This window comes from Vanellus vanellus (genome assembly GCF_965231255.1).
Source record: "Vanellus vanellus genome assembly, chromosome: 6".
Taxonomy (NCBI): domain Eukaryota; kingdom Metazoa; phylum Chordata; class Aves; order Charadriiformes; family Charadriidae; genus Vanellus; species Vanellus vanellus.
The window spans coordinates 60,046,561-60,117,792 of NC_138911.1; the positions used below are offsets into that span (position 1 = coordinate 60,046,561).

General features: G+C 48.1%; 1 protein-coding gene across 3 annotated transcripts; it reads right to left on the reverse strand.

Moving 5' to 3' along the window:
• Positions 1-21,496: 21,496 nt before the first annotated feature.
• LBHD2 (LBH domain containing 2) lies at positions 21,497-44,687 on the reverse strand. Of its 3 annotated transcripts, XR_014269354.1 has the most exons (6): positions 44,534-44,687; positions 34,883-34,985; positions 30,509-30,599; positions 26,031-26,232; positions 24,707-24,859; positions 21,497-22,819 (listed from the first exon to the last, which is right to left on the reverse strand). XR_014269354.1 is itself a non-coding variant. In XM_082485908.1 (5 exons), the coding sequence occupies exons 3-5, from the start codon at positions 30,596-30,598 to the stop codon at positions 24,783-24,785; spliced, it is 369 nt and encodes a 122-aa protein (XP_082342034.1). In that variant the 5' UTR covers position 30,599; positions 34,883-34,985; positions 44,534-44,687; the 3' UTR covers positions 21,497-24,782. The 3 variants fall into 3 exon arrangements, 2 of the variants coding, with proteins under 2 accessions (XP_082342034.1, XP_082342035.1); XM_082485908.1 differs by having other exon boundaries at positions 21,497-24,859; XM_082485909.1 differs by lacking the exons at positions 34,883-34,985; positions 44,534-44,687 and adding an exon at positions 34,538-34,577 and having other exon boundaries at positions 21,497-24,859.
• Between the last annotated feature and the right edge of the window lie 26,545 nt (positions 44,688-71,232).

Sequence of the window (71,232 nt, forward strand, 5' to 3'; positions counted from 1 at the left end):
TTGCTCAGGGATGTTGTGGTGTGTCCATCCTTGGAGATACTCAAAACCTGACTGGGCACAGCCCTGAGCAACCTGCTTTTGGTGACCCTGCTCTGCACAGGGGTTTCGACAGATGGTCTCCAGAGGTCTCTGCCAGCCTCACCCATTCTGTGAGTGGCTCCAGAAACCCCTATGCACTGTCTCCAGCCAGGTCTCGGTGAAAATGCTCCCCTCTGCTGTGGCTACCGCCCTGCTGAAGGCATGTTGTCGGTGCTGCAGCTGTCCCGCTGGCTTGTCAGACAGTGAAGATCACAAGCTCTGGGATTTTCTGATGCTAAACGACTTGAGTTTCCACCACCTTTTTTCAAAAAGACTGATGGTTTTTATGATGACTGTCAATAAACTGCACTTATTTCAGTCATTGAAATGCCCTGGTGAGTTTTTTTCATGCCCCTGTTAGAAGTGTTTTATTTTCCATTTCTAGGTAAGCAAGAAAAAACATGACTCCCCCAACTCTGTTTTCAGATTTGGTATAATCAAGTTAATTACTGACATTCTTTTTGATACTCGGTAATTTCAGCCTAAAGATATGTTGAACTTGACAGCTCTAGATACACAGATATGCTGGAAAGGCTGATCCATTCTCAGCTAGACCGAGGTGAAGGCATGGTGACAAAATAGAACTTTAAATATTCTGTTTCATTTTACTATCTCAGCAGCCATCTGTTTGCCATGTGGAAAACCATCGGTAAGGTTTCTTAAAGGTTTCTCTATTGTTTTGGGCATATTTCTCTTTCTTTTCTTGCTGAATGAAGATCTCATTCTCTCACTTCTCAGTCCGATGGAGCTGGAGACTCGGGATAGGTACTTGTAGAGTAATTGTGCAAGACAACATTTACTGAAGCACAGGGAGGTAAGTGACTGCAGACATCTCTATTGCCTGCTATTAATTGGCACACCTGTTGCACAGACCTGTTGGTACCATGGCATGTAACAGTGAAAGATGAAATCATGGTAATTGAAATCTTCCCACAAGCTATCATTTAATTTACATTTTAATTAATTTTTATAAGTCTCAGAGTTACGAAATATCGAAGCAATTAAAGGCATGAAGGGAGGAACATGCCAGTGTGAATTAAGGACAGTGAGTCAAAGAGGAGAGTTTGGTTCAAGACAAAGTTCACATGAAAAATAATGCTTTGTGATTTGTAGTTCTGTCTATGTGACATTTTCTAAGTTCTTTGGAAACTTGAATAAAACAAAACATAGTTTTAGAGTCTTAGCCGTTTTGAAAGATCTATAGTTTCCTTAGTTTCCAAATGGGGAAACTGAGGCAGAGAGAATTTGAACATCATTTTCCTGAACTCAAGGACAAAATCTGCAGCGGAGCTGGGAATCAAATCCTGAGCTGTTGAGCAATCCAGGTAAGTATCTTCCTTACAAGAGCGTCCTTCCAACTGGCACACAAAAAGGAATTATGAGATGCGTGTGTTTTTGTGAGTAGGGTGATGCCTCTGTTACACAGATCTCATAACTTGGCCTTTGTCTATCCAACCATTTGGTGTTCTCAGAAAATGGCTGTTACTAATGACAGTATTGCCAAGTCGTGTGATATTCATATTTATTGTTTTCTTAAAACCCCAATTCCTAGATGCAGAAGCTTCATATTTGTTTAAATGAAAAAGAAGTTTCAGTTTTCCAGCTGTCAGAGTTGTATAAAATATGAAGCACTGCTCCTAACTGCACAGAAACCAAACCATCAAATTAAAAAGAACTTAAATGTATTTTTGAATCACACCCAGTGTACCACACCTAGAGTTTTTTCAGCCACCTCCACGATTCTGAATAACAGATTCGGGACTTTCGGTGTTGCTGATGTTGCACATCAGACAGTTATGAGCCTGCAGGCGCTGAGCTGCTCCGAGCAGTCATGGTCACACCAACAGTGCATCATCTGAAAGATGCCAAGAAGTCGCTGCCTAAGAGGTGGGGACAGCAATGCTGATGTCATCTCTTTGGACTATATATTAGTGCAGGTTTGAGTGCCAAACCAGGGACAGAAGGAAGCTGGGTTTGCTATCATGAGAAATGCAAATATCTGAGAATTGGGTGGTTTCAAAGCAGCAGCTACCACAGGGAAATGCTTACACTGGTGAGAGGGCTCAGCCACCAGCAGGTATCAGGCTCGATCTGTGCTGAGGTGCAGCAAAGATATGACAGATGATTTATGGACTTTTCACAGGGAGTTGTCTGTTCCTATGTTGTATTCCTATAAAGCCTATGAGGGATGAGACAGCAGAAAGCTTTCTGTTTGCTTGGTACAGGTAGGGATGGCACATAGCCTGGCCTTGGAGGTGATGGAGAGAGAGAGAGCTGGTCCCCAGGAAGGGCTGGTCTCCCTGCAGGGAGACACAGCTGCTGGGCTGGGGAAACCCAGGGAGGAAAACCATCTTCGCTGCAGGAATCTGAACTGAAAACTCCATTTACTTTTATTCTGACTCATTTTGATTCTTCTCTATGCCAAAAGGTTCTTTGTTCTCTTCTGCTCGCAACACCTGGCTCTCGAACTTGGGCTTATTTGGAGAGCTCAGGGTGGGGAAAAGGGCCGGGAGGGTCCCTTGAAGATATGTCTGACTCGAGGCTGGGCTGCCACGAGAGACACCGGCACCAGTGGGGACTGGTCTGCTCCAGGTGGCTGGCAGCCTTGTGAGCAGCCAGGCTGCAAGGGCACTTCTGCCACCCGCGCGGACATGCTCAGGGCTTGCTCAGACACCCCGTGCACGCTTGCTTGGGCACAGCGTCAGTCCCTCGGGGAGGCAGAGGATGTTCGTGCTCTCACAGGAGGGCTGCAGAGCCGTCGGTGTAGGAGTTAACCCACTTTTTCTGGTTTTCCTGGCTGAAGTGTGCCTGGCAGGGACCGTGTCTCCATCCTTCCCTCCTGGTCCTGGGCAGGCTGCGGGTCGCCTTACCAGTGTTTGCTCTCTGCCTCCTCCCAGAGCCCTAGGGATGCTCTCCGCCTGCCTGGCTGCTGCCTGGATGGGGCTGCACTTGCTGCTGTGAGCCTCTGGTTAATCAGTATTTTCACACTATTATAACCAGAGAGATGTGGGATCCTGGACCAGTCCTTGGCTGGGGAGAGGCTGTTCTTTACCTTTACAGCTCCGTGGCGCAGAAAGCTGCTAAAAACTGGCGAGTCCCCGCTAGCGAGGCATGGGAACAGGCATGAGCTTCCTGCGGGGTTTCAGGTTGCGTCCCACAGCTGGCTGCCACCCTGGAAAACAGGGGCTGTGGTGGCTCCGGCAGCTCTGCGAGCACACGGGGACGCAATGCGTGGCACCGGCTGCTGCGGCAGACAGCGAGGGCAACCGCAAGGAGCAGACAGAGAGACATTTGTCTTTGTCCCGGAGGGAGGAGGCCGGGTGGAAAAAAACACGAGTGATGGGATGAGAGCAAGGTCCACGGGCCAAATCTGCTGCGGCTGCCAATGTCATCAACGGCCGGCCTGGCGGTGGGGCGGGAGCCACCCTTTCCAAACACGGCGGAGGACGTTGGATGCTCTCCCAGAAGCACCGCTGCAAACCCACCCAGAACGCTCCCGACACAGGCAAAGAGAAATATTATTCTCCCATTTTAAAAATAAAAAGTCTGATAAGATATCCAGAAAACGGTGCCGGCTCAGCCCTGTTCAGCCCTGCTCCTGGTCCTGGGGCATCCATGGTGTCACCCTGCTTTGGGGACAGGGACACGGATGTTGCGCTGGGTATGGCCATGCAGATGCCCAGGGAATGAAGGGAGCTGCCGGGAGAGTGAAGGCGCCTCTTGGATCTGCGGAAGCAGAGCTGTGGCTCAGCCTTGCAGAAGTCACCATCGTCTGCGAGCTGCCTGGCTCGCTGCTTCGGCATAGGTCTGTGTGCAACTCTTCTTGTTAACGAAGCACCGTTTTTTGATATTCCTCATGTCCTTATGCTGCTTCCACATAGACAGCCCGGGTCGCTGCTGCAAGGGAGGAAGCTGCCCTCCCAAGTCAAGCTGGACGCAGGGACTGGGAGTGTCTGCTGGCACGACTCCCCACTTCCCCCCTGGATTTTAAGTCGTGCGAAGCCATGTACAGCCAGGCCCTGAGCTGCAGGAGGTGTTCCCAGCCTTTCCGCCTCTGCCCCTGCTCCCACACCGTCCTGCCCGTCACCTTCCTTGCTGTCTGTGGAGGGATCCCCGCATCTTCCAACTTCCAGACGGCTGTGAGCGCCAACACTTGTTCAAATTTAACACTGCAGATCATCGACATGGGAGAGAAGTTTAGGGAGGAGCGGAGAAAATTTTATTAGTGTTCTTCTCATGTTGAAATTGCACTTTTGCTCCGTAGGCTTAGCAATTAAAGAGAACAGCTGTCCATAATGGGAGGGAAAAGGAGTTGTTTACAACTGTGTTGGCAAAACTGAGCAGCAGGAGAGTCCTAAACGGTGAGACCAAAGTGCCAGTGAAGATCAGAGCTCAGATGCTAACCAAGATTCCCCATTGGGACTTGTGGAATGCAAAATGTGGTCATCTATGCTGTTGATGAAGTTCTGCTTACAGGGGAAGAAGAGCAGATCAGGGCAGAGGGCACTGAAGGAGGAAAGACAAATGAATGGGGAAATTTCATGGAAGAGGTTTATCCTCGTGATGGCCAGAAGGTTCTGGACCATATGAACCAGAGTAGAGGTGAAGAGCAGTGAGTGCTCTGTCCTGCAGGGACTGCAGCCTGCAAAGGCACCTGGATACACATTGCTTTCAACCGATTTGTGTAAGTTGAGGAGGATTTTGAAAAGAACCAGTTTATTTTTTTTTTCAGATTTTTCATCTCCTTAGATGCCTATTTTTTCTCCTGAATGCCTGAAGAAGATCTTCCTTGTTTATTTACTCCTCCTACAATCCCAGGGTAATAAGAATTGCTTACATTAGTGTTCAGGTTGTTTATCCACTGCTTTCTTTGGCAGACAAAGCCTTAGAAACACTTTTGTAGGTAAAATACCGAAGCTGCATATTTTAGGCAAGCTGGCAGGTGATGCAGAAAGTTTTATTCTGAAATTTAGAGATATCAAGTTAAAAATTGCATCTCTCTGTCATCTACATTAATGTTTTTCCAGGTAATGCCCAAGGTGATTATGCCAGAGAGAGCAGAGAGAAAATATTTCTGTTCTTTCCAGTTTTGTTGGAAATCCCTGAAGACCCCCGATGTCACAAGTTTTGCATGTTGCTTTCTTTGTATCTTATGTAGTGACCCTCTTTGTTTCCCTTCATTTTAAATATCTGCTCGAAGATGAGATGGATCTTCTTCCAGAAACATCTGCTTTTCTCTATTGACTACAAAGGGAATGGCTTGGTGTGTGCAAATCGTTGAAGTTAATGCAGGGCACCTGCCTGCCTGCCCGGCTGCCTGCCTTCTCTGAGCTCTGCTTTGCCTGCTTTCCAAGAGCTCACTCCAGATCTCCACCATCCATTTTACCAAAGGCACCAAAGGGAGGTTGACTCTGCTTTGCTGTGTATGTGTTTTGGGGCCAGCTCTCTTAGGAAATCACTGCGTTTGAATCTGTTTGGAGAGAATAAGGTCTGAGACCTCCAGTAGCCTTTTTCTGTCCCTCCCTAGGCAGCTGCTGGAGGCAAAGCTCACCCCGGTTTGTTATTTCCAGCTTTCCAGCCCGTCGATGCCTGAGCAGCAGGTCCAGCAGCAGCTTCTCTTCCCAGCTGCTGGTGCACTGCACAGCCGCCTGCGAGCGCTGCTGTTTCCAGCTCAGCTGGTGGCCAGGTACCAGTGTGCTGCCAAGGCATGTCACCACGGGTCAGGGAGTGAGCAAACAAGGTATGCAGAGAGAAAGCCCTCCCTGGCCACAGTTACATCTGAAAACTTTGGTTTGTGTGTCCTTTACATTTCTGCCCTGCCATCGGCACGATTTCATGCAGCTCCTTGAAGGTCCCGAGTTATTCATTCAGGTAGTTAAGCTGCTCACTGCTCCTCCAGGCAAATCCGCACTGCCTCTCCATGGACTGGGAGAAAGGCAGGAGCCCTTCAGAGAAGAATGGCAGAAACAAAGAAGGTCGTCAAAGATGGCACTTGATTAGCAACCTCCTTCGTGCCCTGTCCTCTGTATTTGATGTGGGCAATCAGGAGAAGGTGTTGCCAAGGCTACAAGATCTTGTCAGTCTGCCTTCCAGGTCTTCTGTGGCTTCTCTCTTCCCCCCCTAACTGTGCCCAGACTTTCTGTTTAAATACCATCTGCTTCAGCTGCAATTTGCACAAGTGTCCCAAAGCGCTTTGCTCTTGATTCTACAGTAATCTGCCCTTTGTACGCTAACTCTCTATGAGATGGTCTTGTTAGAGAGAAAATACACTTGTCTTTGAAGAATGTTAAAATAGCGATGTGAAGAAACAAAAGACAAGAAAGTCAAATCTGCGATCGATGCTGCCTGAGCCAGATTCTGCTGCGGATAATTCCTGAAGACATACTTGTGATCAAAGCAGTAAAGTAAGAATTTGTCATAACCACTGAAAGGGTTACTGGAAGATCCAGGCTGTGATGAAGTATCTATCTGCTGCGCAGTCCTGCTCATATTCTGCAAGCAAAATGCCTACTGGTGTCAGCAGGGGTGTCAGGCAGGGAGTAACAACTTTGCTATGGTGATGCACTGTGCCAACGTGAATCAAACCAGGTTTAAAACCGGCCGAGTTTCAAAGGTTAGATGCTGATCCCTTTCGCCTTTCACCCTCTCTTCCCCCAGGTTTTGTCTCTTTTACATAAAAACAAATTTGACGTAGGCTAGTAAGGTTGTTGCTGGCAAGGAACATTCCTTTAAACAACCAGTCTGATCCCAACACCATTAGAAACTAACTAAAAAAGTAGGACTAGTCCCTGCCCAGCAGGTTCACAGTAAGGTATTTTTCACAGTGTCTGACCCGTACCTGGATTGCAGGTGGAGTAAATGTTATCTAAATCAGTAGAATTTAGTAATATTTTCAGTTTCCTCCTTTTTGCCATTTCTCTTGTACTCCTACAGCACATTTAGGAATACTCTTGCTGACAGCGTCATGTTTGGAAAGGCCCATCAGCATTCTGCTACTGGCTGTCCTGCTAACGCTACCTGTTTTTCAAGCTGCTGGCCTGATGCTTCTGATTATAAGACCGTTTTTTCCCTTTGGTTTAGTTTGTAGCATTTTCTTGTTTGGGCTGAAATGTAACATTAAGAGCATTCTGACTCAGCCAGGTAATTTTATATTTACCGTATATGTAAAAATGTTAACCTAAAGTAGCAGTTTCTGAGAACAAAGCATAAAAAAGTGTATTGTTTTGCCCATTTTATGAAACGATTGCAGGAGTGATTTGAAACTTGATGGTTGTGTTGTATCAAGACCGCCTTTCTCTGTGAAAATTCCCCTAAACGGAGCTAAACGTGTGAACCTTCAAAACAATCACAGTTTGCACAGGAAAGGCTTGCAGGAATTTCACAGCTGAGTTCCTTGAGAGTGTCTCCTTTCCGGGAGCTCTGGGCATGGCAGGGAAGGTTGCCTTGAAACTGTGAAAGCAGCATTGCACTCTCAGTTCCCCGCAGCCACTTCTGCACATCACCAGAGCTCTGGGTCTAGTCTATGTCGGGTGGAGCTTCCCTCAAGATCCAATATGAGCAGATGTTTTCTTCAAACAAGGCCAGCAAAGAGACTTTTTGCTTGATGTCCTGCCTTATATCACTTTGTATCCTGCAAACCAAGCAACGTGCCTTGTGGCAAGTCAAGGAAGGGTCGTTAGGGAAAAGTTGCTTCTCACAAGGCTTCTCTTCTGAGTGTGACTCAGTCAGCCCAGCAGGGTCTTGCCAGCCTCTTGGACTTTCCCACTGGTGGTACCATGGGTCACGGCAGGAACAGACCCCTGGACAAGGAGCACATCTCCCCTTTTCTCTGGCAGTTGCCTGAACTTGTTCCTGATGCCTCTGTACGTTCAGTTGGCTTCCTGATTTATGAGGTGCCTTCGTTCCTGCGTGCCCTGGGATTTTTCTCTCAGCTAAGGAGGTGGGAGAAGGGTGAGAAGGAGTAATGATGGACAAGAGACACTGTGAGAAGGAGTAGAGATGAGCAGGAGACACATCCCTCAAAGTCATCTGCATGGCTGAGGAGAAGAGAGCATGAGACCTGTTCAGGAATTTCTTAAATCCTTGCCCTTTGGTATGGAACTGTAGGTTCAGCAAGGGCAGAGGATAACATGGTCCCTGATTAAAGGAGGCTCTTAAACCATGGGGGAAACAGAAGAAGTTGGAGGGTTGGTTATATAGTTGCAGGGATCAGGGCTTCATGGGCCTAAGCTTTTACAAACACCTCAAACACCTGTCACACTTTGCCTCTTTAGGGGCGTAAGAAGTTTATCAGTACTTTGGCCAGCAGAGCCCTGAGCGGGATGGAGAAGTGCAAACCAGGGAGGAAAAGGGGGCACACAGGTCAGAAAGCTGGACGCCCTGCCCGAGCAGAACCAGGAATGGTCTCCTGGCTCACATCTGGCACCCACATCCAGATCTGCCTCCATGCGTGGAGGAGAAAACAGTTCAAAAGACATTTACAGTTGTGGCTGGCCCTGCGTGACCTAAAACAGTCACAGAAACGGGGCAGGTGGCGGCGGAGTGCTCTTACAGACCTCTATTCTCCTGGAATACCAGACAGTCTTCCCAGGTGGGGCTGAGATCTCTCTCCCCTTCAGCATGCCACCCAAGGGGACTGAAAGCAAATGGGACGGGACCCAAATTTAGTAGGAGGCAAATGGAAGCGAAGAGTGGGGGGTGGTTTGCCCTGCAAACCCAGAGCAGAGGGATTTCTAGGCTGGCGGATTCTGCTGGGTGTGCTGAAAGGTCAGCAATATTTCAAGTCAACCATCCAATAGCTATTTTTGGCTCCCATTTTGCAAACACCACATCAGAAACAAAGAGTTATTTTGGTCCATCAGGATTGCTCTGATAACTTTGCTCAGTACAATGTTAAATAATCAAACCCCACAGGAATAACAGCACTGTTTTATAATCCCATATTATCAGATATATAGAGGCACACAGCGGTGGGTGTGTGGAGGGGAGAGTTTAAATCTCTTAACGAGTACAAAGGAGTATTTATATTATTCATATCATCTGAGTCCACATATTGCAATGATTTGGATTATTGTGTAGGTGTACGTATAGGTGTGGATTTTTAAACAAGGGGGTACTTGTCCCAACAGGAGAAAATAGCAAGAGCTATTGTCCTCCACTGCTTTTTAGCAATGCCAGTGCACAATGCGGTTGGTGTGACAAGGAGCAGCTGAGGCGCCTGCAGAGCCCCACGCCTACACGCACTGTCACCACGGCTTCTTCCACATCTGTGTTGTGGAAACACCTCCTTTGCCCATGAAAAGCCCGGTGGAAGTGGAGCGTATTGATTTGTGAGTCACTGGTAGCACTGCTGTAGCAACAACCATGGAGAGGAAGTCCCAACTTCTGACTTTCTACGGGCACAAATAGGACCAGAGTTTCTTTTTGCTAAACACTGTATGGACTCAGGAAAGACAGCCCTTGCCCAAAGACCTTGAAAATGTCCCTCGAGAAGACAGATAAAGGTAAGAGAAACGGAGTCTTATAATGTCCAGTTTATGTCTGGAGAGGTTAAGCACAGAGACCTCGCAGACCATCTTCTCCGCACCTATCACATCCAGTGTATTTTAGGTGTCAAAGAAACACCTGTGTTTTCAAGCGTGATCTTCATGGCAGGTGATCACCACATGGAAAAAATCTCCTCCAAAGTGTCCAAATGACCTCCTCTCGGAACACAAAGGAGCTGTTCCTGTGAAAGCCGGACACTTTGGAGCCACTTTCCTCTGGTTACCTGCCAATGGTGTCAGGGAGGCTGGTGTTGGAGTGAGTCACTAAGCCAAGACATCCTGGATAGCAGGCCTGGGTCAATGGTTCATCTTTTTATTAAGCCCACCTTTCCAGTCCTCAGAAGGCTAAAGGGAGAGCTCCTTTCTGTCTTGTCTTGTCTAGTCAGCAGTGGGTGGTTACGGAGAAGAGGCAAACTCTTCTCAGGTGTGCCCAGTGAAAGGGCGGAAGGTGACAGTCACATATTGTCGCAAGGGACGGGAGATAAGGAAAAAAGCCTTTTCCAAGAAGCAGGCCAAGCAGGAGAGCAGGACCCCAGAGAGGACGTGGCGATTCCATCCTTGAAGATGTTCAAGGATGTAGCCATGAGCAACATCATGAGCTACCACCAAAGTAGCCATGCTTTGAGCAGGGGTTGGACAAATAAAATCTATAGATCACTCCTGGTCTAAATTATCCTGCAATTTGTTTGAGTTGCTGGCATGCCGCCCATCCTGTCTGAGCAGCTCAGTGTTTTCCCCAGGACGCAGCATCAGGATAAAGCCATCACTTTCAGACCCTGGGGGCTCAGCTGTCTGGTGCACGCAGTGGGATGTGAGGAAGCCTCGGGAATTTTCACATCTGCCTGGGGGATTGGACCACATTTCCTTCCCTAGAGGCGATTGCCCTGTAAAACACTAGGGAGATGTGAGGCTGCAGTTTATTTTCAACACCTTAAAAAGCAAAAAACCTACTGCACTTTGCATGCAACATCAAACCGCTGTTCATCTGAGAATGGAAGAGAAAGACCTTGTAGGCTGCTGCTTAGGGCAGCCACCTGGAACATAAGTGTGCACTAAAAAACATTTTGGAATGAGGATTCACTAGAGCAAGGGTTGAAATCCTGGAGTCTCACTTTCCCTTGTCCCCAAATCTCCCCAGATACCAGCCTCTGAGCTGCGCTCTTTCCAGCTGACCTGGTAGAGGGGAGGCCCTCAGATACGACTTTCCCAGCTGGTGAGGGCTGCCCCTCTTGTGCTGGGATGAGGGGGAAGGCTGGGGTGGCCCCAAGACGGTTCCTGGTTGCAAGCACTCAGCAGAGGCAAACACCCCTCGACATTGGTGTGTAAGTTGCTGGGAGAGGTGGAACTTGAACCACCTCCTTCCTCAGGATTTCCTGCAGCATAACTTGGGCTTCCCTGTGCATACGAAACTGGCTGTAATGAGTCCTGTTTCCTAGGCACTGCATCTTCCCATGTGCCTCCTGGGGAGCCTCTGTGTCTCCTTTGGTGAGTCTACTGGTTTGGAGGATTCACAGGAGTCTGGCGCCGGGGTTGATGTCCTTGTGAGGGTTTAGTGCACAGGGACACAGCGACTGGCCCAGCAACACAAAGTAGACCTGATATGGTGGGGGAAAGTGGACTTCCAAAGCAGTATTACTGACTTAGGGTTTATTGCTCAGCAGATCCCGTTATCTCATTCTCTCTCTGGAATTCCAGCACCTGGAGTCATGAGGCTATCAGAGTATCTCAACTGGGCAATTTTCTAAAGGGTGTTCTCAGCCCTTTATGGTGCAGAGGAATGATTGAAAATGCAGTACCTCTCCTCATCCCCTGCTGCAAAAAGAAATTAGGGAGCCCAGATCCACTCATTTTAAATCTTGTCGTTTTAAGCCTATTATAGAACTTTTGAACACCTGGAGTTGACAATCCTACAGCCCAGAAGTCCTTGTGCCTAGACCACCCAGCCTTTGCATATATTTGCACAGATACATGTGTCTTCAATTTGCAATGTATTTTGCAAAAGCTATTTCAATTTCTCGAAACAGGCACTTGATACCTTGAACATTCGCATTCCTAAACACTAGTGTCTTTTGGCCTATTCATGTGCTTTTTGTCTGGGCGATGGAGAGGCTGCTGTCACTCGGTCAGAAAGAAGATAATGTATGCAGTTGCATATTTGGGTTGCTCATCTTTTGCAGTGTTGAACAGACTTCCCAAATGATGCCTCAGTCCTTTGTTCATCTTTCAAAATGAATATCCCAGAGAGCTCTGCATTTTCTGGCTCAGAAAGACTTTCAAGCACAATGAATCAAAAAAGGGGATGATTTTTGAGGCACTTGCATTGGAAATTTATGGCTTTGCTTCTTCCAAGATGAAAAACCTGATGTAGGCTATAAATTTACTTAGAGGTTTGCCTTCAAAGCTCAGCTTGTGACTTCTCATGGGAAACAGAGGACGGGTAGGTATAAATCAACCTGTGCTAAATGGAACGGCTAAGACTTCAGAAAGAGAAATCTGGTCCAAAGGACATGCTCTTTGTGTGGAGTTAAGCTGAGCTCAAACCCAGTGTTATCATTTCACTTATCTGTGCATACAAGACCCTCTGGCAGGAGTTTGGTGGCACTTCCAGCCAGGTGAGCTGGTGTGAGTAGGAGTAGAGTCAGCTTGCAGGGAGGATGCAGGCTAAAAAAACCTGCTTGGAGCACTCCTATAATTTTCCACCTGTACCAAGAAAGACAGAGAGGGTTTCCCAGTACTGACCAGGGGAAAGAGCAGGATAAGTTGGTTTTGGGCAGCACAAGAGGCTGGTTACCCCATGCCTCACACCAAGCTTTGGCTACCCAAGAGCCAGTGATGGTCATCCAGCGTAGCTGATGTGAAAGCAAATCCTGAACTGCTCTGCTGGGACAGAGAGCAAAAAAAAAAGTTAAACTGCTGTGGAGAAACAACCCCATGTTTATTCCTGATTAGTTTACATTGAAACATGGCTGCTGACAAGTTATTTTGGTAAAAAAGGCAAGAGTTTATCGTGTCCCTCGTTCTGCTGCCTACTCTGCATGGGTGGAGTTTCACTGAAATTGGCTGGAGCCCTTCCACGTACAGCAAACGGCAGGATTAGCAGGGGTGTTTTGCAAATATCCCTCTTACTCAAATAACCTTTAACTAAAATGCTCCATTGAGCTGCAATGACTAGTAGGGTTGTTTTAGTTTAGAGTTTCTATGGTGAGTGGTGTGTTTCTGGAAGCTGGGCTAGGTAGTTTTTTTTCCTTCACTTGGAAACATTGTGTTGAAGAAAGTGGAGATATTGTTAGATGTTTTGAAACACATTCTTCTGCAAAAAAAGTTCCCTTTTGAATGTTTGATAATAAAAATTCATTTGCCTGATGCCACAGGCTGTGGGCTAAATTGCATGGCTGGATGATTATTTAGCAAGATACGGAGTTGCCACAAAACTCAGTGCAAGTTCAGAAACCAACCAGGCATTGCTTGAGTTTGCAGCTCCGGTGAACCGTCACAGAACAGAAGGATGGAGCGCTCGTGGCACCACGCGGGGTGCTGGGCAGTGCTGGGGCATTAAAGCACAGGACAGGAAGCTGAGAGGCAGGTCCCACTGATAGCTCTGACAAAAAGTTTGCTGTCTGTCCCTCCGCTCTGTAATCTGAAGCAACAGCTCAAGCCAGCCCAAGAGAGGTCCCAGGGGTGTCACAAGCCCATGACTCTGGTGCTGGGTGACTGCATTGTGTCAGCGCCTTCAGCAGAGGGGGATGAAGATAAGGCAAAGCAGAAAGGTGTTAGGTATGTGTGGACCGCAAAAGGGCGACAATTCAGTTTGTAGATGTTGGTTTGGTGGCACTTTGGGGAGGGCTGAGCACCAGCACCTGCTCGGGGCAGGCAGCAAGGTTACTGCCAGCCGCAGAATTTGGTTGACCATCACTACAGCCGCAGGTTTGGCTCCTCAGTTCTCTCCAACAGTTCATGTCCAACAGAGGCAGCTGCATCTTGGAGAAGAGAGATAGGCGTTCAGCAACATCAGGCGACTGCTGATAGGAATGTAGAACATTTGAGCTATTTTGCTTTTTGTGTATAAAGCTCAGCGTCAGCACCAGAAATGCAACATGAAAGCAAATGTCAAAAAGGAAAAAGAGTCAAGAGCTGAAGAGTAACAGCTCCTGGTAACTACATGCATGTTTACACACCCATTAGTTTGAAGATGTAATCCCTAAATCATGCCAGCCTCACCAGTACGTTTTATGCAAACCTTTAGTGTCTCCAGGAGCTGCAAGCAAAAACATTGTTGTTATACTCATGCTTTTATACCACGTATAATGATTCTTGTCCAATTTGCTAAGCAGCAGTGTTCAGTGTCACATTGTGTGGGCATTAGAAGCATTATTTGGTAGTCTTTTTTAATTTTAAATGTTTCTGAAATGTTAGGCATATAAATTGCTGCTTTTAAGTTTGGGATGAAAAGGGACAAAATGAGAAGAGTGTCACTGCTTTTAACCGGCATATCATCTTGATGCCATGCTCTGAGCAAGGAACACTTATCAACTGCTCAGCAACCTTCCTCCTGCCCCAAGAAGAAGCAGCCAAAATCTGTCCTGTGAGGACACTGTCTCCTGGACCAGACTCCACAGATGAGAAAGTTTGTGAATCCCACAGGTGTATGCCACTGCAGATGTCAGATGTAAAAATGTGGATTGCTTTACTGAGGAAAGGTAGAAACTCCCAGGAGAGTAAAGATGGAGGACTTGAAAATGTGGGGACCGAACATATAAATTTTGTTGTGTGACTTCAGCTCAGATAGATGAAGTAGCTACGCCTAAGTTTGTGGTGAAACAAGAACCAGAACAGAGGTCTAGGGACTCCTACAACCCAGCAAATGATACTTCTCTCTCCCGGTTAATCCATCTTCTTCTGAATCATTTATGGATGTTTTGAGGCTGCTTACCCAGTTCAGAGGCTGTAGGCTGGAGAAGAAAGCACGGAGAGGCGTTGCATGTGCTGTCAGCCCCCCCGGTGGTGTGTCCATCTGCTCTCGTGTGCTAATGAAGACCTGCTGCGTGATGCCTTTCAGGAAGCTCCAATCTTCAGGGCCTTTTGCATTAATCTTTAATATGCTTTTTGTGTGCTTGTCGTGTAGGAATTCAAAGACAGAAAATAAGCTGCTTAGCAAAGATGGGGCATAATAGCTGACTTCTACTCCAGGCTGTGGGCCAGATCCACCAGCCTCTGGTGCAGAAGACACAAGCTTGGGCTAACATGCCCATTTGCAAAATTTTTCCAAAAAGGAGAGAGAAACACATCAGCACCATAAGGGATCCTATCCTGTATTTTTTAATCCTTCCTTTGTTTGAGCTACCTGATCTCTCCAAGAAGACACGTGAGGAAAGTTCTCAGTGGAGGCTCAGCAAAGCCGCCAAGAAATGCACATCAAACGAACAGGGCCACAACCACTTCAAACGTAAGCTCCAATGACAGACCGAAGGCCCAAATTCAGTGTATTACCCATTTAGAAGTAGGTCCTCAAAGTCAAAGGAATAACTTCTGCAAAGCCCTGATCTCGGAGGAACATTGGGTTGGAGGTTCATGAGCACAACTTCACCTGACCTAGCCTAGCAGCATGGACACAGCTGGGGTTGGTTTCTGCCTTTGTGATAAAAGTTGAATACCTGCGTTTTCACATTAGACATTGGAGATTCCTGCTCTTTCAAGTATATTGTTTCCAGAGCATTTTGCTTTGAGTTAGCAGCAAACCATTACTCAGAGGGTAATGGGATCATTCTAGGTAAAAAAAAATAAATCCACAAAGAGAAGATCTAGCTTAACTATGTGATAATTCAGTGTACAGTGTGTTCCTGGTAGCCTGTAGACAGACTGGTAGATGCAAGTTTTCTGAGTTAGTGCTAGCATATACAGTCCTGATAAAATTCAACTTGTGAATTCTAGTCATGATCTTAAAGTTTATTAAAATGCACTGAAAAGAAAGGTGACATTGTGAAACAGAATAAATAGTGCTGCCTTGCAAAGCCTGAAATATCAACACAAGTATCTTGAGTGTAGGGCTACTAATCACAGTAACTCTGGAGTGGAAATCAGCTCTTGCATTTTCTTCCGAAATCTTTCTCTGGAGCAGATCTGATGGACACTCTAGGAGTGTTGAATATTTGATGTTTGGCATCATATGCTCTGTGCCAGTATGTCTCATTCAGCTTGTGTGTGTTTAACTTGTGCAAATTAACTACTCTGCAGTGGTACAGTACTCACAAACCTACCTACTGTGATGTATCGCCTATAGCATATGTTGCTACAGAAGCTGTGCTGTTTATGAACATTCCAGGCATGATCGCATCATAGCGGTAGCTGTATTCTGCTCTGGTGTAAAGCATGGACCTTCTCCTGCCATCTGCAATCATGCTTCTGCTAAGAGCTCGCATCCTTTTCTGTTCAAGGCACAAAAACTGTTGCCTGTGGAATTTTCCTTCTCAGTAAATGTAGTTCCATGGGCAGGAATATTTTGCTAAAACGTAGCAGCATCTGGTTCTCATTTTGGGAATCAGTCATTTATCCAATTTTTTAAGACTGGGACACGAGAGGTCAAATGACTTCAGTTCAGGCACCAAGTTGGTGGATCAGGTTGATTTACACTTCAAGACGCTCTCAGTTCTCTCCTTTGGCCAGCAGATGTTACAAACTGACACAGAAGATAGTTTCCAGTATTAATGCAGCATTGCCTGTCTCTTCTCCTGTAACCTATGCACACCCATATATTAAGACCTTGTAAGACCACATCACGGTGTTTTCCCAAGCCTGTATACGTTTTCTGATTAGATATGTGAGCTGGATTCAGCCAAATCCCCACTTAAGTGCTGTACTCTATGTATCTAGGTCATTTGCACAACAATTTTTATTGTAAATCTGGAATAACAAGCACAGCTCTTGGCAGAGTCCCGCATGGCAGAAACACTTTATATCTTCATATAAATGCATGTGAGCTTTTATGGAGGGGGAAAAAGATAAAAGAACAAATCAGTTAATTTGTTTATCGTTTTCCTGGCAACTTAAGCATAACCAGGAAAGATGGCTGGAGGCACTCAGAGCTGTTTCGTTTACTCTACTTTTAGGCAAACGTGTTGGGCCGCTCTTGGACCGTTTCACCCGCCTCCTTTGGTCTCAGCCCACTCTCAGTTTGGCCCCAGGCACCTGCAGCGGGGAACACAGCAAAAACCTGCTGGTTTTGCCTTTTCCAGAGCCAGCTCGCCCACCCGGCTGGGCTCTGCTGGCAGCCCCCTTCCCTGGGCAGGCTGAGGGGGGGAGCAGGCCTGGCAGCAGCTGGGAGAGAGGTCATATCCCAAAAGCTGCCCCAAAGCGGGGCAGGCACAACTCTAGCCTCGGGCAGGGGATGGACCAGGCACCTCTGCGTGGGTACCGGCATCGCAGGCATCTCCTGCGGCTTCCTCCGGCTGCAGAGGACCCCCCTGCTCACAGGCCCAAGCCCATTGCCGTAGGCACTGTGCCGGTGTTTCCAACACAACCCAACCAAAAGGCATTTGCTACCCTAAAGAGTTTAAAATCGAATCACTTTTGGAAGGAAAGCTTTGGCTCGGTTACGTTAGTGGTTATCACGACCAGAGCCAGGCGCTAGGTTGTGACAAAATCACCTGTTGCGAAAACAAGGTAATTACACGTCTGGGTTATTCGTGAGTTGAATCGAGTTCTTTCCTATTTGCGAAATGAAATGCAAGCACCTAAGCAATGTAGTTTGCTGCGTTGTTCAAATGGCAAAGCACCTCCAGCAGCACTGCTGCCCAAACACGCCGTGGCTCTGCATGGTGAGGAGGACACACATCACTCTTAGAAACCAGAAAAACTGAAGAATACAGTAAAATCTGTACTGACTCAGAGAGCTGGCCATGCTTGTGACAGCGGCTTAACATGATAAGCACCAGCTCTTGCTCCACTTATTCCAATATATTACTGAGTATTTCTATAAAGCAGGGGTTTAAAATACCCTCAGTTTATTCCTTTTTTCTTCCCCTTGGTACCCAGACTCATCCCTCAGCTGCAGTGGACCCAGAGCAATGCCAGCAAATTTAGGGGATTTCTATCAGCAGATCTGCAAGCAGGGTTTGTACCCACACGTCAAAACTTTGGATTATTTTAATAACTTCTTTTTCTCAGAATGCATATGAAAATCATACAGATGATTTCTAGCAGGACAGTGGTTCATGCTGAGCCAGCAAATAATTTTCTAGGCTTATTTTGAATCACTCTTGGAACAAGTCTTAGCTCTGCATGTACAAACCAGGCCAAAAAATAATAAAAAAAAAAGGGTGGGGAAAAAGACATAAGGCCCTTTGTCCTCTCTGGAATTTGTTTAAAACCTCAGGGATGAATAAGGCACTTTATTTAACCCAGCCTGGCTATAAATAGGATGCAGCACCTTAGCCTCTATGTGAACTAGGGAATTCAGATGTGTCTCCTCAGTTATGCTCACATTTGAGAGGCACAGCTTCAACCTGAGATGTGTCCCTACGCTAAAGGGTCATTAAAGGTAACCAAGGGCACCGGGTTTGGTCCAAAGAGAGACCTTGAGCTAGAGGGAAGGTGCTGGGGCCAGCAGGAGTCAAACGGCTGCTTTGTCTTTGCTCGTGTTTTCTGGTTGTGCTTTAAGCACCAAGTCCTCCCGCTGGTTAGCATCCCAAACCCCATCTTATTTTTTTTTTTCTTCTTCCTACTGGAGCAAAATTGGTTTCAGCATGGTGGGAGTGACTGTTCATCCTTGTGTTACCTCGAGGGCTTCATGGTGGAAAAGGCACCAGGAGCTGCTCTTCCCTCTCTGCGGAAACGCTTTGCAGGAGTGGGGTTAGCTCCCATCCCCCCAAGGGACGCCATCTGAGCACCTCTGGGTCACACCGCTGGGCCAAATTAACCAAAACCAGGATGGACAGGAAAACCTGAGATTTAGAGAAACCTCTTCTACAGTGGGTCCCAGCCCTTAGGCTCATGAGGAGGGGGAGGATGAGCCGCCCCAGCCACATGTGTGTCCTGCTGGGGAACAGGAGCACTAGTTGCTGGACATGGCCATTAAGAATTAAAAAACCAACGGTGTTGCTTCCAGAGCCAGTGCACTCCACAACTACGTGGAAACTATTTTTGTGTCCAGTTCTCTTTGTTCTGCCTCAGTTGTAAATTTAAGGAAAAAAAGGTGGTTGCTTCCCCCGCACACCCAAGTTAGGAGTTAAAGACAAGTACCAGTGAAACAGCACCCAAGTTGGTGGTTTTCATCCCGTGTTCAGTTTATTTTGTTCTGCCCCTGTGTTTTCGGTTGTAGTTCTATATCTGCGAGACCTCACCAGCCTGAGGAGCTAATCCAGGAGGACGTACAGGGCTGCCAAGGGAAGGCTGAGTTGATAAGATAGGTGCCTGTGCTATTTCTTCCTGCTCGAATCATCATCAATGAATAGTTAAGAGCAACAATACATTATTCTTAGGTTTCCAGTGCTGCGGTATCTGGAGCTTTCCCCAGTTCCTGTGCCTGGCTGTGCATCCCAGCAGCATCCCTGTCCCAGGGGTTTTCATGGCTTCATTGTCTGCTCAATAGTAATGCGTGGGTGTACACTTGTCAGGAGTATGGAGGACACGTGGGTATGTGAAAATATCCAACCTATGTTTCAAAAATTAAATGACTAATTCATAAAGAGAATTTGTCACACCCCAGGAGCCACGCCGAAGCTGAATGCGGGCTTGATTGCAAACATCCATTTAATGGCTGGACTCACTGCAATCACAGGCAGATTTCCTTTGGTGCGTGGGCATGAATTGTGAGGCAGGATGAAAAGATCCTTCTCCTTCGTAGTGTAAGGTCTCGGGCCTGAAAGCTGAGCGTGAGAACAGCTCCGTGTCCCCACCTCCCCTGGAGGACCCCGCTCCTGCCCACCCTCCTAGCTGGGCTCAGGGAGGGTCTCCAGAAGGGAAAGGTTAGATGTGAAGTTTTTGGACTCTTCATGGCAGAAATGTTGGAGAAAATGGAAGAAAATGTTTTATCAGCATTCTTAGAGGAAAATTGCAACTTTTTAACGTTTCAAGTTTATTTTTTTCAATGATTTCTTTTTAAAGATAGAAAAACAGAAACTTTGTTAAAATCCTTATTTTCCAGAACTGAGTGAATTTAAACTTTGGAGAGTTACTGTCTCTGAAATGAAAGTCACAATGTGTTTTCAAAGACCAAGGGAAGAAGGGTGCACTGCTCTAATTTGTGGTGGAAGCACTGCATATGAGTAACAGCCTTTATAATGTGAATGTGAGGGATGTGCTGTTTGTTATGGGAGTCACGGCTCCCTGTAGCTCCCAGGGATCACCTTTCTCCACAAAAGAATTCATACAAATACTGGATTTGGGAAAAAAAAAAAAAAAAAAAAAAAAAAAGATGGTAAAACACAAGTTAGGATTGATTTGATTTAGATGTGATATTTTTCAGTTTAACCTCATAAAAGCCAGCTTCCAACTCTTACTAGTGGTTTAAATAAAGACTAATTCCACTGAAAATGTTGTTGGCTCTTCTAGACAGGAGTGCCAAGCAGAATACATCTAAATGAAAGAACTACTAAGCAGACGTCTGATTAAAGATAAATGAAAATGTCTCGTAATATGTGAATAGGGTAACATTACATGAACCTGAGGATCCAGTGGATTTAAGTGTAAAATATAAATGTTAGGTGCAAGACAACACTGTTCCCATGCTCATCCTATATAATTAATTACAGATAAATTCCCCCTGCCTTTGGACTCAAGGAAAGAGAACAGTCAGGGCTCAGCACAGATCTCACAGCAACATAAAATCGGCATCAGTTGAAATTGCATCCCCTGGAGCCATCAGGTAGTACCTGTTGCATCCTTATGTGGCTGAACAACATATACCACGCAGGAAAACGCCAGAAGGAAGGGACGGCTCCTAGCGAGGTGAAAAGGAGACAGTGTCAGCCCCTCTACCACCTCACCCCTGGGGTAATATATGCCTGGACATGAGATTTTCCATGCACGGTGCGTGGAAACTCCAGTACTGAGTGACATTAAGCATCGGGTTTGCAAGCGCTGCAGTGCCAAAGCTGGGCTCATTGCCTCTAGACTGGGATTCAGAAAATTTCCCTAACCTCAGCACCACTGCCCACCAGGAACAGCCCTGCAGCGGCAGGTCCCCAGCACAGCTGGGGAGAAGCTGGCTTTGACCCCAAGCAATGCCTTTTGCCATGCCGATATACCCATCCCAGCGAGCAGCAGCTGCTTTTGAACTGGGAAAGTAAGAGGGAGCCTCACCCCCCAGTTGCCTTTTTGGTAACTTGACATTTTGGGAAAAAAATTGGTTGTTCATTGGGAGACTATCTCTGCCTCTCATCTTCTCTGCCACATGACCCCGCTCTCCTTGCACAGGGTATAGGTTTCTAGTAATGTGAGTTCCTGCTGGGCTCCTCAATAGCCTTTCCAGAAAATGTTAAAAATGTGCATTGCATTAGCAGGTGAATGAAGAGGAGCCAACTGGCTGGCTGCTAGCACTGCTCGCCGGGCAGCCTAACGCCCGGGGCCAAGGGGCCGCGCCAAACAGCGCAGCAAGAAAATCCCAAGACAGACGCAGCGAGCCTTGAGCTGCCTGGTCTAAGAAGCGCTCGGAGGAAAGAGGTGGAGATGACAACTGCCAATGATGTAAATCTGAATTTATCCGTGTAGGAGTATGTGGGCTGGAGGGACAGTGTGGATATTTGCATGCCACGGGGCAAAGGCAGGCTTGGAGCGGGCTTCGTTCCCCTGTATTAGCTGCATTAGTGGTAGGACAGGAGCTGCACACCACCACAAATAACCCTTTGCATTTTTCAACCAAGACACCATGGGTACACCACTTCTTCCAATCGGTCCAGTATAGGCATTTAATAGGCTAAATGGTGTAATACATCTACAGGACATACATTAGTTGAGTATTATGTACAGGTGGCATTTTACAAAATTAGAAAGAACTGAAATAGAGCAAAATCCAACCATGTCTTACTCCATAAAACTTCCTTTCTGCACTACATGAAATATTCTACAAGCTAGACTAGAAAAATATGACTGAATGTCTTTTTTTCCCTTTTTAGTTTCTACAAAGCTTTTAATCCAGAAAAAAATACAAAACAACTACTGAGTTTATTAGAGAGATGACACTTGCACACGGACAAATTAAATGGACAACCATAGACCTGCAAGTTGAATAAATAGGGCTTGTTTGTATAAAACAATTTTCTCTCTATCTTGCTCTCCTATTTTAGGACCTCTGGCCCATGTTCAGAAAAAAAAACAAAAACTGGGAGGAGGAGTTTGGCTTTGCGTGGTTGTTACACTGAGGCCACACGGCTTTAGGAGAAAGCTTTAGTTTGAAGCATCCATTTGCTTCAGGGAAAATACTTCAAGGGAGAAGCGTGAAAGAGGGAAAAGGAAAGAGAGGAGCAATTAGGCTGGAAGGATGAAATCTGGCATTTTTATATGGGCTGTAGCTTTACATACTAGGATGAAAAAATTACTGCTGCGTGGCGTTTTTCAGAGCGTATGTAGAATTTTGTTGTTTCTTTGGGAAACTTATTTAGGGAAGTGCCATTGACCTCAGGTGGAAATAGGATAAGGGCCATCCAGAGCAGGAAGGGAGGGAGTGTCTGAAAGCAGATAGAGAGCACATAAAATTGGGGGAAGTGTTTCAAACAACTGTTTTTCCTTTCATAAAGCGAAAAGAAAATTAAGTGATATGTCTAACGTCATTCCTCATGGAGCTGGGCAGACGCAGATTGAAAGGAAATCACACAGCTAAAAATATGTCGTCACCGTCGTTGTTTTTCCCCCAGAGCTTTGTAAGACTTCTTGACGGTCGATGCAAAAGCAGCGTTTAAAGAGCACCTCGCATCCCCCCGGCCGCCTCGCCAGCGCAGCTTTCCTCCCACCACGACCAGCTGCAGACTGGTCTGAGCCGGGGACCTCCTCTCGCTGCTCGCGTGCTACCCAAACACGTAGCTTGAGCTTGTTCTCGCTTGGTTGGCTTTACCACAAAACTGTCACCAGTGAAGGGGGCGGACGGGGGCGGCAGCCAGATTTAGGAGGTGCTCTGAAACCTTCAGTCACTCTGGTGAAATTCGGTGCTCTGACCAGAATCCCACTCATACAACAAAATAATTCTGTGACAGCGTAGGTAAAAGAGTCTACATCAAGAAGGCAAAACAGATCGTTATATAGGTTGAGAGAGCAAAGTTTAACTTAAGTATCACATTATACTATACTACACTGCTTATAAAAAGGGTTCTAGATCCCAAACACCCCAAATAATGAGCTATAGTTTTGTACATAAATTAATGTTGCTTTGAAGTAAAATAGTCTCTTTCCTTTGTATTAAACATTCATTGCACAGAATTCTTTGTAAGTAAATATATTAAATTTGGTTGCTAAGAAGGTATAAACTTATCTTATTAATACATCTGGCCAGTAAATTTTATCCACCATCACACAATTAAAAGTTGCTGTTAGAGAAAATTATTACTGGAGAAAAGAAAGCACTTGGAAGTCAACTTAGGAGTTAACGCTGGAAGAAATCCTGTTATTTTGTTCCACCTACAGCGAGCGGCTTCTTCCGGCTGCAACATTAATTGGAAGTACAGACCCCATCCAGCCCTGCAGAGATGGAGAAAGCCAACTTCGTAGCTTATGGGACACTCGTCACTGACACAGTCAAACCCTTTTGAGTACATGCATTATCTATCTCCACCAACACTGTCCAAAGGGTAGTGTTTTGGGCCGAGATCGGTGCTTCTCCTGGGACAGTTGGAGAGAGTCTCTGGGAGGTCCCTGTGCAGGAACAGGTTCACCCCTGTCAAAATGGCCCCCACATCCCCAAGGAAAATCCTCTGGAGGCCCAAGGTGTCCAGAGACAGCTTGTCCCACCATAAGCTCTGGTCTCCAGGAGGTGGCCGTGCAACCAAAGCTGAGGCGGCTGTGCAACCAAAGAACCAAAGCCGAGGGGACAATGCAACCAAAGCCGAGGGGACCGTGCCATGGGAGAGGGCAACCCCGGTGCCCATGCTCCCACCAGCAGCACCGCTTGGGCAGGAGAGAGGCGGGTGTACATCCTGCCACCTCGGCCCTCCTCCACCCATTCCTACTGCGAGTGGCTTGGGGAGATCCTGACATCAGGCAAAATGAAGGGCAGGTTTGGGCCATGCCGTGGAGCTCCTGTCACCCACCCCCAGCCACCACCCGGCTCGGGTTGAGGGAGGAACAGCTGGGCCTCTGCACCTATGTTATACACAAAACATACCAAAAGAAGAATTGTCACAACAATTTCTATTAACAAGGTGGGACAAATCCAGCCCTGGCAGAAGCAGGAGCCATCTCGTTGGCTTCAAGGCAGAGGAGCGCACGCCACACCATGGCTGGACCTGGGCCTGAAGAGTGCACAAACAGCACGATCCACCCGACCAAGCCTACAACAGACAGCCTCACTCCACAAACACCAGCAACTAGCTAATCCGCTTCGTCAATGTACAGCGAGAAAGCATTTCTGAAAGGCGTCAGCCTTATTGAAAAGGCGGCTAAGAAAAGGCTGGTTCATCCGAATTTGCACAGGTTAGCCAAAGGGAGAGAACTGCTCTGGGCCACCCCAGGGCGGCAGCCTGGAGGCAAATCTTACACTTGCATCTCTATACAAAAGTTACAAAATCAAATGGTGACATTATATTACATCTATTGTCCATAATATCACAGTGCTAGTTTTAAATGGCTAAAAACAAGAAAGGTTTTAGAATTAAGACATCCCTCCTGTAGAAATGTAACCCCTTTGTCCTGCTGTTGATACCTGAAAGCAGCCTTGCTTGAAAAGGTAAATCCAATGAAAAGCGCTAATTGAAATTAGGAGCATTTTTCCTTGGTAATCTCTTATTTCCTACCACGTGCCATTGTTTCCCAAGGAAAAATTGAACAAATAATATGAATCCCAGCCTGAAAATCAAAATGTTGAAAAGAACAGTTCTAAAGCCCAGATGCTTCTTACCAGGTACTAACTAAATAAAACCCTTGCAGATTTAAATACAGATTACTTTGACATGTCTTCAGAGTGTGTTAGCTTTCCAACAACATTCACAATGATGTTTCACTTCTGAGGCCATGGAGTCCTTACTCGTCCTCTTCAGTTCTGCTTTCCAGAGTATCTGTACTTTCTTCCACTTCTTGAGCGGGGTGCGCTAAAGTATCTGCAAAGAAATAGTTTGTCAGCATTTATTTCCCCATACAGGTACAACAGCCTTCATTTGATTCCTTTGGCCACCAGGCAGATGATCCATCAAGGTGCTCAGACTTGACATAAGCAATTTGGTCTATTTGCAAACCAGTAGTTAAACCTGGAGTAGGGTACTCTGAGTGCATCACAGCCTGACTTTACAGGGGATGACAGCCCTCAGGACGGGTAGTGAGATGAGGTGATGATCCCTCTCATTAAAAGCAGGACAGGCACTGTAGCGGAAGGACTACCTGCTGTCTTAGTGAAATCTGTTCAAACTCTCAGTCCTGAAGACATAAGTCCTAATATCAATGCACAAAAACATCACGCAGGCCATAATGGGCAACCTGGAGGTCAGGCCATAGATTTGGCTCATATTTCTTCTTAAATGATCAAACCCTGTGGTTGCCACCGCCCAGAAATGCCAACTGGAAAGCAAGTGATTTGACACTTCAAGATCAGACAATTTGTCATTGCACCTTTGAAGGGAAGGTGCATCTTGCACCCCATCCTGGCTCCTCTCTCTGGGCGTTTGGGTGGCAAACGTTGGTGCACTGAAATGGAAACCATGTCACTCTAAGAGAAAAGGAGAGCACTGAGGCAAAAAGAAACTCAAAATAAATAGACCAGTTCCACACTGGAGCATTCCCTGTGCAAGCTACACTCCAACAAACTCTTACGCTTCAACAAACTCCAACAAAATCTTTAGCCATACTTACCCCATGGTGCCACTATTAGTCACAACTACACATTTGCGAGCTCCTGCTACATTAATGCACTCCCGGGACACCATGATATTTGAAACTGTGCAGCTGCTAAATACCTGGCTTCTAGGCTAGGAGACAGGGAAGTAGATAGATGCTATTGAACGGGATTTCTGTTTCCTAGGGTGAACTGCTAATGTGCAGTAAAGTGCCTGTTGGCCACACGAGGCGCCAGCACTGAGCCTGATGCAGATGAAAACACCATGTGCTCAAAAGCTACAAAGAAATTTTCAGTCCACAGGACTCCCTCTCCAGTGCAGGAGTTTCTGGGCACCTTCAAGCACCTACAGCTCTTTGGCACACTAGTAACTCCAGTGCATGGCATGGCCAGAAACCACTATTGTCCTATGGGGAACAAGGATGAAAATTACTCATTCAGACCTTCCAGATCCATCTGCTGCTGCTGCTGCTGGACACAAACTCTTTGGTCACCATGAAGACCCTTGTCCTCCGCCGATTTCAGGTCATCGGGAGGCCAGCGCAGCTCCCCGCTCTCCACCTCCCCAGACTCGGTCGGCTCCACCACGATTGACGGCAGTCTTTTGGACAGCTTGGGGTACTTCTCACGTGAGTCTGGGAAGGCCTGGTGAGACATTTGGAGACACGTCCATCAAAGCCTTTCCCAGGGCTGCATATTCAGAGCAAGGAGAGTACACGCTCCCCCTTAGCATCCTTTCTACGTTTGACATGCACTCCTACATCCACCCAAAAAAACCCTTCAAACTGGTGCAGGGCAACAGTCCTGCACAGGGAGGATTTCAAAATCAGGTGAATCCAGCTCTTTGCTGGCCAAAGAGGGGCTATAGGTCTCAGCGCACTCTCCTCTGCACATGCTGTCCCTCCCTGGGCAAAGAACCGACTTTGCTCTCCAGTGTGTCAGGCAGACAATTGCTTTGACTTGTGTGATGCGACATGCATGGTAAAAATGGAGACTTGGGCGACAAAATTCATTATGTCGCCAAACACTTGTGTTTCAGTTCTGGTGGGGTTTTAGGACAGAACGTTCAGTGCTGTAACACTCAGCTAAATGGCCGCTGCAGCCCTTCTACCTGCTGTCCTTTTACTTGATATGATATTCATGTTTTCTTGCGGTGACAGTTTATTAAGAAGCCACCATTCTGCAGAGCTATTTTCTGTAATGCGAAACACTATTTCATGATGCATTCATGCAAAACAGGTAGCCCCCGAGATCATCTCTACACAGAGGATGGTGCCAGCTATTATTTTCGTTTGTCACATTGAAGCTGCAGGTCAAACACCGTGCAGTGATTAGAGCTTGAAGCTGAACTAGGTCTTTTTAGCGAAGGATATTGTAACACATAAAAGTGCTTTCTTGTTTTCAACATCACTGGTTCATTTAAATCTCTCAGGGTACTTTGTTTTGGATTGGTTTTTTTTTCTGGGGTTAGGCTTTTTTTTTTGAGGAAAAAAATCAATCCAGCTCCTCCAGGATGTTAACATAAGACAAACTCTGTTGTTGTTTCACTAAAACCTTATCTCTTGGCTTCTTAAACTTCTGTATACCTGCACTAACGGGTTGTAAATTTCTCCATGCTAGCTGAGTTTTGTTTTGCTGTGTTTTATTTTATTTTATTTTTTATTATTATTTACTTTATTTTCTTGCATTGTATTTGTAACAATAAAATCATGACGCAGACTAGGGGACTGAACTAGGGGTTAAGAGCAAGAACCATCGCAGTTTAACTCCAGGCTTTGCTGGTGTGCTGGTGGGAACCTCCCCACACATCTGCATCATGTTCACCACTTAATTGGGTTATCTGGTTAGACTGAGCACCACCAGTCCTGTGAGCCAGTCTCAGCACAGCTCCTGAAACGAGCACAGGCAGAAACACGCAGATATTCCCTAACCACCATAACAGTGGGCACATCCCCCAGGACGTTGCCAGGGACCTAGGGGCACCATAACCCACTGGAGGTGTTTGCTCAGTGGCTTTTGCAACCTTCCTTTGCAGCTGCTGTCTCTAAGAGCTTTGGGTTTAGTTGTCGCACTTGGCATCGGAGCCGGCATGGCGGGGCAAGCCCTTGGGAAGGACAGTTCTCTTCCCATGTGTCTAGGAAAGAGGAATCACACTTTTATCATTTCTGCGATGCCTCTATCTGACTTCTGGAGACGGGGAAGGACAATAATTCTCATCCTCATGCCCCCACTCCCCACGGTAGTGTTGCAGGGATTCATTAACTCTTTGCAAATCTAAATTAAAGTGAAAAATACTGTATATTATTGTTAGTGTTGCAAAACAAGATACAATTAAGAAGAAATTTCTTTTGTGGCAAAGTCCCTTCAGCGCAACTAGACCAAGTGAATCACTGAAGGTAAACCTTCCTAATGCCTCCCTGAGCTGCACCCACCCGGGCGTCAGTCGTCCTGATGAAGCAATGCTGCTCATGCTGCCTATCAGAAAAGTTCCCCCCAAGTTCCCATTACACAGCCTCCTCCTGAGCTGGTTCGGAATAATTTGGAAAGACATTTCCATGGCAGCTGTCTTGACTGCAAGGAATTTTTAGGAAGCTGCTAATACGATCTTGCTATTTCCAAATATGAGACAGGGTAACAACTCCTTGGCCAGGAGAGGTCCAGAGACACCCCTGAGCAGCAGTGAACTCCTCTTCACACCTATGGTGGAGCCCAGCTCCTTGAACCTCATGGATCAGCTGGCAGAAAACGGCCATAAAATTGTTGGCAAATTGCCTTATTTCTTCCCAGGGCTGCACATACAGGTGGCAGTGACCCCTTCCCCTGACTGTTGCTCAACCTGCTCGGGTGGCAGATGGCTGTGTGACAGCCACCCTGTCCCCAAGCCCAACGGCAACCCCTAGATGAGGGATCCAATACAACAAAACTTGTGCTTTTTCATCTGCTTTCTGAAGCCCTAGGAAATGACACACACGGATCTAAAAATGTGCTAAGAGCTGACTGTTACGGCTCCAACAACATTTAGCAGAGGCACCTGCGTGGCCTGAGCTTGGCTATTTTTGTTTGTGTCATTCTCATCTGGTCTTTTCTCACACCGATCACATAATGTTTTTTTCCACCGGAGCCCAGTATTTACCACGTCCCTCCAGGAATGAGTCAGGACTGGCAGGAAGCAGAGCTGCCTGTCGGGCCTCGCTGTGTTTTTCTGCGGAAGCTGGAGTGTGTGACGAGTGGGCAGGAGACTGGAGGAAGAGAAGGACGGGTCTCCCGGCCAGAGTGCTTGGAAGTTGCTGGAAGAAACCTAGTCTTCCCACTGAGTCACTGACTACAGAATCACAGAATGGCACGGGTTGGAAGGGACCTTCGGAGATCATCTAGTCCAATGCCCCTGCCAGAGCAGGGTCACCTACAGCAGGTTGGACAGGACGGCGTCCAGGTGGATTCTGAATATCTCCAGAGAAGGAGACTCCACAACCTCTCTGGGCAGCCTGTGCCAGTGTTCTGCCACCCCCAAAGTAAAGAAGTTTTTCCTCATGTTCAGACAGAATTTCCTGTGTACCAGTTTGTTGCCCTTTCTCCTGTCACTGGACACCACTGAAAAGAGTCTGGCCCCATCCTCTTGACACCCACCCTTTAGATATTTATAAGCATTGATGAGATCTCTTCTGTCTTCTCTTCTCCAGGCTAAACAGACCCAGGTCTCTCAACCCTTCCTCATAAGAGATGCTCCAGTCTCTTGATCATCTTCATAGCCCTCCGCTACCTCCTCCTCCCTACCTCTCACTTCTTTTTGCTTTTTTGCCTCAGGTGGCCATCACTAAAATGTGGATGGTACTGCCTTCTCCCAGAGGGGAAGGGTAAAGGAACTGGGGGAAAACTTCTGGAGCATATAATCAGGGACACCATAGAACCGCCCTAAATACATAGGCGGAGTTGGAGCTGGCATAGAGTTTGGAAAACTCTAAAACCTGGGACTCGGTGAAAGAGAGGAAAGAGAATATTGAAAATGTGCTCTTGCAGTGAGCAGCATCTATCCTGTGCAGTCGGTGAGGCATGAGGAAGCCTATGATACGCTCTTTAATTGCATACAGCCTTTCATTACATGCACAAGTGATCTGAAAGGAATTCGCAAAATTTCAATTCTGACTTCCCTGCCTTCCAAATACTTGATTTTAACCTGCAACACGCTTCTCCTAGAGTAGCTTTCTGAGTCTGCTCGCAACCACACATCTTGCGTCGAGAAGCAACTCAGGTCCACCAGGACACGGTTAGGTGGTTTGTCCCTGGCAGCGACACTGAGAGTCACGAGCACAAACCGGGGTGTGGGGGTGGTCACAAGGGGGGCTCGAGACATCGTGATCCCTCCTGCTGGAATCAGCACTGCAGGCGGGTACGCGAGTGGGTGTGTGAGACCGCCTGGGGACAGAAAATGCTCTTGCACCTGCCAGCAAATGGCCCTGATCGGTGCTGCTGCTATGATGCCACGGCCACTTATGTGAATTACACAATCATTTAAAATGGTCTCTTTTCTAAAAAAGGAGCTCCCTCTGAGTCTGCGGAAACTTAGCTCTTTACGAGGGTGGCTGTACAAAAGCTGTGGTACGGTATTAGCTAGATGTCTTCATCACACGATGGTTGCTCAGACCTGAACTCTCGGTGACAAACAGCCTCTTTGCCTGCATCCCTGCAGGGGCTGGGCATCACTGTCACCATGCCCCCGAGACCTGGCGCCTGACAAAACCCTCCTGCCAGAACTCTTACCTTTTAAAAATAAAACCTAAGTGGGATCAAACATGTATTTCGGGACTTGTTCTTCTGGCAGCTGTGCTCTGCAATTCATTGTCTACGTGTATGACAGTTATTGGTTGCATTAAATTGCTTTTCAAAAGCAACCTGGGATGCTTTCCAGTTTTTCTGAAGTTACCTGGCTTGAAGGGCCTCCTTCTTCCTCAGGAGTCTGGCTGAGCGCAAATTCCTCCATCACCGGTTCCCGTGTGTTCATCACCTCTGTCATGCTGTGAATATTAAAGCAGAATGGAAAAACTCAGCTCTGAGCTTTGACACCACAGTTAATTTAAAAAAAAGACATTGGCTTTTCATATTTGTTAAAATAATTGTGTTACAGACTGACCTTTCTAAACAACCCACAGAGAAGTGGTCGGCCCTCCAAGCCAACTGCTACCACTGCATGCCGTGAGGCAGAGCAGGGCATCGACCTCAGCTGCCCCCCCCCCAGAACAACAGAGAGGACCCCCATAGAGTCCCAGAGTTGTCAGCAGTCTTCCAATGTTATCAGCAACCAGTTTATTACTCATATATGAGCTCAGAAATTGCATCTGTTGACCAAAAAAGTTACTCATAGAAATATCAACCTTGAATTTAATTCTCATTCTGATTCTTCGTAACGTCGATAGTTGCTCTTCCCAGATGTCTCTATCATTTAGTTATGAGCCAGCACTTCTTTTTAAACTGTTAATTCTAGGCACCCCAGCTGTATCAGTGTCTAAGGGCCAGATTTTCAGTAGTCTTTACTTGCCTGAGCGTTCAGAGAGGTGTTGAGTGGGATTTTCAAATGCATCAGGGAACGTTTGGCACCTAAATCTCATTTAAAGCAGTGACTTAGGAACCTAAGCTGCTTATGTGCCCATTAAGCATCCCCCTGTGCTGTTTGGCACCCAAGGCACTACAACGCTGGCCCTCGCACTCTCCTTGTTCCGCTGGGCACTTTGGCACCTCGGAGCAGAGGGATGAATGCCGGCTGCAGTCCTCACCGCAGGGAGCTCAGCCCACCCCATGGCTGGGTAGCCGCGCGTCTCTACAGCGTTAGGATTTTCCTCACATCCACAATTTATAGATACAGCATTCTACTGAAAAAATTGAGGATGCCTGAAAACTTTGTAACGTGCATTAAGCGCGTAGAAGCAAACAGAGCCTGAACCGCTCTGTTTGACCTACAGACTGAAGGGGCCATGACCATTTTGGATGGGAATACATCAGCCCTGGATGGGTTTGGTCCCGGGCGTTTCACTCTTTCTAGCTGGCATTCGTCAGGTACAGCAGCTACTGACTGCCAGAGCCTCCCGCAGCACGCAGAACGTAGGCATCATCAATTACACCGCCCTGCCACCTGCCACAGCAAGCACCCCTTTAGGCACGACTAAATGCTGCCATTAATTCTGGTCCCGCTTCACACACAAAAGCCTTCTTTGTAAAAGCTGCTCCTACTGAGAAATGCAAACTAAAACATCTTAAGGATAACTTGTTTCAGGCTTACATTACCAATTACCCCACAAAACTAAATTCTACAATATCTGCAATTACTACAAAATCCTTCACAATTACTTTAATTAGCTGTAGCACAGAGCAGCGTGATATCGCAGAGACTTTCACTCCCACTGCATCATATTTAAAAAAGAGCACGGCAGACCCGGGAGACACTGGAGCTCAGCTGTGGGCCAGCACCCAACCCCATAGGCACCCATCAGCTTAGGGAAAAGCCCCGAAGTGCCAGTCTTGGACCCAACCAATGCGGAATTAAAGAGCACGCTTCCTGCTACACACACACACAACAGGAGAGCAGAACCAGACGCTGGAACTCAGCAAGAGGCTGAACCAAACCCCTGATCGGGGCATCCCCCAGCTCACACAGCCTGAATCCTCCCAGAGCCAGGGCACAGTAGAAGATGGACAGGTTCTGCCTGCTAGGAAGAGAGTTTTGAGCTCACGTGTCTTGCCTGGACCTGTACCACTCCCCAGGGGCACCACATCAGGACACCACAAACCACCTAATCAGTAAAATACATTTATTTTCCAGACACATGCTTTTATTCCTGCTGCATCCAGCGGGCCATACCACTGGGCACCAATGGATGACAGCACTGAGGGAGTGGTAATCTGGAAATGGGAATCCCTTTCCTGGAGTGGTGACTGTGGACCCAGCTGTGCCAGCTGTTCCTGCCACCCAAGACAGCACTTAAAAGGACAGAGCTGTGCCCTCAGACCCTTCCCTGCCCAAAAGAAAAGCAGCACTCCCTCCATCGCCTCCTCCCTCTGATCACCTCTGGTGCTCACGCAGTTCTTGCCCTTTTTCCCCATCCTTGTCCTGGTTTCTGCTTTGGTCCCAGAGGGACCCTTTTGCACCCCTCCTGCTGCCCTTCCAGCACCGCCTCTGTGGATGACCACTCTGAGCCACAGCAGGACCCCGCTCTTCCATCCCAACTCTTTGGGAAGAGTTGGTCTGGGGGACTTTCACACCTCCCGTTAGCTAGACCCAGCCATGAACCTGGAGGAGCACAAGGCCCACCGCTCTGACCATGTCCAAGACGAATGTTTGTCTTTTTGGATACTTCTGGGGGTTCAGTGCCCCATGCCCAGCTGCCCTGGATCGCAGGGAAAGGGAAATGAGAAAGTATGTGTCTGGATGGAAATAATCTTGGAGGCTTTGTGGGGGGCCGGGATTTATGAAGTCTTGGGCTTGACTACCATGGAGGAGACATGCCCTACTGTTGTGTGTCCTGGGGGTTGGTCCCTGCTAGCCAGCAGCAGAATCCTGCAGTTGCCCACAGCTGGCTGGTTTATTTTAGCAGCCTTTCAATACGTACCACGTGTTTAAAACCCTTCTCTGTCCTTGTTCCATGGGACATTAGCGATATACATCCACACATGCACTGTCAAATGTGTCATATGAGCTCCAAGATGTTGTTAAGACCTCATGAAATTCTATTATTGAGCAATAATGGGCTCCGTGCTTCCCTAAGACCACATTACACCCCGCAGATTATTTCTAAATGACAAAGACAAATGATTCTGGCTAGGAAAATGATGACAGTCCTGCCAGCGTTACAGCAGATGCCTCAGTGAATCAGCTCCCAAGCTGTTGAAGCCCAGGCCACTTCACAAAATCTGTGCAACTTAAGGGTTTGATTGAATAGGATGGCAGAAGCGATTGTACTTGATGTGTCTCAGAAAAGAACATGGGGCCATGCAATTGGCAGAAGAATTAGGCTTTAACTGGAATAGATTAATTGTTCTTATTCTCCACTTAGAAACAGTAACGGAAAACAGAAGAATCTATACGGGCCGTGAAAGCAGTGATGCTTCTAACAAACTTAACTAGGTATTTAATGCTAAAAATTACTAGAAGTAAAATAATTGGGACTGCTGCTGCAAATCAGTTAATCTGAAACTTCAAAATCACCTGTAGGACATCACTGAATGGTTTGTAAAGCCACAGAATCTGGAAAAGGGCTCGGGGTGCTGCTTAGGGCTTTTTTAACTATGAAACGATTTGTGGGCAGGAGCATATTTTACTTTTTAGCCAGGTTTGACGGAAAAATATTGAGCCACTTTTACTGCTGCTTTTATGTGAGAAGCACCTACATGCAACAGCAAAGTGGCTGATACAAGCAAATTATTGTAAGAACTATATCTCTTTTAAATTTGGTCTTGCATTCATTTTATGTACGGTAGGTGCTGATATCACCAATGACATACAGTAGCCATAGTGATGCAAAACAAGGCAATAAATAGCATTTACAAACAAAGAATAAATTCTGTTCTGGTGGATGACTCACCTACTCTGAACCTTAAAATTCTTGTGGCAGTGAATTAAGAGATGCATTTACTTCCCCTAGGTTTAATTAAGCTCAAATATACCAATTAGGGGAGAAAAAAGGCAAAATCTGCTCTTGTGTTTCTGTGAGAAAACTGCATTTAGAGAAGATTATCTTAAATGCAACTGCTACAGTTGCAGGACCGTGCTACGTTGATCTTCTTCCAGGGGCACGGAGCAAACACACAGCCCACTTTCTGCTGTTTGTGATGGCGCTAACGAGGTCAGTGACATATAGAGCAATATATAGGTTGACAAGCGCTAAACCACTTACCATGAGAAAGTGCTCAGAAACAATGCACGCGTTTTTATTTTCGTTTTTGAACAGAGGGCAAAACTGACCTGTGAAATTCCTGGTGGCAAAACAGTATTTGATTGAGGATCAGCTTCAGGATCCAAAAACGTGAAGTGTTTATGAGGCTATGGGAAAGAGGCAGGTTGTGTGATGCAAGCAAAGATTTCCTTAAGAACCACATTTTATGGGACAGGCTGAGCCACGGTTGGGAACAGCTGTCACCTAAAGCAAGGATCAGCCTGGAGGATGCCCAGACAGGCACCAAAATGAGGGCTGATCCTGCTCTCACCTCACCAACCCGGATGGGCAGCAAAGGGGACGCCCAGCCAGAGGACGAGGCTCTGTGGGGATCAATGGCAAGTACAGGGCAACGACAGAAGAGAGTACGTTACCTTCAATCACATCAACGGATGTCGCTTCTGAAAACTGTCCTTGCTGCAGACGTTCACGTCGCTGATGAAGTGCCGTGCAAACTCTGTCAAACCCTGGAAGCGCCTGAAAGAGACAATGCAACAGAGTCAGAGGGTGCAACCACAACGACAAGCTGGCAGCGACCCATGTGAAAGAAAACTACTGAAAACTTGCTGCAGAAACTCCTACTGTGAAGGTCTGTATAATTTTCTATGCCAGATGGGAATTGATCTCACTATGGACGAAGCTCATAGTATACCTAGTGAATTACCGAGGCAGTTAATATTCCAAAAACACCCAAAGCTCTTAGCTTGCAATCTGACTCTTTTTGTGATGCTAAACCTTATTCCTTGGTGTAAGCTACGCAAGAAGTGCTGAAACTGGGACACCTTGAAATTCTCCCATACAGGAATTTTGGTGATAGTTGGAAAATCAGAAAATAAAAATGTATACTCTTATTTGGCAGGATTGGGGTGCTTAGTGAGACATGGATCAAAACATCAAAGAACAAGATTCCTGCTCAAGAAGCTACTGGTCAAGACACAAAGATGATAAAATAGGCTGAGACAAGGGTACCTTAGAATTATGTTACTACGCATTTCTTTCAGATGTCACAGGAGAAGTGATTTTTGCAAAGGTTTACTCCAAACCGGAGGTAATACTTTGACTGGTATCAGGACAGGGAGCCGGGCGAGCAGAGGTGAGGATACCACCATTTCAAAGTGCGAATCATTGATTCCAGATGACTTCTCTGTCAGAAAGTTTTAGCTGAAGAGCTTGAGAAGTTACAGTGCTGAAATATAGTCAGTAATTTGGCCAAAGATGATTTTCCGAGAAATTTGTTTAGCCCTACAGCTTGCCAAATATATATTCATGCCAGCCACAGCTATTTCCTTGGATGGGAAAAAGGTGTTTTCAGTGAAGTGAATGGCACTAGTGTATATATTTTATATCCTCCAGTGGTTTGGATTCCAGCCCAAGCGATTAAACAAATCTACCTGCTCTGGAGGCCTTCCTACCAAGATTTATAACACTGGATTAACTACACACTGATTTTATTCAAAAACAGTGACAGAGGAAAAATTGTGCATCGCATTCTGGAGTTTCTTATTATGCCACAGGCCATGCTTGTTGCAAATTAGGGAAGCAGGAAATCACATCTCCATCCCCAGGATTCAATTCAGAAGGTTTAATTCTTGTCTGGCAATTTTCCTTCCTAACCAATGAGCGAAGCAACTTCAGATAGGCTTAAGTTTTGTCCCTTAAAAATTCATGACTACACTCAGTGCTTGTCTCTTGTATGGAAACCAGAGAGCATCCAATACCGTGTTACCCAGTACTCTGGGAAGAAGATTTTTATCCCACTACCCACTACAAAACCACTGCTATTAAACCCATGAAAATTCAGCACGAACTTGTCTACCTTCAGTATCTCCTTTAGAAAATACTGGACGCAGTAAGAACAGTTATTGCATTGAGTCATCTGTCAATGAGAGACAAAATGGTGTAAGAGAGAATGAACCGGGCACCACATGGCCACCGGTTGGAAACCAAGCCAGTCCACTTGCTATTTAGAGGTATCTTCAGATGCCTGGTTAGCTGTATATAAGGATCCACGCAGTACTGAATTAATTAAACCCACATCCATTGTTTTTCCAGTCTCGGCAAAGGACTTCTGGATTGAACTGACCCAAGACCAGTCTCCTCTCCAAAGTTTTAGGGAACTCTGTACTACAGCGCCTGCAATGTTTGAGAGAGGACATCAGCCCCTGGGGCTCAGCTACTTGAACGTTGTAATAAAAGAAAATCACTCGAGGACTGCAGCATGGAAGAAGTCCCTTCTCCCAGCCCCACGCAGCCATATTTAAAAACAGAAAAACTTCTTCCCAGTCAAAACTGTTGAAGAGTTCAGTGTTTCCAGCGTATAAAACTACCAGAATGCATTTATTCTCTGAAGAGGAAATACTCACTTTATCTACCTAATAGCTGTGATTACCTTCTTTGGCTAAAACTAGAGGAAACATAAACTAATACCCTTCCTTCTACAATATTGCTTAATCTTTTAAAAACAAGGCATGGCTGCTGAGATCAGGCGACAAACCTTTACTGCAGTGGAAACAGTTTGGAAATGACTCAAATAAAGCCCTTCTGACTTATGCCCACCTTTGCTGCTTTGCTGATTTGTCTAGCCTGAAACCCACTTGCTTCATGCACTCTGTCCCAACCTACCCCTCTTCCACCCCCCAAATTAACTTGCCCTCCTTTGCCTGAGCTTGATAACCAGCTGCTTCTCCAGCTCCAGGAGTACCAACACTGCTGTGCAGCCCTTCTTGATTGATTTCTCTGAGGGAAACCCAAAACCCTTTGAATCACCTGAAATGGGCCAGCTGTGCATCAGCTGGGCACCATGCTGTCACCATACCCTCCTCATTTGTCACATGCCCTCATCGGGGGCCAGTGTGGGACCTCTCTGAGGAAAGCACACTGTGACGTCTCCCGAGTTGCACATTGGGGCTGGGCTGGGATCTAGGAGTGTTTCTGCCTGACCACAACAGAAATAATAACCATTTTTGCGTAGCCCATGAGGCATTGCCAAGCAGAGCCATACGATGATGTGCGCACGTGCTGCTGACCAAGAAGCCTCAAGTCTCAGAGATCAGTGAGACTGCCCGGCCAGCCCTCCTCTGGGCTTGGAGCGCCCTGCTACACTTCCCAGTAAAGAACAATTGATTTAGGGACTACTCCAATGAGTTGGTCATGCCCTTGCCTCTTTAGGAGCTGCACACCAAAGAAAGTGTGGGACACAACCAAGGGGATGATAGGAGAGCTGGTTCCACCAGTGAGACCAAGCAACGCCTCAGTGGTGGCTCTTTTGCCCAGATCAAGGGCCCTCCATCTCCTACCCCACACAAAGAGATGGATTTCCACCTGTGCTGCCTGGCACAGGCCAAAAGCCCAGGCACCAAAAGGTGCTCTCCAGGCTTCTCTCCCACTTTGGAGAGCATCTCGGGCATGTTGTGCGTTTGGAGTTTCTACACCACAAGGACAGCCTGTCCCAGTGGAGTGGTCTCACCTCCCATGGGAGGACCGCGGGCGCCAGGGAGCAGAAGCAGGATGTTGTACAGCAAGTCTGGCCAGCTGGGTGTGTGGGAAGCCCAGCGTGGCTGTCCCTCCTGGGTTTGCCATGCCATGTGGGGAGAGGACTTCACCACGCACAGCAGCGGAGGCCTTTCCTTGGGATAAATCCACCGTGAATTGCAAAGTAGATGTTTTCAAGGCAAGCGCCCTTCAGCAGCAAAACAGAAATTGGAACCGGCCACCGGTTGCAATCCTAGCAGCCCACAGATGGCCACTTGATAAAGGAGCCCCGCGTTTCAGAAGCACCGAGCCCCGAACGCTTCCCTGGGATGCGGCAGCACCTCCAACATCAGGTCACTTTTTATTTCCAGATGCATCCTACTCTGAAATCATCACCCCTCCTCTCCCCGCTGCCCCAGTGTCGGAGACAACTGGGTGGCAGAGGGAGACCTGCCCTCGGGGTGCCAGGGCTGCTGCTAGATTAGCGGGGGCTGCGGGACAGCCCCCTCCCCTCCCAGCCTTCCCAAGTTAATCATTCCCCCACTGAGCACTCATGGAAATATTATGATAACAGCCTAACAATACCGCATTGAAGGTGCGCCTTGTAACAAATAAGCGCAGACAGGCGGCAGAAATTGGCCTCGAACCACTGCTCCACGTGCAAATTTGTCATTTTTCTGGCAGCGCAGGAACGGGAGCCCTCCCCTTCTCATTTCAATGGGACAATCCCAGGGGCTTTACCAGCCCCGTCTTTATAATTGTGCTGGAGAAACGTCCCCCCGCACAGCTCTGCGGGCTCAGCCTCGCACGCGGGAGGACTGTAAACGCCGAGCGCTGGGAGCTCGTCCATGCAATCGCGGCGCACACGCGGTTCCCACTGATTTCAGATAGCGCCTCAAACAAACCAGGAGCTCAGCCCTGGGTGTCCGGTCCCCCCCCTCCCGCCCCGCTTACCCCACTGAAGCCTCTGGATAAATGCAAACTTTTCTTCATTCAAGGAGCCTGGCCTTTGTGTGCGCTACAAAAAGAAACCCCTGCTATTGATTACAAGGAAAATTGGGACAGGGCGCGCATAAGAATGGTGTTAGGCAGGAGAAGCAATGGTCTACCGCTTGATTTTTGCACAGTGGAAAATTTCGACGAGCCACGGTGAAACCTGCTCAGCAATTCCCAATAAACAGACAGGTCCAAGGAGGTTTTTCCACCCAGAAGAAGAAAGGGTGCCTTATTTGGGCTACTTTGCTGCAGCAGATCGGGCTGTCAGTTCAGCCAGGGAGGGTGCGTGGGTGATCTAGGACAGAGCTATGGTTGTTGTGGTGGATGAAGCCATGAAGGGGCTGTTCACATGGTACCAGAAGGTGCACACCCCTGTAAAGGAAGGTGTCAGTTGGCATCTTCTACGGCCAGGTTCTTCTGTGGATCCAACTCTTCTATGCCTTGCTCTTATGCTAGTGTGCTAGGATCCTAGGAGGATGCAGCTACGGCTTAGGCCCTGCACTGCTTCAGTCTACACAGGCGGCCTGGGGCGTCCAGAGGTAGGACCATGCCTGCTACCTCTTCTGGTGGTGGGACACTAGCTTCAGCATCTTGGCACAACCCCAAAATATGCGCTTACCTCAGTGACACTCCGCAGCCTCCAGTTTCCACGAGTGCCTACGGAGCTCAGCTTTTGGACACTGTGGATAGGAACCCGGGCAGCTGCTTTGTTTCCCCTGGTCGCACATTTGTAATGGACACATTTTATGAAGTGTTGTGGGTTCCACGCAACTAGCGAAATGTAAATTACCGCACGGACCACAGAAGATAAATGCGTGTGTGTACGAACTCCTATTTAAACCTCCCACTTCTTTTTGGATGCAAATCTCTTTCCTAAGCAACTGAGAAAAGTGCGATATGTGTCAGAGTCTGGAGATTAGAGATCTGTTCTGTTCCCTCATTTCAGAAGCTCTTGTCTTCGGCCACCCACGCAGTACTTGAGTTCTGCTCTCTGCAGGCCAAAGCTGCCTTCCTCTCCTCAGCGGCGTGTGCTCTGCAGAAGATGTCGATCTCTCTCAGGAAGCAGCGAGATGAAATGACTCTCGGTGTGGAGGAGCAGGCATTTCAGCATGAGACACAGCACGTAGTTTGGGAGAGCAAAAAGGGGTAGGAGGCTGCTATTTCCGGACCGTGCCGCCTCTCGCCGCTAACTTCGCAGCAAGCTGCAGTTTTTACTGTTCCTGCTCCAAAGAAGCTACTGGGGTAAATACCACCCTGGGGAATTTCTCAAACACTCATCTGTGGACTACCAACACTAGAAAACACAGGCTTGCAAAGGGCACGCTACTGGCGGATCGCTGGAACTCAGCTTCCTCGGCTCCTGGTGTTGCACAGCGAGGCATCGGGGAGCCCTTGTTCTTCCATCCCCAGCTCCTGCAGCGCCGCCACTACACACAAACCTCAGCTCCCAGTTCGTTGTAGTTGTCCAAGTTCCTACTGGCCCTGTTTGCCAAAAGGAGCTAGAAACTTGACTCATAAACGGTCAAAGAAGAAGGAAAAAGAACTCAAACCTGCCTGTGTTTAACTATCACAATTTTTAAAGCAATCTCATGATTTGGGGGTGATTTAACTCAAAGTTTTTCGCAGCTGATGTTTGGGGTCCTGCTTGTTATGAGTGCTTCCTTGGTGGGTTTTTCTTTTTTTCTGTCTCTTTTTCCTGGCTGCTTTACAGAAGCTCATTTATTTCAGCTCTTTGATCTCAGCACTAAACTACCTGAGAGCTTCCTCGCGGAAGGTGCCACAAGGGATAGGTACGGCAAGGGAGGAGAGCGGGGCAGCCAGCCAGGACGCTCGGAGAGAGGGATGAGGAGCAGCCAGCCAGGAAGCATGTGCAGAGCAGCGGAGGGAGGAAGAAGCAGAGCAGATGGGAAGAATGACTAAGCCGGCTCCTCTGAATGCCGGTAGACCTGAGTATCATGGAAATCTCCACACAGTCCTCATGGAACCGTGTGCCAAGAGAAAGTTTGGATTTAGTTTTTTTAAACATCGGATTCAGCAGCTAATTGATGTGACAGGACCTCATTAAGAAAACAGCCCGATCAAAATTAGAGATAATCCTCAACAAGCTGTTAAATGTTTTTAGAGATATCTCTTCTGGTACTCGCTGTGCAAACACTCTCTCGTCCGAGAACCTGCTTTTGGGATCGGAAATGCCTGTGCTGAGCCGAGTGTTTCTCAGCTCTGCTCACGCAGCGAACCTTGCATTGGCTTCAACTTCTCAAAACTACCTTTCGAAGCCAGCACCTTACAAATAAGTACATCATTCCTTCTAATTCAGAGCAACTGTTACTAAAGGGTCTCCGAAAGAAACAGTTTTGTTTCTGGGACCTTCCCCGGAAGATGACGATTCTCTCATCCTTCATATTTCATGCCATAATTGTCCCTCACCTTACAGCACCCGTGGGAATGGGTGACAGATGAAAATTGGTTTCCTGCGCTTCTTTGTACTATTCCCTAGGTATTTCTGGATGGCGAGTGAGGAAAAAAGTATCTTGGAGCATCACCACAGAGTAGGTGATCCTTAGATGGAAATGTCACTGGAAATGGATTGCGAAATGTCTGATGTCTTTCTGGCACTGTGAAAGAGTACCCTGGATAGTCTGTCACTCGGCTGAGTTGTAGGTAACAGAATAGGGTAAGAGGTTAGGTATGGCCAGGTAGAACAGTATTTACTTAAAAGATAAACTAGTTCTTTCCTTGTAACTTTGGGGAAATTAGAATACGGTGTTGTCAGCGCTGTGAGACAATGCATTTACCAGAGAATTCAGTAAAGCCAGGGCAGCAGAAATGTTAAGATTTAAAAAAGCAGCGAACAAAAACCCACCAGCCACTCCTAAGAGAACAAAGACAATGAAGAGACTTTTAACATTCCCTATTGGTAATTAATGGCAGAACCGCAGGTGTCATGACATCACAACCTAACACCAGAGATGCAGCTGGTTTTCTCCAGGAATTAAAACTCCGTCACCTTAATTGAATTTCCAAGCATGGGAAGTTGCCCCAGCCCAAGATGGAGGATATGAGAACACCGTGTGCTACGGCAGTAGGGATGGGCACGATGGAGGGTGAGGACAGCAACACGGCTAAAAATAAAGAAATTATTAAAAAAAGAATTTTTTTTTTTAATGAGTCATTAACGCTGAAAGCAGATATGCATTAATAGGGCTATGAGTCTTCCTGCCAACCAATTAACAAGCACCTTCTGGATTTAGAGGTCTCCTAAATATTTACACACAGGGAGTTTATGCGTGTGCATGTCAGAGAGAGAACTCAGATCAAAATTCCGGTTACACCTTACAAAAGTTGCAGTGGTCTCAACAGAGGAGCCGGACTTGGACTATTCTCGCCGAGTCCTATGGGGACACGGGCACTATGAGGCAGAATGCTGCAGGATCAGTCAAGGCACCCTGATGGGAGCAGAGCAGGGGCTTGTCCTGCTGGACCACAGATTCTTCCAGCACTGGTATCTGCTCTGCAGAGGACGATACTGGTCACACTCTCTCCAAACTGTGAAGGAGAAGTGATCCCAGCCCCCAAGATCAAAGAGGGACAAAGGCAGAAACAGGGGGCTGAGAAAAGGTTTTTAAGGACCTGTTGGTATCAATCAGTCTTTTTCATTCTACCTGGTTGGTATTGGTTGGCAGTTCTCCTGGGGTTTGCAATAAGGTCTTTCTTTGAAGAGGGAAAATGCAGGAAATAATTGATTCATTTACAGATTTTTCCAGACAAGGTACACATGTCTGAGGAGCAAAGGGAAGGGCTGGTGCTGAGGCAGATGCTGGTCTCCTTGAAGTCACAGCAGGGCTCCTCCTGCCTTGTATGACATAGGATCCACCCCGGATCAAGGCTCCTCGGACTGACCCCTCCAAAATAGACAGATGTGGTTAAATCGACTCAAATGCAGGGGCATAATTTCAGAAATGAGAGAGAAGGAGCAATTTCAGCCTGCGACACTGTGGGATTGCTACCTGATCCACGCAAAAGCCTGTTGCTCAATACAAAGAGATCATTGTGAGAAGGGAGGGAAAGTAGTGACTATATTTGCACATTCATTTCTTCTGCTAAAGTAATGTACCAGAGACATCAGAGGAAATTCCACTTGATTGACAAATTGTCAGGCTAGATCGGGAAAGCAAGGAAACCAGGTCAAGTCATTCCCTGTTTGCTTGTTTTCTCTCTGTAATCATAATGTTGACTCTGAAAACATGTTTTTTAAATGGAATATTAATTATCAAAATTCTGAGCTGTGAGCTGGATTCTTTTCCGGGCACAAAATTTGTTGCTCATTAAATCTAAGCAATGGAAAACACTGGCTTGAGCCTGGTTGTGTGTAGGCAGATCTCCCCACTTCACCTTCATTTTCAGGCTAGTCATAAGGAGGCATTGTGCAGAGAGACAGACTATGGGACAGACGTGAACACCAACTTCTGGGTCCTTCAATCAGATTTGAACCTATAGCGAGGAGGGCTTCCTTCGCTGCACCACTGACTATATGACTGCAGTACAGATCGCAGTCAGGAAAAGACTAATGCAAACAAATTTCTCTCTGTATATCGCTTACTGTGGCTTGAGGGGTTAATGCTACATCCAGCCTAACCTAACTCCCCTCCGCGACTGTAGCCGTATTCAGAGATCTACAAACACGGCTCTGTCCCAGATGAAAAGAAAATTTTTGTGGTATGTTCATTCGGCAGCAGGAAAACATTCACACCCCTTGCTCAGAGTGAAACATAGTCCTCATTTACAGAGCAAAGTAGGTTCTTTCTTTCTCTACAAGTAATCGTATGCGTGGTATTTGCTACCTGATGGGAAAAGCAGGATTTCAGTGTTCTTCTACCCCGTTCAGCTAGGCTGCAAGCAAAAGCATCATTGTCTTAAACTTGTGCTTTGTTACCCGCTTCCTCGCCTCAAAAGTTGCTTGGGAAAAAAAAAAAAAAAAAAAAAAAAAAGGAATAAACGAACAGCTGAGGCGATCGCAGACCGCAAGCCAACAACTCCCTCCGCGCTGCGCTCATTCACCAGGATTCCTTCACACAGCCCTTTCGGCTGCCGAACAAGTTGCGGGTTTTTGGTTTGGAATTTTTTTAAAGGAGAACCCGTTCTTCACTGAATTCTCCTCAACATCCTTTACTCAAAATAATAATAATAATAAAAAAAGCAGCACCTGGAGAAACAAGCCAACGCAGAGGCGCACTTTCTGCCTTTCCTTCCCCCGTAACTCCCAGCCTGGAAGCCAAGCACTTTTCCCCCGGACGGTTCCGGCTCCCCGCTCCCCGCCCGACCCACCGCCCGGCTCCGCCACGGCCGCGCTGCCCCGGCGGCGGCGGGCACCACCTTCCCGGGCTCGGGGGCTGCAAAGCGGACGACTAACAGGTGGCGGCTCTTCCCGGGGGCTACCACCGGACCCCGCAGGCGAGCCCGGGGCGGCCGCCCCCCTCGCCCACCCACCGACCCACCGCGTCCCGCCACCCGCACCGCGCCCGGCGGAGACCCCCCGACCGCCCCCGGTCCCGGCTCACCGGCGGGGCAGGCGAGGCGAGGCGAGGCGGCAGCCGCCCGCCGCCCATGCACGGCGGCAGAAGGGGAGCCGGCAGCTCCGTTAGCGCGTCCGCATCCTCCCGGGCCGGGCGCTGGCACCGCCGCCGCCGCCGCTACCGCCGCCGCCGCGGCACCTCCCCGCCCGCAGACCGGCCCCGCTGCTGCCGGCGCGGGGAAACCACTCCCCCGGCAGCGCCGGCGGGGCGGCGCGCAGCCACGGCACCCCCCCACCCCCCGGCACGGCACGGCACGGCACGGCACGGCCCCCCGCCGCGCCCCGGGCCGCCCCGCGGTGTGTGGGGGGAGCGGCGGCCCTGGAGGTCCCGGCGCCTTCGGCGGACACGCGTGGAACCGCACGACCCCGGCCCCGGCCCCCCCGCACGGTCCCGGCCCACGCAGCGTCCCACGCGCGGGACAGAGGGTTCCCCCGGGTGTGGGACTGACACGGGGCTGCCGACCCCTCCCCGCAGCTGTCCCTGCTGAGAAAACGCTGAATTCAGGAGGCACAAACTTTTGGGGGTTCTTTTTTTTTTGGGGGGGGGGGGGAGTTTGGGGGTGTGCTCCACCCTAGAGTGAGTTTCCCAGCTGCATCCCCTGCCCACGGCGGGGACACGCTCTCCTGTGGGCAGCATCCCATCACCAGCTCGCCCAGAGGGGCCAGGGAGCTGGGGCTGGTGGGCAAGACTGTGCCAGGGCTGTGATAAGGGGCTGGCTGACGGGAGCCCACCTCAAACCCACCGGAGAGAGGCTGTCAGGGAAGCGTTCGCAGCTCTGCTTGTGTTTGTGATGCCGGGGGGAGAGGCAGAAAACCCGCAGTGGGGTGAAGCAGTCTCACGGCAGGAGGTTGGGGAGCAGTGGTGGAGGGACGTGGCCCCGGAGGGCTGTAAAAAGGAGCACAGTCCTCCCCACTGCTGCGCATCCCCCTGGGACACAGCTCAAGCGCAGGTGCTGAGGGGTGCAAGGGGGGCCGAGATCTGCCTTCCCCCATCTGCACGGCCAGCGATCGGAGCTGTGGGTTCAGCCTGCAGAGATGCAGCCCCTGGGATCCCCTCTTAGCTTGGCCCCAGGGACAGGGGTGCTCCGAGGAGGGACACGCACCACGGCTGCCAGAACAGGCCTTCCCTTTGATGCTTTTCCCGAGAGCGGCACTTCCCGCACGAGCACACGAGAGCATGACGGAGCATCGTGAGCGCTGAAGGGGAGATGGGTGTTAACCCCTCTTCCAGCGTTGGGTTCATGTGAGGTCCTGCGAAAGCGGTGCCAGCACGCATGGATGGCACGAGGGCGCACGGAGAATCCGGGGAGGTGCGGCAGCTGCAGGGACTGGAACCTCTGCCCCACTGGCAACGGGCAGGGGAAGAGAAGGCAATGTCCAACCTCCTCTTTGATCTCTGCTCAGGCTGACGTTGACTTGTCGGGAAACGAGGAGCTCAGCCTCCATGTCAGGGTGATTCATGCTTGGCTGGTGGGGAGAAAAACATCAGCTGCTGCCGATTTAAGGTAGGACAACCGCCTGTTTCTGTGGGCAATGCTGAAAGGTAAGCGAATTAGGGCAGCGGGACAGCGCTGGCACAGCTGCCTTCAGCTCTTCATGCACCCAGGATGGAGGGATCTGTGCTCGTGCCCATCAAGCCCATTTGGGAGTGAAGGTGGCCTCCTTCCCAAAGGATATATACAGATATACGTACACTCTCTGTACACAGAGTGTATCTACCAGGGTATTTCTAGTGCCAGGGTTATGGGCATGGACCCCAACTCAACAGCCACTCAAGAACTGGTTGTGTCAGCTCTCCTTCGGGAGCTGCTCCTAAACGGTGAGTTTTTACACCCTGTGTGCTTTTTACACGGTCCTTTTGCAAGCGTGTATAAAATGTAGCTTTCGGTTTAAACCTATACATGCAATATATAGCTTCATTGTATAAAGACACGGTGTTCTGAGAATGAACTCTGCTGTGGCAATGGGTTGGCCATTTGTTTCTGATGGTTTTGTTCTCAGACTCGTAATAGTGAGTTATTCTTCTCTGAGTTCAGAACGGCCGTAAGGGGAGATTTATAGGGTGGATGTTAAAACCGACTTCCCAGGAACATTGGGAATTGCTGGAAATCTTTAGGAAGAAGGTGTCCCTGTGACTTGAACCCCAGGGCGATATTAGGGAGCCTGGGTTCCCCACCAGGCACTTGTGCAGTGCAGGCGATGGCTGGGATGTGGCAGGGTCCAGCCCTGGGGCTGGGCAAGCTGCTCCACCGGGTGAAACAGAGAAATGGCCGCTGCTGCTGTGTCTAATGGCACCAGAATCTTGCAGAGAGGTTGGTGGGGACAGTGCGGAGCCACCAAGGGACCTTTTCCTCTGCTTGTGTTTCTCCTCTCCACTCCCCATGAGCAGGGTCCTGCCTGCGCTTTTTCCTCAGTGGCTTCATCAGGAGCTGCAAAAGGCAAGGTGGAGAGTGGGGACAGGGGGTGACAGCCATCACAAAAAGGACGATTTAATGCTATTTTGAGATATTTTGAGTTTTGCAGAAACAACTGTTTATTTTGGGTTTTGTGGCCACAAGGAAGGAAAGAACAAGCTTCTGTCTCCACCACAGGGTCTGTGTAGTCCTGGATGGCAGACGTGCCTCGGTGGCACACAGGGCACTGCACCCAGCCCTGTGCGTACTGTGGGACACACTGGCTGCCTTCAGCCCCCGCGGTGCCCTGCAGAGCGTGGTGGGGCTTTGCTCCTGCTCCTCACAGAGATCGTGGCAGGCAACTGGGCGGTTGTGCCTCTTCCCGAGGGGCTTTCAGGTAACAGGTACAGCTCAGAGCCTCTCTGTCCTTCCTCCTCACCAGCGTATCAGGGCCTTTGAGGGCTGGGCACCGGTTGAGGGCTCTCTTCCCTTCTTTGGATGCCACTGGGCAATGGGCAACTGCTAGCTGAGACTGATTGAAGAGCAGCTTGCTGGAACACTACCCAGACAGAGCAGCAGGGACAATGAGGAATGATGCAGACAACCAGAGGGGATGGTTGAGGTCCCTTTGAATCATGAGAAACCCCGAAATGCTGTTTGATGGTCCTTTTGGAGCAATACCTCTACCGCGTGTTTCCTATCTATCTGGTGAGGAAATGTGACCCTTCTTTTCTTACACAAACACTTGTGATATGGTCCATGCCTCTGTGGGCTCAAGATGCGTCCGTGGCAGCTAGCGAAAACATTCAGATGAAGCAACCAGCATCTGCCTGATGCTCTCCAGGAGGGCTTTGGACTTGTGTTTGCAACCTTTGAGACCCCGAGCGGGAAATTCACTTCCCACTGGGGGCAAGTTGATCAGACACCGGTTGAGAAAGCAGAGGATGTGGATGGCATATCCTCCATGTGGGCTCCTGGAAGCCCCATAATGGTGGTTTCTGAAGCCCACTGTAGTTTCTAAAACAGGCCGGACGGCAAAAGCTCTCTAGATAATGACCAGGGTAAGTACCAGTAAGCCAGTGTTATTCCTGCGGAATTGATTTGAACACTGCAAAGACTGAATTTAATTTCACAATTAATTATGCCAGGAGACCCCAAGTATTGGATAAGTGCCTTTATTAAATAAATATCATGGAAATAATTCTTAGCTCCAAGAGAAGGGGCTTGCATTTGAAGATCTGGAGTAAGACTGGTGTGGGGAGGACACTCATCCTGCACACTAAATCAAGATGGTCGGGAGGCTCGGTGACATGTGCCGGTGCTGAGGCCCCGGGTGACACCAGCTGCATGTGCTGCCTCCGGTTTCTCAGGAGGGGGCCATGTGCAAGGCCCCGTGCCAGCGCTGCTGCGTCAGAGAATCCCTTGCCTCGAGCCTCTGCCAAAATCTGTCTTGTTATTATGGCCAAAAGCACCCAGGTTAAACGTGCAATGTCCACGAGGTGGATGTTCTACAGCGGCGCTTGCGCGCGTACGTAGGAGATGCAGCTCTCACCTCGCTGCTTCACGGTGTGTGTGCTGCTTTTTTCACAGGCCTTAACAGGTCAGTGCGTCGGCTGAGCGCTGGCAACTGCCCACCCCCACAGCACACACGCAATGGTGTGTCTTACCACAAACCTTTTTGCTATAGATTAAAAGAAACCAATTTCTCTTGCCTGCGTTGCAGGGTAAGGTCAGAAGCAGGGCCAGCCATGCTGGCTCAGCCAAAGTGAAGGAATCAGGTAAACATGCGTGATGCCGAGGCGTTATTAAGCTTGTGAATTTGATGTTGTAAATGTGACCTTTCTTCTCCCGTCTCTCTCCTGTCTGTGGATCACCGCTGTCCCTCCTGCACACACCTCTCATTGTGAATCGTGAGGTGTCATGCCTTGTGGTTTGCTGTGCAGGTCATCTTGTGAGTGCTCCGAGACGATTAATCACCCCGGTCCTGATTGAAAATTCTCAGTCCTTCAATTTTCTGGTTGCATTCGACTGAGTAATGTCCTTGCAGAGGCAGAGGAGAGAGGAGTTTCCAATTCATTTCCAGATATTTGATTATTTTAAAAGGTGATTTTGTGAAGTATCCCGTAATGCACAAAGTCCCATGGCTACCTATCCTGAAGGAAAACCCGGGCAGCACAGCTCCTCGGACCAAGCAGGCACGGGCGAGCTGGCCAACAGCAGGCTCGGCTCTCACACAAATCAGAGAGCAGCAAAAGGGACCAATTCCCACCCGGTACAAGGACTTTTGGGTCAGAAAATCTGGTCACACCGTGGTGCTGCTTGAACGGGAGAAGGTAAGGTGTATTAACATGCACTGAGCATGAGAATCACAGAGGCTTCAGAAGCCAGGCTTCGGGCTGGGAAAATAATAGAGAATCACACAGAGCTTTCTGATATTAAATATCAAAAACTTACTGGAAGGAGGAGAATAACTTTTTATTAAAACACTTGTCTTCCCTCAGCTGCAGAGCTCCTACTTACACCCTTTCCCCATCCCTTCAGGCTTCACTCCCTGATATGCTTTCGAGGCCACGCATCTTCCTCCCTTGCCGCTGCGCAGGGAATGTGGCCCTGCATACCCCACACGTGGGTGTGCAACACTGCAGGGCTTCTTCGTGGGATAAGACCGGCAGGGATTGCCATAACGGGGGCCTCCCCGTATCATACCAAAGGTTCATTTAAATTATTATCCTTAATGTTGACTATGAAAATGAGTTACTATGTATTACATTACTGGCTTCGTTTCCTTCTCCAAATTTGGACCCTTCTGGCGTTGGAGCAAGGTTTTATCCGTCTGAATCACTGCATCATCATCAGATGTGGCCTATAGGCGCAGGACTGTCGTCCAACAGCCCATCTCCTCTCCTGGAGGCTGTGGTTGGGAGTATGGTTGCCATGGTGGTAGCGAGACAATTAAAATGGCTTTATAACCAGCTGAAGGTACCGACTGTTTCCAGGATACCATATATCCTAATCAATCTCAGCTTTGACAGACCTTGGAGCGAAGCCAGGTCCAATGACAGCAGTTGGTGGCGTTTAATTTTTTTCTTCCTTCTTCAGCCTTCTAGGGTTATCTCTATGGTTTGAAGCTGTAGTTCCAGGTTAAAACCATACCAAACCAAACCAAACCAAACCAAAACAAAACAAAACCAAAACTCCATCCTTTCCGGATGCAGTATCTTTCATTACGCATCCTTTAATTTGGGCCACGCAGCACAAACAAAACGTATAAAGTTATCACCACTCTTCCAATCTCTTGACCTGCAAGAAGCTGAACTGGTTTCCTTGCACTGACTGATGTGGGTGCTGCCCTTTAGCTGAGCGCAGGGAATAAAGGATCTCTTTGTTGGAGGCTCCTCCTAACAGGCTGTGCTACTCCCCCTGCCAGGCCATTCCCCGTGGGTGGTGGGGGCTGGAAGCAATATGTTGGAAGTCACACTGTATCCCAACAGCTTGGGATTCAGAGCTGTCAAGCAGTGGCTCATTGTTAGTACAACTTCTTCCAGAACGCCAGAAAAAGAAAAGGCGACTTAAAACTTTTTACGACCTGCTGACACATGAGTCTGGTAGGAATCCGACTGTCTGCGAATCCAGAGGAATAGCGGAGGGGTTTGGAGATCTGCTGCTGCTGCTGCTGCTAGTTACAGGGTTATTTTTCCCTACAGGTAGCGATGCGAGCCGGAAGGGTCCTCCAATTTGCATCTGGTTCTTCCAGCTGGCGTACATGGATCTACTTTGTGGTGTAGGTGCTGCCCTGTGCTGGGTCAGCACTTCAGACGGATGTATGGTATTTTTCTGAGGGCTTCTTGTATCTTTGTCGTGATTCAAGAACACTTGAATTCCCATTTTAGAGAGTTTCTGACTTATATGAGCCCTGAGGTGACTCGTACTAGTCCCAGGTAGGCAGCTGGGCCAGCCGCGTCCTGCAAGTCTGGATGAGTTCACAGTGTGAGGCTACAGGATGGCACAAAATGGCACTCCTGATTGCTCCTACTTTCCCTGCATTTCTGGAGAACTGAGCTCAGGGCTGCTCTGTGTGGCACTGGACACTTCACCAGCACAGCTGCTACAGTGGGTTTCAGTTTCAGGGCTCTTCTGCATTTTGTGGTGACACTGCCTAGCTCAATGTTCTCAACTTTTCTTTTTCGGGAATCCTCACTTACAGACAGAATGCTTAAAACAACGACAATTATCAGCATTAAAATAAAATTAACCTGAATCTAACTTAGGTTTATGGTCCTGCCTAAACCTTTTAGTTGTGAAGTCTGTTTTGGACGCTGCTGGCCTGTCTTTGCAATGAATCAATCAACAGCATGCCATCAATCACTGTATATCATTTGCTTTAGATTATCAGACCTTGCACGAGACTCCGGAATTTCTCGCATGCCCATAGATTTGCTAGCTCTTCACCCTCTGTTTGGGTTTACCTGATCCCTCCAGCTGGAAGAGTCTGCAAACAGCCTCCACTTCACAGAAGGGGCACTCCACGTGGGCAAATGCTCCTGGCATATGCTGAAACAACAGATTTGGAAGTGTTGTCCTGCTCCATTAGTCTCCAGGGCAGAGGGTCACTGAAAGTCCTAAGGTAAACCAGAAACCTTCTCTGGAGGCTTTTTCTCCCTTAGGAACCAGCTACCTTCAACGCCTCCCCAGTGGCCAATGAAGAAGCCCCAATTTTCCAAAGATAAGCAATTTGGTTATGTAAATAGAAAGTTATGGGTTTCTTTAAAGGCTCTCTTTGAAGATACTTTTTCCACGATTCCCCCTTGACACCATTAGGTCTTCCTGGCTGCTCATTTTGGATGATTTTGTTTCAAAATCTGTTTAGAAGAGTAGGTTCTAAGGAAGGACAATAATTACCCAACTAACAATGAACTTAACCAACCACCCGAGGAGTCAGAATGATTTACAGCTTTCAAAGGAACTGATGCTAGCTTGTCTTTTGTCTTTCTACTTAATGCCTCTCTAATATTCTTCTCTGGACACAATGACTTTCTGAACTGTTTTTTCTCCTTTTTTTTTTCTAAACAGAATGCTAAGCCCCTCCACCACCTAATTCTCTGCATACAAAAGAAGATTTAATATCCTCTAAATGACTATAAAGAACAAACCTACCATCTGGCAGACTTTGTTGCTCAAGGGGGACGCAGGCTGCTTTTCTTGGGGAAGCATTTCAATGTGGTTTTGAAAGAGAGAGTCGCTAGATGTATTAATCTTTTCCTTAGTGGGGTGCTGTGATATAACTCAGGAGAGGTGCAAGAAGAAGGAAATACAGTTTGTGATCCAACAGAGAAAACAAACAGGGCTGCTTGAGGAACTTTTTTTGCTTATTTCTTGAGTCTCTTTGAAAAATATGTTGACCGTGACCTTGAGCATCTTCGCAGTTTTGTGATGTCACGTCTGGATCCGAGGCATAACTTTAAAAACTTGAAGAAAGATTTAAGAAAGTTACTAGCATTCGAAGACTACTTCTCCAGATTTAAAACAAGGATGTTGCTGACATATAATCAATGCTCTTCAGGAAGAAACTGTTCTGCTTCGTTCTTTTTCTGTTTCTCCTATGTCAGAAGCCAACTTGTTAACAAGATTAATTGATTAAAAGGCGGACTTATTTAAGAGCAAATGTTTTGCATCTCACTTATTTTCCAAGTATTTGGCTGAATAATTCATCTGACACATAGCTAAACAATTTCTCTTCATAGATTATCTGAAAAGAGATCGCAATATTTACATATGGACCTATTGTTCAGACTTATTTGCTAAATAATTTATTGGAATAATCTGTGCTCTGTGTCTCATTTGTGGCCAGTTCCTTAGGAGATGTTGATATTCTGATGATGTGATATGTTTCTGTTCCCCAGTGGGTGAGTGCAACTTTCTGGAATTATTTTGTGATGTAAGTGGTTGTTATTATGAGTTTGAAATGTGTTTTCACGCTAAATTCACACTTGGTGAGTATTCCTACCAGAAAATGTGTTCCCTAAGATAACTGTGGAAAGCAAACATGAAAAAGGAAGGAACGCATTCAAAGCAAATCCATAAAAAGATTCAGATGAACAAAAATGTGTTTGCAGGACACACTTATCTGCTGTGAAGCAACCTGATAAAGGAGGAGACCTGAGGTTTACAAGGTGGAAATCGCTATATGCCAACCAGATACATGTCCTGTATGGACAACTTGGAAGACGATCAGCTGCCAGACCTGCTACCAAACAAACATGACTCACAGTCATTTGTGTTCTTCTTGGGCTGTAGGTTACACAGCGAAGTGTCGAGCAAAGCAAAGTGTAAAGTTACATATAAAATGAAGAAAAGCGAGAAAAGATAAGAGGTGCATATTAATGGGATGGCAACAATCTCGGTGTTAGGGATGAAGAAAATAGGGTATTTTATATGTCTCCAAACTAACACAATAGCCTGTAGTAACAGCCACTACCTGATACCTTGAAAGCAAGGGAATAATTTCCATCGTGATGTAGTGATCAGCTTTCACCCTGAATTTGGAGATCTGATCCCCTTATCTTTGCAAGTGCTACCGGGAGACCTGCTTGGTAACAAGAAAAAAATTCAACCTAACAACAGCCCATTCATCCTGGTGCTGCGTCAGGCAAAAACCCAAGTGTTTATCTGGAACATTAATTCTCTGCAGACCTTTGCTTCAAATCACGTTTGCGGTATGCCAGTATGTGTATTAAAATAGCCAGAGAGAGAGGTCTTACTCTCACAGAAAGCCAACTGAACTAGTTTTCTCCCCACCATGAAAGAGTAGATTCAAATGGTAAACCTGTCACAGTATAGTCATATAGCTGAAGGGTGAAAAACAACTATTCCGGATTTAATCCCAGCTATCCATTGGGAAGATAGGTTGCAGTTTTCTCCCTATCTAGTATTCACATCTTCCTCTAAATTTCAAAGGATTTCTTTGGACCAACTAGAACAGACAGTGACTTTTTTAGAGCTTTGGCCATGTTTATACAGGGACAGTATTTTTCCGTATATATATATACACGCTGTTTACACTACATTAATCTCTCCTGTCCACCTTCCTCCTGATGGTAGCCTAAGACACTTCTCTTGACAATCCTTGTGCATGCACTTTTTGCTCAGTACTTGGGAGATGTCCTGAGGTCCAGCAGTCCTTCTCTCTGTTCTGTCATCTACAGATTTACTGGCAGGACATTGTGGGATGCCTTTCCGAAACTACAGGAATCACGGAGTTTTCAGAGTTGGAAGGGACCTCTAGAGATCATCTAGTCCAACTCCCCTGCTAAAGCAGGATTGCCCAGAGCACATTACTCAGGACTGCATCCAGGCGGGTCTTGAAAATCTCCAGGGAAGGGGACTCCACAACCTCCCTGGGCAGCCTGTGCCAGTGCTCTGTCACCCTCACCGTAAAGAACTGTTTCCGTGTATTTGAACGGAACTTCCCGTGTTCTAACTTGTGCCCATTACCCCTCGTCCTGTCACTGGGAACCATTGAAAAGAGCCTGGCTCCATCCTCCTTCAGGATGGCTCATCCACCTTGTGCCACTGAATTTGGTGGGAGTTTAACCCATGGTGTAATTATTATAGCAGTTTCAAATGTCCTAATCTGTTTATTTAAGATAAGTGGATGAAACTATGACCCTGTATTTGAGATATTTTTTTTTCATTATTTTCTACCTTGACAATGGATAACTATGTTACTATTGCTTTATAAACATAACGTTGGTTACTAAAGAGATGAGTAAAAGGGAGAGGTTTAGCTGGAGTAGCCAGGGAGGAGGAGGTGATTATGTTATGACCTAAGTACATCAGATTTCAGATTTAAATGTCAGAGTGGCAGGCTGCTCTCCAGTAACCAAGGAATACTGGTCTGGAGGGGTAAGTGTATTAAACTGCCAAACTCCCGTGATTCACGTCCTTTCCTGCCATCCATTAATGTTCCTGGCACCATTTTCAAATTACTATTGGGCAGCAGATGGAGGACATGCTGCTAAGTGCTATGATTATGAGATTCATTAATATGGATGGGATTATGCACATGCATTTGGAGTTGGGCAAGCAGGAGAATTTGCATCTGGGGTTTCCTAAGACTTTTGATACTGAGGTGATACAGCTGCAGGAAACGATGCTGCAGGAAGATGAGATCAAATTTTGTGGAGCGCTTATGTGAAGTAGTTTTACTTGAAACTTTTGTTTCAGGACTCACGTAGGCAGTAATAGCTGGTGGGACACAGGTAGTGGTGCAGAGCTGGATGGCCACTACCCGTGGCAAAGCTTTCTGATGACAAAGACCAATTAGGGGTGTGAGCAGAGCCCAGAGCTACAAGAGAAGAACACAGCCATGAGTGTGCCCATCTCAGTGGGCAACCACGCCACCATTACCTCTGGCACCTTTAAAGGTGGTAAGGCACTGGAACAGGTTGCCCAGAGAGGTTGTTGAGGCCTCACCCCTGGAGGTGTTCAAGGCCAGGCTGGACGTGGCCTTCGGCAACCTGGTCTGGTGGGAGGTGTCTCTGCCTATGGCAGGGGGGTTGGAACTCAATGATCTTCAAGGTCCTTTCCAACCTAAACCATTCTGTGATTCTATGATACTATGATTCTATGATCTTACTGCTGATCAGGAGCTCACCAGCCGGGGTTGGGAGATCAGCTATAGTAAACGTTGTCTCAGGGATTTGAAATCGGGAGGTTTCTGCTCCGTCATGTCATAAGCTTGGAAAGGTGTAAGAGTTGGTGCTGGCTTTAAAGGGTTGCAAATTATATAGACACACGTGCCTAGTCTTTGCCAGCAGGAAAAGGTATTTTCCATGGATTTGTAGAGGCTGACTGATCACTGTAAAATATTCACTGACGATAATGTGAAGTGGAAAGGTCTGTGATGCTGTATTATTGCAAAAATCGGTCTGGGTGCTGGAATGGAGAGGGACTATTTGCTGCTCGAGAGGATATGAACATTATGGTTCCTCTTCTTGTTCTGGGCATCTGGATTCAGTGTATGCTCTGTTTCCCAGGCCAAGGAAGCTCTTTGTTGATGGTTTCGGTATGAAGGAAGAATTGTTTAGCTTTGTGCGGAGTGGTTGCAGATGATCGCTGGCATGTACTTCAGGGAGATGGATAGGAGGGAGGTGGTACTCCATGAGAAGGGTGGGTGTTTCTCATCATGATGTGCCTCATGTGATAAGCGCTTGCAGTTTTTTTGCACATCCGTAAGAAGAAGAGAGACATCCTGAAGGAAATATTGGAGCAGGAATGTGAGTGGGAGCAGGAGGCAGAAATTTAATATTTTAGGCAGATGGGGAAAGCATCTCTATTAAATGACTGAAATAGTCATGACCACAACATAATGGATGTTTGGTGTGCTGAGGACAGAGAGTGATTTTTGGCCGATGAATGCATTGTAACCAAGGAAATGTCTTCCTGTTTGATGTATTGACGGTGTGTGGGCATGATCTGTCATTTAAGGGTTGAGCTGGATCTGCATGACCTTTTCCAGTCAAACACACCAAAATGAATTTGAGTGGGGAAAGTAATACATGATGTGTTGAATAAAAACCCAAAGACTTCAGTGAGGAAACACACAAACATAACAGCTGTGAAAGAGGTGCCTGGTTGGATTAAGGATGTATAGGACCACAGAAAGGTGCTAAAGTGGGGCTGGCAGTAAGGAGAGCTCCAGGATGGTATGTTTCCTGGATTGCATGGGGTTCTCTGTGCCAAACCCAGTCTCCCCAAATGTTTGCTCGTGCATTGCCCATACAATCCCTCCTTCCAGGGTTTCCTGTTCCTATTCTTTGGGAACACCTCGGGAAGTGGCATCTCCCTACTGTCTCTGCAGCCCCTCTGCTGGGATGCATTCAGCTGGCCCTGGCACAGATTCTTTCACACATTTTTTTCCCATTCAGGTATCTGTCAGCTTCCCCGTGCATGATAATGCTCCTCTTCACACAGGTTGTGTGCTACAAGTGCTAAGAGAAATGATAAAACCTCTAAGTGCTTATTGTCCATTCCCAGTTTCCATGGCAACCATGATAAAATGTTTCTTTTCCCATATTCCAGGAATGCCATTCACCTCCTTTCTTCCCACTCTTCAGTTCCCTTCGGGAGGCGGCGATGCTTACCCGGCTGCTTCCCCAGGGACCGACCCCTACGGCAAAGGCTTGGTGCTGCCCGTGCCCCCAGGGCAGATGTTCGAGCGAATGGGGCAGCGCTGGGCAGCTGGAGGACATCACCTTGGTACAAACTCCCCAGGCCCCTAGCAGGTCTCATCTGAAGAGGCAACAGTCACGCTAGGATCTCACCAGGAGTCGGAGGCTGCCAGGCCGACTCTCCTCACGGCTGCAGGAGTGGAAGGGGAGAGCCAGCTCTTTCCCAGGAGAGCAGCTGTGCCTCGCAGGGGTGCGCTGTGCCATATGGGCTGCGATTTCCCTTACACAGGGCTTACAGATCAGCACAAGCGCCCTGCAAATTAACTGAGTTTCCCAGCGGTCTTCCTAAGCACTTCACAGCACCCTAAAATCTGCACGCTTGGTCAGCCTCGGTAGCTCGGTCGCAGGAGCTCACCGCTGATAGCTCACCTTCTTCGTCAGCTGAGTCAAATAATGAGCTAGAGAACCTTTTCTAGAGAGTTTTTCTGCCTGGAGTGTATTACTATTATATACATAATGGGTTTTCAGCGTGCTTAATTGTTTAACCAATGTGTTGCTGGTGCGTTGAACCCTGCGTTGTGTGAGCTGCTGTGGGTGTACGGGGCTGAGCAAACTGCCAGTAACGCAGGAGTGGGGCGCGGGGGCAGCGAGTCTGGCTAACGGCTGCAGGGTGGACACGGCGGGCAGCAAACCCCTAAGCGTCGGATGACTTCAGTTTGGGTTGCACGGTGCGTGTACAGAGGGAAAGAAGGTAGAATGCTAAACGAACAGAGAGACAGTACCTGCAGAACAGAGGTTTTATATATCGTCTAAATATGTATTAATTCATATGTGTATATATCTACTACAGGAGGCTGTCTCTGCCCTGTGTTCAGTGAAATTCTTCTCCAGGCATTTGAGTGCATTGCCCAAATCTGCTAGGTCTTTGCCCGTCACTGCCTGCCTTTGTTCATGTCCACCTCAGCAGACATTAGTCAAAAATGATGCCGGGGGTTACTTTTGTCTTGCTACTCACTGGTAACAGGGTGGTTCCGGGAAAATGGACTATTCCACCACTGTCCTATCTGGCAGCGTAATCTGTACAGCACACCTGTAAGATCAGGGATGTTATCTGCAGAAATATAGTCCAGCTCCTCATAAGCTGAACAAAGAAGGGCATCTCCCTGCAAACACTTCTCCCAGAGCGCTCTTGTCTTCCTGCAGCACCAGGCCAGCTCCAGGAGGGTTACTCCTTCATCCTGGCAGTGCTTCTCCAGATGGAGACGGAACGTGCAGCTCTGGAGAGGCAGCCTCGTCAGAGTCCCTAGAGGAGCCGTGCAGCGCTGCTAAACGAACACCTTCCTCTCAAGCACTGGGAAACTATCGCACCGGAGAGCTGGCATCTCGTCAAGACATCGCTGGAGCTGTGGTGGGCACGCAATGGTACCAAGAAGGCCGGTCTCATTAAGAAGCAGTATCATTTGGGTAATGTTTGGAAACCTACCAGATGTGGCAATGTTGGTACCAGAGCTGGCTGAAGATCAGAAATTCTGATTCACCAAAAATTCCATTTTTCTTGCTTCCCTCCCACCCCCCAGAGTTTCAGCAAACTGGGGCCAAAGACCCATAACCTCAAGGCTTTTTAGCCCAGCAAGAGAATTTCCAAATACATCTTTCTGACCATACAGTTTGCAGTACCCCCAGCTGGGGATGTTAGGGATCCAGAGGACGACAACCCAGAGCCTGGCCTCAGATTTGGTCAGCTGAACCTAATGCGTTCTGCATGAAACGTGCAAGATTTGAAGGAAGCAGCTGTTGGGCTGAAAATTTACTGGAAAGTTTCCAGCCAAGCACAGTTTGAAATGAGCCTTCATGAGCCCCAGAGACCACATGGCCGCACTGGGAAGTCAACCAGCACCCATTTATGGAGGTTTCTTATGGGTCCATCAGCATGAGCATGAGCAAATGGTCCCAGGTGCAGGCCTTTCCATCATCCATGCTGTTTAATCGTCATCTCACTCCCTGGCCTGGCGCTGGTGGGTGCCAGGCGGTGCCGGCTGGTGCCCTGGCACAGCATGGAGGGCAGCACGTGCTGAGGACTGTTCCCAAATGGACAGCGGGGGTCAGGATGCACCCGTTTCAGCACCGTCCTCCCCACACAGTCCTCCGTTGGTGCCACACTTTGTCCATACCCATATTTTCACAGTAATAACGTATCACCCTGCAACCCCAGTCAGATGCTTTGAACAGTAAAAAAAAAAAAAAAAGAAAAAAAAAAGAAAAGAAAAGATAATACTGGTAGTATTGTATTACGGCCACAGGGGCAGCACATGGGGACCAGATGAGACCCAGAATCACGTGTTATGGACTGGAAGTGGCTAACCTGTGCCAGTTGGCTTCAGGGCCAGAGAATGGTCCCTGGCCTGATTTTATTTATTATTTCAGACCTAGACTGGCCAGCAAATTTGGTAGAGAAGTGAGCAGCGTGAGGACATCAAGCACTTTTTATACAAACTAATTTAACTACTCTGGGGTAACATTGCCTTAATGAAGGTTTTATGGAAGCACCTGGAGGTACAGATGTGTTATTTTGCCTGCATAATAGGTTCATAAGGGTGCTCAGGATGAAGTGTGCTACACTAGAGGTTCTTCAAATTGCCAAGGTGACCAAAATCCTCAGAGCTGCAAAGTCTTCTGTACATATCGATTGTGGTTTCAGTGGTGGTGTTTATAGACTGCCCGTAGTTTGCCAAATTCCTCACAGACTCATTGCAGGACAGTTTCTACATGGACTTATCCCCTAGATGGTCAGCATATGGAATGAGGAGTGGGGGGTCATCCAAGGTTGGAGGGTATTAACTAACATTATTTTGGATTTTCACTCCTCTAGTTCATGAGTATTTCTTTGGAAATCAGCCTGGTATTCCGAGGTCTGTTGAAAGAAAAGTATTTCAAGAAGGACTTGAAAAAGAGGGCTAAAGAAGGGATGGGCTGCACAGCTAATTCCACATCATAGCCATGAGCATCTCCTCTATCTCCCAGCCATTCCCATCACAGCAAAATAGGCCTGTTGTAATGAAACATTGAGAGGTGAAAGAGGGGGTTAATGTACTAGTCTGTTACTGCTGGAGATATCATTTCCAATTTGTTGGCGGTCCCACATGAAGGTAAGTGTGGTTGTCTCAGCTGATTCTTCAGGGCATGCCTGGTGGCCAATTTTCCTAAAATCTCCTGGTTTTGCATTAGTTAAGAAGCTGCATATGTAACTCTGAGAGAGGAGATTGTGTTTATATCCTCTTGGTTTTATTTAACACTGTACTCTTATTACCTGGGGTTTACTCTTCTGGTGTGATGCATTTTCCCCCTCTCAGATAAAGCAAAGTAATAGCTACCCAGAGGCCTGTAAAGTGTACAAATGGGGCTGAGTTGGAAAGGTCAGCCCTACAGATACGTTGGACCATGCCAAAGAACAAGGTGAACAGATTAAGCTGTATAAATATTTAAAGAGATGTAATTAGGACTAACGTGGCCTCACTCCCAAGGTTCATTATTATACATGCACATGGCAGAAAAGTAACTAATCATGACCTTTTTCCACTTGCTTTTCCTTATGTTTTTGACAGAGTGTTTTTCATTCCCTAAGATGTTCCTGGCTGGCATTGCCTCCCTGGGAGGGGGCAGGAGATTTGTCACGGCTTTCTGTGAAGCCAGGAAAAATCCCAGAGAGGTTTCAGAAGCAAGTAAGGGGGAAATGTTGGCTTTCACCCTGGCATCGCCCTGTGCTGCTGAGATCTGGGGCACGGAGGCAGAGGTTTCCCAGCCTGGTGGAAGCTCCTTCCAAAGCCCAGAAGGACTTAAGGAGCCCTTGCTAAGGACACCAAGTGTCCCAGTGTCACAAACACACAAACACCCTCCTCCTGGTCGGATGACTCCAGATCGTTCTTGGCCTCAAGACCACATGTTTGCAAGTCCTAGACTCAGCTGTTACAACTCTCCTCGAGGCATGCAATCTTCACAAGCTAAAAACACTGTAGTCGGTACAAAGCACAATATCCTCTTTGCTTAGCAACACACATTTCCATGAACATGAGACTCACTGTTGCCTCATCGTTCATCAACCGAGACCGATGCAAGGTCACCATCCTCAGATGGACGTAATGGGTGGCACAGCCTCCCCCACTGCTGCTGTGTCCTGCAGCAGCAGCCACCTTCCTGTGACACAAGAACCAGTGGGACAGCCCAGGCACCATGACATCCCTCCCATTTTATGCTCCTCGAAGTGCAACAGTAGCTCACCAGCTTGGTGCCACCACCTCCAGGCAGGGAGAGCATAGGGAGCCGGTTGCTGAAGGAGTTACTTCTCTTTCAGAAGAGTTATGAGCTGTCTTCCTCAGAAGAGGGTGAATGAGTGGCAGAGCCCTTTTCCAGGTTGCCCGCAGACAGACCCTGGTGCTGGATGGGAACAGACCTGTAAATGCTCTCTGCAGCATCCTACAGGGGCTGCTCTCGATGGGTACCAGGCCCTGCAGGGCTGCTGGTGTGGGTCAGGGCTCAAGGCATACACCCACACTATGTTTTTAGACCTCCTGCTTTTCCAAACATAGCATTTTAAGTATGTGCCTGTGCCCCTTCCCTCCACACTCACAAGTCAGGAGGAAGAACCAGAATTACCAGCTCTGCAGCACAACAGGTGCACCTGTTTTAAACCAAACATGGTGATATTGGACAATATCAACTGGACCAAAGCAAAACTTTTTACGCCTGCGAACCAGTTTTGATGACATTTCCATTAAGAAAGACTTGGAATAGAATAGAATCATAAAATAGTTTGGGTTGGAAGGGACCTCTGAAGGTCATCTAGTCCAACCTCCCCTGCAATGAGCAGGGACACCTTCAACTAGATCAGGTTGCTCAGAGCCCCGTCCAACCTGACCTGGAATGTTTCCAGGGATGGCACATCTACCACCTCTCTGGGCAACCTCTTCCAGTGTTTCACCACCCTTATCGTAAAATGAAAGGAAGAAAGGAGGGAAGGAGGGAGGGGAAGGAGAGAGGGAAGGGAGGGAAGGGTGGACATGTCCTCAGAGAGCCTGGAAGCTTGCAAACTCACCTGGACTGCACTGGCCAGCAGCCCACACATGGACACGCATCTCTCAAAGTGCCCACAGAACAAGAAAATTCACATACATCCACCGGGGGAAAAAAAAAAAAAAAAGGGAAGAAAAAAGCTTGTTTGCTGCCCCGTTCTTCCCTGCGGCTAAATTAATTGGGTCTTACTCCTGCCGTCTGTACGCCGGCAGTACTCCCACAGCACTGACTTTAATATGAGTGCAGATTGCAGGATCAGGCCCACGGCGTCTTGGAAAAGATGAATAATAATCACTATGTGGAGAAATACTGCAGTTTGCAGCTCAAAGAACACTTTAAATCTGCTTAGCAATTTGTACCGCCCACAGTAGCACACTGTGTAAAGCTGCAGTTATGAGACAAATCACTTCTCCATTAACCGCGGCTTCAGGATGTGCCTTATGGCAGTGCGCACGGGGAGCGGGGAGGGATGGAGGGGAGGGGGACACCGCGCACGGGGCGGTGCGAGAAGCTGAGAGTTTTGCTTTTTATGGCAGCAGCCGTGTTATCCCTGTACAATTATTTTCTAGGCTCTCAGCAATTCATCCCCCTACAGTCTGACTCCAATGTCCATCCATCTGCGGACAGTTGTGCCACCTCTCAGATCTTCAACAGCGTGCCTGGGAAAAGCGAATTACGTGAATTTTTCCAAATTATGGTATTTCTCCCCAGTGCAAATCTCAGTGTCATTGAAGACTTTCCTGGCCAGCTTGTCAGTGTTCCTTCAGCCACCCAGTGTGCTGCTGGTGGCTATCTGACTTCACCTATACCTGAAACATCCCTCTGCCATGCTGAAGCGCAACAGTAGGGCTTTTATAGCTCATTTTAAGGGCCTTCCTCTTTCTTATTTAAGCCTTTGATATCCTGCTGATCTTCTGGAGGCAGAAAACATCTCCAGATGCAATATGCCCTTGGTTGACTTGGGGCTGTCTCACACTAGCAGGAGGCACTCGGGGCAGGAGTAAGCAGTAGGTCCCAGTCTCGGCCACCATAAACTGGTGTAATCAAATGATGTTCGATCTGCACCTGCTGCTGACCTTGCCCGGACCATGTTGAGAGCCAGCGGCCTGGGCAAGCATGGAGGGCCTGTGGGGAGAGGAGCTCTGGCAGCCCATGGCAGGGAGTGCTGTTGTCAGAGCTAATCCTCCCCGTTGTCGTGGGAGGGCTGGCTCTGAGGAGCCTTGCGATGGCTTGCAACTGAGACAAGTCTCAGGAAAGAGAGCCAAAATTGAAGCGGTCACACTGAAATAAGCCAAGAGAAACCAAAGGGAGACTGGCTCCGATGTACAGCCTCCAAAGCAGGTAAAGGCAGCGTGTCATGGCAAAACAATCCTGATCTGCGGGACTGAAGCCTGAACCCATTCTCCCCAAATGGCCAGCTGGCATCTCAGGAGTCCTTTCAGATTAGGTGGGGGCAGCAGTAAGGGGAGATCTTCCCTTCTAGCCTACAGAGAGGGAGCAAAGCTGCTAATTCTGGAGCCAGGAAGCCCTGCACCCGAGCACCCATCACTGCCACGGTGGTGATGAAGGGTGGATTTAACCCACCCTTGCTAGCTCTGACCCTCTTGTCCCCAGCCTCCCCCATGCGCCAGGTGCAACAAAGCCTCCACCACCCTCCGGTTGTTATTCGGTGGGTACCAGAAGATGACAAAAAGCCCTGGCAGAGACACCGCCTCAACCACAGCCATCAGTGGCAGGAGGCCATTTACCAACAAATTCTTCACTAAATGCTTGGCCAGGGTGACCTGGTTCTGAAGTGCCACCAGAGCAGAGCAGGCTCCTGAGCACAGCTCTTGACTGAGCATAGCAAAGACCTCGGATGCACTGGAAATAAAAGTGTGGTTTGAAACACAGGGAGAGGGAGGGCAGCGAGCTATCTTGAAGCATCTACGTGAACTGTACAATGACATTTAAGCCTGACAAAGCCAGTGAGAAGATCCAGGTGGACTGGGAATTAGACAAAAGAGCTGGGGTCTCATTGTAAGCTTTTATCTTATTCCTAGGGAAGGTGTTTGGAGACCTTGAATGAGAAGAAAGGGTAGCACTATAAACAGAGCAGGCAGCTGAATCCCCTCAAGATTTTGAAACAACGATCAAAGGAAAATGCAAAAGAGGAACATGCCCTCAGAAAGTCAGAGGAAAAAGATTCATAGCTCAGCGGTGGGGATCAGGTATTAGAGGAGGTATTTTAGCCCCTCCAGGGAATCCAGCCTGTCCCACACCAGGAGAGCACACACTTGTGCTGCAGAGAGAGCATGGGCAGGGCTGAGCAGAAAGGCCAAGCTTCTTCCTGCCTAGATTATGGGAAATGCCGCCGATCCTAAATGTTGGATCTGGGATGGCACAGGAGGAGGTTTAAAAATAAGATATTATATGTAAAGGAAAAAAATTTCACAGCAAGGGTGGTCAAATGCTGGAAGAGGTCACCTACAGAGGCTGTGTAATCTCCATCCTTGGAGATTTTCAAAGCCCGACTGGGAAAGGCCCTGGGTAACCTGGTTTAATCTTGAAGTTAGTCATACTTTGACTGGGGGATTGAACCAGACGATCTCTGTCAGTCCCTTCCAACCTAAATTGCTCCATGATTTTGTAACTATGATCTGAAATGATCTCAGGGTAATATTTTGAAGTTCTAAGATGTCTGCCTGCTGTACTGGAAACCCAAGCACTGTGATACCTGGACTTAGAGAGCTGGAAGAGACCTTACAAGAAAGTGCAGGCCATCCACCAACTTAGCAAAACCTAAGCCGTTCCTAGAATGGCTCCGACAACCAAAGTCAGACTTCCCCGTTTTGCTCGCAGACTGGGGTAGATTACACGCCTGCACTCCTCTTGTGAACATGAGGGATTTTACCAGCCAGCATTTCCCCTGCGCAATGCATCTCCACTTGCAAAGGAGCAAAAGAGCATCTATTTTTTGCAAGCAGTCAGCTATTTTTACTTTACATCCCACCTTAAGACAAGTCTTAGTGCTGGGTTTGGATAGTGCTGTGCCGATGGGGGAGAAGCAGGAACATTTCGTACACTCGTGGTCTCTTTGCAGACCTCATCCTGCCAGCCTCAGGAGACAGTGTTTGGCCATGACATGTTTCTGTCAGCCTTGCTGGAAGAGTAAAGCCCAGGTCATGAACCCCATAGCCCTGACTCAGAGCAGGAGCTAGAGAAATAAAAATTAAAATAAACCTGAAAAATAAAAGTGGGGGAAAAAAATATCCCATGACACAGGCTAGCCCTCACTGACACCAATGGCAACATTTGATTTCAAGCCGTTCATGCCTTACGTATCGAGGCATGTCCAGGATACCTCGCAGCTGTCAGTCACCCAGGGCTGAATACACCAAACAGATCACATCTCATTATTATTTCTTCAGTAGTACCTTGAGGCTTCGCTATAGGGCAAGCACCCTACAGAGCATTATTACGTGCACAAAATATACTCCCTCTCCTCCATCATCACAGTGAAATTTCCAGTCCATTTTCTCTCTTGACCCACATTTTTTTAGCAGGTGCTTTTAAACGAAGGAAAGAAAATGAGAAGCAGCTGTTTGATGGCTACTGAAGGGCCTGGGATGGCAGCAGCCGCCCGGGCTGAGAAGGATTAATAGGCAGTGTGCACGTGAGGAGGTCAGAGGTGGCAAATAAATGCAGTTTATCAGAGAGTTACGGAAATAAAGGAATGAATCACATTGCTCTCATCACCATAGATGAGGTATAAATAGAGTTAATCAGCACTGAATGAAAGCATATTAACTCAAGGAGAATTATTCATGCACTGCAGGTGTTTTCCCAATCCCTGTCCATGGAAGTAATGAGTGAGAGCAGTAATTGGTGTCCAGCCCATCTCTCGCCAGCAGCTATTGCCCCTTCTGGACTGAATTAATCTTCCAAATTGCTATGCTGCTTTACAACACATATTTCAACATAATGATCTTTTACTTATTATTATTTTTGGTAGCTAGTGAGTTATCGAGATTGATAGCATCCTTTGCAAGAGAAATAAAGAACCCGAGGGGAACTGATAATTCATTGAACTTTTGAACTACCTCCAAGTCACCTCTCTGGGACTTGAAAATTATGATGTACTATTTATCCAGCCCTGGTTGTGCCTCTCACAGTGTGGTAGGAAGCTTCAGGAGAGTAATAACAACACGGGCCCTGTATGCTTTCCCTGAACACTCGCTGGAAAGAGCCGGCTACTAATTTGCCTTTCAATAAGGGCTGTATTTTTCCTTTGCAGCCACTTTTTAAAACAGCAATTTCTACGTCTCGGGTTACCAATGCAGCCTCAAGAGTTTCCTTCACTCTGGTCAGCTGAGCTGCTGCCTCCCCGCTGTGGCATGGGCCGTGTTTTGTAGCCCTCCCGGGGAGGTACACAGGTACTGATGACTTCCCTGCTCTCTGGGCCAACACCACGCCTCCCCCAGACTTCAGCAGTACGAGGACTGATCCTCAAATAAGTGGATGTAGCTCCTCTGGATCCAGATGTCCTCCTGCAAGGTACTGAGCTCTGTAGTCCAGACTCAGAAAAGTGTCTAAACAGAGTCTTAACAGAAGCATGTGCTCACCTTCCTCATGAGCTTAGAGCTCAAAGGAGCATCCTAGGGAAAGTCCAAACCCCATTTACTTCCCAGCGAAGTGAAAAGGTGAAGAGTTCAGTGGCTGCCAAGAAAGCAGCTTTCATCTGTACCAGCAATGCTGAGTTTTCCCCACTCTCACCTCCTCACCCTCCCTCCCTCATGCCAGGTGGGGGGAAGATGCTGGCCCGAGGGCTGCTAACAGGACCATCCCCGTCCCGCTGGCTCCTGCGCTGGGCTGAGACTGCACCGCTTTGCGATGGCAAAGTCCCATTTCCCTGAAGACCTGAAGTAGCGCAGCAGGAGGAAGAAGGGCCAGCGTGAGAGGCGTCCACCTTTGCCACTTGCCTCCGGTCTACCCTCGACGGCAAAGGTTACGTGCAGAATTTATTGCGTGGGTATTCACAGAGACGCCACCGAGCCTGCCTGCGCCTTTTATCTCGCACCAAATGATGCGTGAATACGCTATCAACCCTTCGAGGGCCAAACCCCAGCCCTGCAGGTCAGGCACGGCCCGATGTGCGCGGGGCCGGGGGGGTGCGAGGCGTCCCGGGTCCCTCCCCCGGCTCCCGCCCGCACCCGCAGCCGCCGGGCGGGGGGAACCGGGGGCTCCGCGGAGGCCGCAGCCGCCTTTCCTTTACTCCTGGCTCCCTCTCGTGGGCCTCCCCAAAAAGTACACCTTCGGCTGCCCCGCAGCCGCCGGCGGGGATCCCCCCCCGGCCCTCCCCGGCTCCCGCCCGTCGTTCGTCCCCGGCAGCTCCGGGGACGGGCGGGAACCGGAGCTGCTGTACCCGGCCGGGTGCATCGCTCGGGTGGCAAAGTGAAATACAGTAATTGATGTTTTCCAGGGTGTGCTGGGCTTCGTGTCTATTCTCGTGCCCCAGCTACAGGGAGTCGCTCCTTTCACGCTCTTGCTTTTACACCTTACCACCAGTTTTAGGGACAGATGTGCTTCCTCCCAAGCAAGCAGACCATCCATAGTTGTCACTCCTCTGCCTTTCCCCTGCACTCTCTCAAGCTGAAGTCGGCAGTAGCTGTGTCCCTGGCAGTGTTGCTGCACTTCCTTCCCCTGCTGCTTCCCTCTGGCCCATGGGGTTGGGCCCGCCAGTCTCTGTAGCATCCTCCATCTACCCCACAACCTGGCTTCAATCTCCATCCAAGTCTTCAGCTTGTAACACTTTCAGAGACTTGTCACCTTCCTCCTCGTCCCCAGCCTTTCTGCCAGCTCCTCTGCCCCTTCTCGACCTGCTTCACCACTGCTTTCACCTTCTTTTTCACTAGCCGTGGCCCTGCGCCTGCTCAGCAGCCCTTCCTTCTCTCTTGACACCTTCTACACTGTTGTCTGCCAGGGCACTGTTAGTGCTTCTGTCTGCTGCTGTCACCTGACCCCTTCCTTTCATCCCAGGGACCCCAAGCCACCTGAAAACGTGCTTTTCCTCCTTCACCCCTTCCTTTTATTCTTTCCCCTCTTATGTTTCGGTCCCAGCTGTATCCTTTATTCCAGCTGTAACTCATCCTGAGATGCAAATGAAGAGTGACAAGCCGTGCCACCGGAAGCTGCACCTGGGACACGGAGCTGGCGGGAGGCTCAGCACGTGCCTGCAGCTGCAGGGCTGTGAATTAGGGTCTGCTGCTTTGCTGCATGAACTCAGGTAGGTAACTGAACCTTCCCATGCTTGTCTTTCCCTCCTTCATCTGTCCTCTGTATTTCAAACTTAGGTTGCCGAGGGCAGGACAGTTTTTTATTCTCTTGTGGTAACGTGTCAGATTCGAAGAGGTCCTATTCTCTGTGCAAATCAAAGGCCTAATAACAATACAAATAATAACAGCAGTGTATAGAGCTTGTAAAATAAACCTCTGGCAAATGGATATCTTGTAAGTGAAGTGATGCTTGCTAGACTTTTACACATTAAAGACCCATGAGCCTGCAGCTGCCTCCAGGACAATTTATTTCAATTCCACCTCATTTTCCACTTGTGAGATACTCCATAAGACTTAGTGACAGTATATGAAAAAGGAGCTAAAAAGCATTTTGGTGTAGAACAGCCACCGAGCCATCCAATATGCCTGATGTGCTTTATTCGGAAACATAAATCACAGAGTACTGAAAATTTATGGAGAATGATACCATTTGGTAATGCTTCTGCCTTGCCCTTCTCACCTGTCACGTTTCTGTGGGCTCCCTGGTGCATTTAGCAAGGAGGAGCATGCCCGGCTGCAGCTGGGTCCTCCATGCCCCAGATCCATCCCAGAGCTCCTTTGCCTCACGGTACAAAGAGTGTAAGTGAAGTGGAAAACGCACGTTCTTTCTCTACAAGAATCACTATTTACCTGTCACTTGCTCAGAAAAATTTAGCAAGGATTCTGTGTGTTAGAAATGCCTGAAGTCTTTGGAAAACAAAGCAAGGCTATTTCCGAATGGTATCATTCAGACTGGTGGGTTTCCCCATCAAGATGGAACTCGGCTATTAAATAGCGAGATAGTTCACAACTGACAGAGGAAATCGGTTTTGCTTTGACTGGTTTGGTGTCTCTTCGGTCTGGTCATCCAGACCTCAGCAACATCAACTGCATATGAGCTGTGGTGGGGCTAGAAATGCCTTTGTGTTGACCTCGCTCATTAACCATTGAAAAGCTGCCAGAGGAAGCCCCAGCGCGGTTCTGCTCCAGCACACCAGGCACTCGGCGGAGGCAGGATTTCCTCTGGGGAGAGCTCACAGGGGGAAACCAAAGTCCTCGTGCAGAAAACGTCAGCAGACAAACATCGGCAGCTCAGCAGGAGAGTTTGCAAAGTTGCTGCCCCCATCCAGCTCAGCATACCCGGGGACACCTTGTCCCCTCCAAGTCGAGATGCCCTCAGCTTTGCACTCACAGGCTACACTAGAGACCACGGACCAAGACTGTACAAGGTGGTGCAGAAATGCCCAGCCTTAACCCAAATTTCTAAACCCATGTAAGAGATGTCAAGGGCTTTTTGTGCCTTTACAGTCTCGTGTACCCTGTGGAACCAGCCAGAATCTGAGACAAAATTTTACTAAAATACAGGGTATTTTAATAAATACCTTGGGCAGTTTATGGGATGCCCACCTGACAGACACGTGATGACCCTCCTTCAGCACAAGCTGGTAATTCCATATAAAGGTACATCTGCACGAGGACCAGGAAGCCAATGTGGCTATTCCCACCATCTGCGTTGTTTAGTGAAGGGGCATTGCCAGGAGCTGAAAGAAATAGCCTGCAACAAAATGGACAGCAAGACAGAAAAGCCGATCTGGGCTGTGAAAGCAGCAGCTACCTGGTTGCCTTAAAGACTTGCTTGAAAAAGAGCGAAAGCAGAGGGGGCAGCAGACCCCGTGGCCTTTGGGAGAGGAGGAAGAGGAAAGGGCGATGGGAGTGAGCTGAGCTGCACACCCGGAGCAAGAGGCGGATGAGCTAGCTGGGCCTGAGCAAGCAGGAGCCACACAGGGCAGAACATAGGCAAGAAGCATCTCCCCTGCTCGCCATCACTCCAATGACTATGACATGTTTTGTTTCTGCAGCCCCCAGGCACGCAGCCGTCCTGCGAGGCCAACCTCGCTGGCAAGAGCCGCCCGTGGCCCCAAGGGCTCTACGCATCAAGGGCAACAAGAGCAGCCGGCTGCAGCAGAAGACGAGTCAGAGGGCAAAGGAAGAAGGCCAGGCAGTTATTTAAAGCATGTCTAGCACCGTGAGTCAGTAAGAAGATGGCTTGTAATCTTTGGAAGTCAAAGCAATATAAATATCTATTTGCTGCAGGTCTCTTCCTTCAGTCTTTCTTTGTTTTGTCTTTTCCCACAAGTCCACCTTTTCCTCCTCCTTATTCTCTTTCTTCTGGCAGTCCTCTCTCCTGTTTCTGGGTTTCTGTCTTCTTCTTAGACTCTTTTCTGCCTTCCTTTCCTCTTGACCCCCATGCTCCCTTCGGGAAAAAAGCTGCCATCTTTTAGCAAGACACCTCACCCCCAGCCTTGGCCTCCTGCTCTGCCAGTTGGAAAGAGACAAGGTGCAAGGTGCTGAGCTGCGGGCAGGACAAATATGCCTTTCCAACCACCCCAATGAACAGTCAAAGCCTGATGAAGTGCAGGAGATGAGAGGTGAACAGAAACACTCAGCCTTTTTTTTTTCCTCCCTTGGTGCTAGCTCTTTTCTCCAACAGAACCTTCCAAAGCCACCACCATCACCACCAGTGGAGAGCTGACCTCAGGCAGCACAGCACCAGCCACTGCCCACTGCCCAGCCACTGCCGTGAGGGTGAAAACTCTTTCCTCTTTCAGCAGAGATGGGATGCCTCTCATCTCTCGTGAGATGCCATCACGAGATGGGAAAGAGGAGCCTGCTCCTGCTGTCACTGCCATCAGTGTGGGGCTTGATTTTGGTGCTGATGGCACAGGTCCCGTGGGCTGTGTTGGGGGGACACAGGCATGATGA

Excerpts from the sequence above, each read along its gene's own strand:
- LBHD2 (XM_082485908.1), bottom strand. The coding sequence starts at position 30,598 with ATGACAGAGGTGATGAACACACGGGAACCGGTGATGGAGGAATTTGCG. Across the intron at positions 26,233-30,508 it reads AAGGAGGCCCTTCAAGCCAG|GCCTTCCCAGACTCACGTGA; the intron begins GTAACTTCAGAA and ends ATGTCTCACCAG. Across the intron at positions 24,860-26,030 it reads GCAGCAGATGGATCTGGAAG|ATACTTTAGCGCACCCCGCT; the intron begins GTCTGAATGAGT and ends ATTTCTTTGCAG.